Source organism: Nannobrachium achirus, assembly GCF_963921795.1.
Source record: "Nannobrachium achirus genome assembly, chromosome: 18".
NCBI classification, from domain to species: domain Eukaryota; kingdom Metazoa; phylum Chordata; class Actinopteri; order Myctophiformes; family Myctophidae; genus Nannobrachium; species Nannobrachium achirus.
The window spans coordinates 19,859,174-19,931,262 of NC_137825.1; the positions used below are offsets into that span (position 1 = coordinate 19,859,174).

At 42.5% G+C, this 72,089-nt stretch overlaps 4 protein-coding genes across 4 annotated transcripts; 2 read left to right on the forward strand and 2 right to left on the reverse strand.

Annotated features, from left to right (window-relative positions):
* Positions 1–245: 245 nt before the first annotated feature.
* Positions 246–9,333, reverse strand: ush1gb (Usher syndrome 1Gb (autosomal recessive); the record flags this gene model as incomplete). The annotated part of the gene is made up of 3 exons (XM_080748208.1): positions 246–1,079; positions 1,766–2,222; positions 9,164–9,333. 3 exons carry the CDS (start codon positions 9,331–9,333, stop codon positions 246–248), a joined length of 1,461 nt encoding a protein of 486 aa, XP_080604334.1.
* A 2,529-nt stretch (positions 9,334–11,862) lies between these two features.
* Positions 11,863–17,062, forward strand: LOC308302953 (proton channel OTOP3-like; the record flags this gene model as incomplete). Its single annotated transcript, XM_080747272.1, is given in 8 exon segments — positions 11,863–12,205; positions 14,735–14,799; positions 14,803–14,883; positions 15,396–15,454; positions 15,581–15,729; positions 15,841–16,532; positions 16,617–16,784; positions 16,892–17,062. Coding segments are annotated over 8 exon segments (1,728 nt in total).
* Positions 17,063–21,530: 4,468 nt separating this feature from the next.
* Positions 21,531–47,580, reverse strand: hid1b (HID1 domain containing b; the record flags this gene model as incomplete). Its single annotated transcript, XM_080747273.1, has 19 exons — positions 21,531–21,594; positions 21,936–22,094; positions 22,257–22,348; positions 22,460–22,540; positions 22,639–22,784; positions 23,433–23,660; positions 23,903–24,067; positions 24,254–24,332; positions 24,475–24,626; positions 25,384–25,474; positions 26,834–26,974; positions 27,078–27,134; positions 36,419–36,656; positions 36,985–37,101; positions 37,195–37,298; positions 41,402–41,521; positions 44,834–45,004; positions 46,393–46,542; positions 47,515–47,580. 19 exons carry the CDS (start codon positions 47,578–47,580, stop codon positions 21,531–21,533), a joined length of 2,421 nt encoding a protein of 806 aa, XP_080603399.1.
* Positions 47,581–52,299: 4,719 nt separating this feature from the next.
* Positions 52,300–56,980, forward strand: LOC308302955 (urokinase-type plasminogen activator-like; the record flags this gene model as incomplete). The annotated part of the gene is made up of 6 exons (XM_080747274.1): positions 52,300–52,348; positions 53,076–53,262; positions 53,799–53,950; positions 55,106–55,246; positions 56,304–56,452; positions 56,540–56,980. 6 exons carry the CDS (start codon positions 52,300–52,302, stop codon positions 56,735–56,737), a joined length of 876 nt encoding a protein of 291 aa, XP_080603400.1. The 3' UTR covers positions 56,738–56,980.
* Between the last annotated feature and the right edge of the window lie 15,109 nt (positions 56,981–72,089).

Genomic DNA, 72,089 nt, shown 5'->3' on the forward strand with positions numbered 1-72,089 from the left:
TTGTGCAATTAAATAAAAGGAATGGTGTTAAGAGTTTATTTTTTTCATTGTCTGGCTCTGGGTGATCATCCCAGCCTTGGAAAACGGCTTTGTTATCATGTGCCCGAAAAGGTTGCGGACCCCTTGTGCAGACTTTCACTTCAGTGTGGTATTCAAGGTGTACCAATCAATCAATCTGTGAGGAACTGAATGCTGTGAGATGCTTCACCATTTAAAAACATCGATATAAACCCATATACGGACCTTCAAAGCGCAGTGTCTTCAATGGCGTCAGGGTCCTCAAGAGTTTCAAGGCGTCTCTTGCAGGCGTCCAGCAGCTTCTTCCTGGGGCCCAGGGGTATGTGGATGCTGGTCAGATCCTTGTCCGAGCACAGCAGCAGGGCCTCCAGGTCAATCCTCTCCCGTAGGAAGATGGGCATGAACTCACCGAGGCTCTGGGAAGCCAGGAATGTCTCCAAGGGGCTGTTGTCCGGCTCCAGCTGCTCTTCCAGCCCAACGTCGGTGTCCTCCCAGGGCAGTTCCTGCAGGTTCCTCTCCTGCAGGCTCAAGGCACTGCCGACACTGTCCTCGTCCAGGCTGGGTGAATGCCGGGGCAGCCTCCCGCGTAGGCGCACATTCGGCGCCCTGCCCACAGGTTCGCTCCCGGCCACGCTGCCCTCGTCCCGCGCCCCTATCCCGAACATGCCCCCGCTCATATAGTTCCTCCTGAAAACCATGGTGCCCAGCCCAGGTCTGGTGAACAGCGAGTCGCGGCCGGAGTCGCCGCTGATCTCCGAGTAAGCGGCCTCGTGGAGGCCAGGGTCGCTGATGGCACGGGAGATGGTGTCGGCGACGTCGTCGTCGTCGTTGTAGCCGCGGGGGAACATGTCGCGGATGTTGAGGCGCGAGCGCTCCTTGGCGTTGGCGTAGGTGCCCTGCTTGAGGAACATGACGTCGCTGCCGAGCTGCAGGCCCGAGAGGGAGCGCACGCTCTTCCTCCCGTCCTCGTAGATCTTGAAGGTGCTGTCGCCGTGCTGCTTCTTCTTGTCCAGTTTCCTCTGGATCTTGGTCTTGCCCTTGGCTGTGGAGTGCAGTGTGGCCTGAGAGGAGAGGGAGAAGTCGCCAAGCAGCCATTATAGCCCTGGCCATGAGCACGGAATAAATACACTGAAGAATGAAGAATTTAAGGGGTCGCTATTGATTAAAAAAAATAACAATACCCCTTTCTTTCCCCAATTTAGTCGTTATGCCAATTATTTCCTCCCCACACACATTTCTGTGTGTTGTCACTGCTGTTGTATTCTACTGAGTCACCTGCCAGTGAGAAGCCCCCATCAGGGGGCCTCCATCTTACACTCCTCCTCGATGACTATCACCCTCCCCGCCTGGCTTCCTGCCGTCCCCAGCTAAATGATGTTAGGAACCAAAATGGACCCTTAAGGGTAACTCAAAGAGTGTACAAATGGAACCAAATGGACCCAAACATTAATTTTACAATATAAATTGGGGTCCCAGAGATTTAAATGGCAATAAACGGGGGTCCGCGTAGCTTAATTCATGTCAAACTAGATGGGTCCTTGAAATTCAAACGGTTGTGAATCACTTATAGAGCCGTAAAATAAATCTTCTCTTATGGGGGCCCTGGCATCTCTTTTCAAATGGCAGGCTAATTAAAGTGTCAATTTGGGGGTCCTTGACATGAACATGTTTGAGAACCACTGTCATAGTGTGACAGTGTGACACTATCACATCCCTGTGATAGTGGAAAGTGTACAAGTGCACATACCTGCGAGTATGGCATGTTGGCGGTTACGGTGTTGAACTGGGGCAGCTTGCGGCTCAATGTGCTGCCGCTAGTGTAGCTGGAGAAGCTCATGGCGTCGGCGTTGTCCATCTCCGCCGCCTCCTTCAGGAACCTCCTCTCCATGTGCTCGTGGTGCCTCCTCTGTAGCTTCTCGCACTGCTTGATGCGGCGCTCGGCGGCGCGGAACGCCCTGTCCTTCAGCTTGCCCACCAGCTTGGGGTTCAGGGTGATCTGCTTGGCGGCGATGGAGTCCAGGTAGCGCACGCAGTCCATGTGGCTCTTGGTGGCGGCCATGTCCAGCGGCGTGTGGTAGTCGTTGTCCAGGCACCACACGTTGGCACCGAAGGCCACCAGGAAGGACAGGCAGTTGTGGTGGCCGTTGGCAGCTGCCAGGTGGAGCGGCGTGTTGCCCCAGATGTCGCACTTGTCCGGGTCACCCCTGATGGACGGAAGAGTAGGGGCAGGGTGAGAAACAATGCTGATCCATGTTACAGTTATTATTGTTGTTGAATGAATGAATGTATTAGATAGATAGATGCTTTATTGTCCATGCGGAAATTCATTTCGTACCAAGCAGCCATCAGGATACAAAAAATCATAACACATAAATACACAATACATAGACAGATCACAATACATTGACAATACTGCACAGCTCCTCTCTTACATAGAGGAGGAAAATAGAAAAGGCTACCAGTCATAGTTCAAGAGGGCCGGCATCACATTACATTTTATGAACAGAACTGAGATGGGGCCTGTTTGTTCAGAAGTCCTATACTTGTGCCTGTGGGGACAAATGATCTTAGCCTGCAACATTGGTACATCGTACCGTCGTCCTGATGGTAAAAGATGGTATTGACTGTATAACGGGTGCGTTCTATCCCTAGCAATAGCTTTCCCCTTCATAAGTACCCAGGTCTCATACATTGCTGTCATACTCTCAAGTCGTAAACCCTGCTATCTTGCTGGATACATTGACGATATTATGGATTTTATGGAGTTTGTTGCAGTGTTGATTCATAATTCACTGCCTACACTGGCTAGGAAGGGAACCCTAGAGTAGACATTTCCAAACAGTGTGCCAGGGCCGGAATTTTGAATATAAAAACATGTCCATGTGGCTCTAATTGCCGCTCTTGTTCTCTGAAATAAATGCACAATTATTTTATGTTTTCCTTCTATTCTGTGTCAGGATATATCCACCAGGAGGCAGTGTCGCCCAAGCCTGACTTAGCGTCAAGGTTAATCTAATTCAATCTAATTCATTTTTAAAGCTGGTTTGTATGGTCATGGTCATGTTTTTTCTTTATTGTTATTTGTCAGGTCAGAAAAAGTATTGTGTAATTAAAAGCTCAACAAAACATACCATAAAAAAGGTATTCACACAGTTTAAACAAATAATAGCAGTCTACAGTCGTGTTCCATGGATTTGTAGCCGAGGGTCCAACAGTTTTCATTTCTAATGTGTTAATATGCACTGCTCTGGGCTCCAAAAGGCCCTCCCCTTCCTGCCTTTTACCCGCCCACATGGCCAGGCATTAGCTAAGGGCTGATCAATAATTGAAGTGCTGCAGGTTAAACATGACAGAGATGACTTTGAATTATTCATCCTACATGTCAAGTCTTTTTTATTTTCTCAGACACCCAAGAGACGTGGTGACCACGCACATGTGAGGTCACCACCTTTATCAGCCGTAACCCTGATTTCAACTTCCCGTCGGTGATGTCACACCTTGTCATTAATAGGTATACTAACACCCAAGACGGAGATAGCAAGACATGTCATCTCCGGTTTACTTCCCGTATCTTTGTCTCCGTCTGGAAGTGTACACTTTTTTACGGTCTATGAGTTTGCAGCTCTGACATCACTGTGATGTCAGGGGAACCACACTAACAGAATCCCTTTTATGCCCATATATGGAGTTCCCTGATGTCATCAATATTAAGCCCATATCTAACAGGACTTCATATGGGAATGCCCATATATGGAGGCCATATCGGCCACATACCACATTAACAGAATCCATATATGGCCAAGACAAATGGCCAAGACAGCCCATATCTGTGTGGCTGGTTCTACAGATAGGGATCTCCATGTATGGGCATAAAAGGGATTGTATGTATGATGTCAGACGTCATTGGACATTCACATAACGAATAACTGAGTAGGCATGTTTGGGCTCTCACAGCATATCTCCATATACTGAACATGGATACCAGGGGTACCAGGGCTCTCCATATACAGTATGGGTAACTGGTCCGATATACATCACTGGCCAGATGACCAAGACATGGCGCGACCTCGGTCGCTTGTCGCCCTGAGGCGTCTTACTAGTATTAGTAAGCCTAGCACTGGTAAGGTTGTATTGTTAAAGAGCCTAATTGCTGTTGGGACAAACTGAACCTGATTTTGAGATTTTGAGGTGGTTTGGGTTTGCTCAGGAAACTCTGAGAAATTTTCCCTTTCATGATTTTTCCTTATCATACAAGCAAAGTCTTGTTTTTTTTCTACCATTTGAGACGTTTTGTAAATATGAAATACAATGTTTTGAGTGTTTCCTGAGCATTCTAATTCCATTTCTAAATCTCAAAAACAGGTCAAAATGACCTGTTAGTCATGCGAGTAAACCGTTCATTCTTGCAGGGCAAAGAAATGAACAGATGCTTGTGGCTGCTTTTCTGGCCTGCCAAGATGTTGTGGAGAGGATGACTCACACCATAACTCATTGTGTGTCAGTGCATGGTCATAGCCAATCACGGGCCACAGGCTGTGTGTAACCGTAGCCAATCAGAGAGGGGCAAAGGGTGACATCATAATATCAAGGCATATATAAGGCTGTATATGGGTAGCCTATTCATCCAGTTTAGAGATGGGACGAGTGAGGAAAGGGGTAAGGATCCTCTAGTAACTATTAATCTACCAAATGTCTATCTGATCAGCCCAATGCAAGCTACAGGATTGGTCAAGCTTACATGACATTTGGCCATCTAGACTATAAATAGCCAGGTGATCTCTAGACGGGATTCATGGGAGCGGCCAGAAGGGAAGCGAAACCCTTCCCAACAGCACCAAAGTATAGTGCAGCCAGAAGTCATCAATATTATCTATTAATTCACCAAGTCTGATATGCTCATATGCAAGCTTGAGGATTGGTCAAGCTTCACATAACATTTTGGCTATCCAGACTATAAATAGGCGATCTCTAGACGTGAGCGGCCTGAAGGGCACATATGTTCCAACGGGTAAGAATAAAGAATGTATCTATGTGTTCCAGAGTTATGAACTCTGGAACACATAGATACATTCTTTATTCTGATTGAATGAATGAATGTTTTTATCTGGAGGGCCGAATTGTCATGTGAAGCTTGACCAATCCTCAAAGTATCCAATCATCAGACCGGGACGGACACTACACACATATTCTGGACGTACGGGACAGATAAAACCTGTTCATTCTGGACTGAAATGACCATATATGGACATGAGGTGACAGACATTTTGTTTTTGATAAAACCTGTTCATTCTGGACTGAAATGACCATATATGGACATGGGACACACATTTTGTTTTTGATAAAACCTGTTCATTCTGGACTGAAATGACCATATATGGACATGGGACACACAAAGCCACTCCTTGGAAGCGGCTTTCACCGCTTCAAAAAGGAAAAAGCGAATTCTCTCCGTTTTGTGCTGATTTTGGGTGAAAACAAGCCACAGTCAACTGGCTATATCTCTGCACTGCATTATCGCGGCCTGCATTTTTTCCCCCATAGCATAATATTCTATGATTTATTTCTCTTTGTGTCTCCATAGGGAATCACTTCTGGTCATCAAAGGATTGGCTTAGGAATGCGACAGAAACAAAGTATCCAGGAATTCAAGTCTCCTTGTCCTTGGGGTGAATAATCGATAGAAAAGGTTATTTTGGGGGTTTTGGGTAACCCCCAACAGCTCCCTTGGCATTGTATTAATAATGCCCACTGCTCCTAGTTATGATGGGGAAATGAATGCAAGACATATTTCACATGAGCTGTGACAAAAACCTAAAAAGGGTAAAACAATATTGTTATTACTATCATTATTATAGGCCAATATCGTCCGATAAAACCAGCCTACCTATAAGTCAGACAGGCTCTAGTTCAAAGAAGTTTTTGCAGTGTTAGCTAATTGGGTAATTGAATATGTTACAAAGAGCCAGCCGAGAAATGACTCACTCTAGAAGAACGAAAAGGAGAATCACATCCAACTGTCCCAAACAGTAATTTGACCATCACAAACTCTGCCAGGAGGGCAAAGTCAGAAGAAACAATAGCTGCCAAAACTATCACGTGTACGTAGCTACTAAATAACAAATGAAATCAGAGTCACTGCTAGATCTACTGAAAAAAAATATATATATACAGAATTGCTGCTCACACTAGCCAATAACAATACATTGCAATCTGTGTTTGTGAAATAAATCTAGAGCTTGTTCTTCATTTTTTTTATGTATAATTGTAGTCTACCTTTTGCCATGAACAGTTGAACACAGATCCCCAGCACAGCTTTAGTCATCTTTGCCTGAGTCATATCCACGCACGGGGTACATCCTCCAGAGATTAACAAGAGAAAAATATGCCCAATCCATCACAGTGACCTTTGCTTTGCTAGTAATAATCCTCTTGCGTTGCGTTACTCGCCAGCAGCGGCCTTAACTGCCCCCGACTTTACTGCATGCATTATAAACCTGTCACTGAGAGCATGACATATAGTACAAGTACACTATTCCACTCCCTTCTCGGTGTCTCTCAGCCACAGCAAGCCATCGCTGCATCTTCTAAATTCATAGTAAATACTATACCTTTTCTAAAGCTGCTTTGTGTAACCTCTAACAAAAGATAGCGTCTCGTGCAGTGCCCTTGTACAATGGGACTTTTACCCAACTAATCACTGCGGAAGATAGACTTACAGTACAGCTAAGTCCTCTTAATTCTGTCTATTCTTTTTCGTCAAAACACTGAGCGCAAACTCTATTAGGGTAGGAAGGCATTGTGCTATACAATGAGAACATGGCTAATTAGCTTGTGTGTGTGTGTGTGTGTGTGTGTGTGTGTGTGTGTGTGTGTGTGTGTGTGTGTGTGTGTGTGTGTGTGTGTGAGCGAGAGAATGAAGCTGAAACTAAAGAGTGCAGATGTTATCTTTAAGTACTGTACTGTAGCTAGGTAACTTACAATGTGGCTAAAGGAGTTTGCGCTCCTTGAGTAATTGATCTGCATAAAAACGGCCTCTGTGTTGTTGTGTAACTGAATAGGATTTACATGGTTACCAACAGAGGTGCGGTTGTTGTCTAATTGCTCAGTGTGTCCTCACAATCAAAGCATCACCAACAGCGGCCAGAGGCTGAGGGATTGAATACAAAGTCATATTGTACACGGACTGGAGCCCAATCAGCACTGTGTGTCTGTGTGTGTGTGTGTGTGTGTGTGTGTGTGTGTGTGTGTGTGTGTGTGTGTGTGTGTGTGTGTGTGTGTGTGTGTGTGTGTGTGTGTGTGTGTGTGTGTGTGTGTGTGTGCGCGCGAGCGCATGTCCATTTACTAGGGAGACAAACCTCCTGCCCATGACCTTTCACTGTAATTAGACTGTAAACTTGCCTAGCAGACCATCCAGCAGCACTGATCTGATTTGATGCTTACGTTACACGATTCTTTAGGTGGCATGTTGTGGTTATTTGTTATGTGTTCACATAAGATATGTCACTAAAATCAAATGGGAGGGAAAGTTCCATTATTGAAATGAATGTCAATATTAAATGATTTCTTTCCCCTTATAACCCGCCTTATAATACTGGACTTTGTCTTATTGTGTCTGAGCTTCTTATTTTTTTTCTTTCTTTTATTTGTTTATTTTGGAGGGACAGCATGTATTAATGAATAACACATATGATGCAATGTAAATACACTGGATTTAGAAAAGAAAAATCATCTGTGGTCCACAGCATAAAAAAACAAAATATGAAAACAACAAAACATACATCAGTACAATCAGTCACCATAAATAATGCAATAAATAAATCACAGAAAGATGGTTACAATCTAAGATGAATCACACCTGTGTGCAGGCTGTGTCGTGCATATCTCCTTGTATGGGCCGTTCTGTCCGTGACATCAGCTGTGGTGATGTCGGTCTATGCGTACTTACTTTCTATGATGTTAGTCTCGTGTGAGCTGTTGGTACTACATATTAGGGACATAGGGACTTACTGACTAGTCAAACATGAGCGGTTTGCATCACTCAAAAAAAGTCAGTCCGAGACCATGACAAAAGGTAGACATGGTTTTGTGGTTCTCATACATTTTTGGCTCAAGGAAGGCACCTCTGTAAATCATGCGTTTCATCCATGGCACCCCTGAATTACATTATTACTTTACAGCACCAGATACACTGATGTCATATTACGGTATGTAAATATGTAAATATTTCCCCCTAATACAACATGTCACAAGGAAAGCTTGAATCCCAGCATCCCTATTATGGGGAGAACATTCGCCAGAAATAGCAGATATACAAGGCAAGCTCACAAGAGTCACAAGTCACAGCTTGCAGATCGGCAATATTTGCCAATTTTGAGATTTGGTGTAGATTGAAAAAGAACGCACCAAGTACAGTAACGATCATCGAACCAAGTATCCTGTGTGGCACCCCTGGATTCGCATCAAGGCACCCACTTTGAGAAACCCTGCTCTAGCCTAGCCATTAAGTGACAGTGCTGTAAGTGAATCTTTTTGTTAAAAAAAGGTCAAACTCTATAATCATATATAATATTTGCTAAAGCAAATATGTGTCAGGGGTCTTGCCATCTCTCCAGTCCTGAGAGAAAATACAATGTCATCAGAGACAAGACATGCTATTTATCAGCTGTAAGTTGGCCTTATACCATCATTGAAGTTATTACCATCACTTCCAATCTCACTTGTCTATCCTGTTTCTGTCATTTCTCTATGCTGATTGGATGAAATTGGTATGCCAATGCCAACCTAAACCATTGTTTGTTTGCTAAAGAGCTGGAAAGTAGGCTAGTTACTAACTAATAATGGATATCAGTGGTTACAAATGCAATATAGAGCTTGCTTATTGTAACAAAAAATAAACAGCACCTTTAATTAGAAAGACTAATTCCAGTTGAGCTTGATATTAAAGAGAGAATCAAAATGGTTTGGATCTCTCCTCAGAGAACTATCCGTTCTGGCCACCCATCATTTGTGTCACTGACTGATGCAGCCTGCCCTGCAGCAGGTCGCAATTCCTGAAACCACGTGTTCTGGCAAGGGGGCGCAAATTAGGCAAGCAATGTTTACAGAGAGAAGCCAAAAAGAGTATATAATGTGTTTTTGAACTCACCCCCTGGACACGATGAGCCGGAGCGCCTCCAGGTTGCCGTGGTAAGCGGCCCATAGCGTGGGTGTCATGCCATCTTCGTCCGGCGCGTTCAGGTGCTTCCGCGTGGCTTCCTTCAACACGTCCAGGTAGCCATCCCGGGCCGCCCGGTGGTACCGGTCGTTCATTGCCATGTCCTGGCAGGCTGGCTCACTTCCAGTCAAATAATGGCATGATATTCGGAACGTGGTTCGTTTGCCTCGCCATTATAGGCTCGTTTGCCCAGACAGGACCGTCCGTGTTGTTTCTCCGCCCGGGGAGAAGCGAGAGGGCTCACGCAGGGAAGGAGAGAGGCTTGTGTCGTTGCCATGGTAACGCACACGAGGTCAGGTGGTTGACAAAGAAAAGGAGTGGTTAAAGGAAATGGAAACGCCCACTTTTCAGAGGGGAAGGGCTAACCTCGTCTACCAGGCTTTCTCCGGAGAGAGAGCCTGGTGTTCGTTCACAACAGACCGTTTGGTTTCCGCCTAAAGCGCGGAAACCACTATAGAAGCGGCGTCGCTTTGATTTGGTCCCCTCCGTTTGTTTCCCCAATCCCTTTTAAAATGCTGGAGTAGCCTACGCAGTCTTGCCAGTCGCTACGAGTTGGATTAAAAGATGCACATACCAAACGAATTTTTTGAAGGCAAAACTACGCCTCATCAAGGTGTTTATTAGGTCGGCCCTAAAAGTATGTCCTTGGGTGCAGGGGAATGTTTTGGGTTAAAACTGAATCCGGTTGATAGTTCCGGCCAAAGTGTAGTCCGTCTAGGACTACAACATGACGTAAAGTGGTTTCCGCTCCCGACCGGATCAAACCCCGTAAAGTGAACTGATCCCAGACTAGGGAAGGGCTAGCCCAGTGTGGGGTCCCCATATTATTTTGGGAGGGGTCCCCTGATGATTAACTTAATGTGCAACATTGTTTTCTCACTCAACAGTAAACAAACCAAGTTTAAGTGTATAGTGGGTTTCTGCACATTTCTAAAGTGACAATTTAAGGACTTTCTATAGCCCAATACCTCTAAAATTACAAATTAATATTAAAGGCCGAAATTGTGAAAATAGCCGATCTACATGCTCATGAGTGGGCCATTGACACTGTAAATAAAAAGCATTCTCAAATTTAAAGTAATTCTTGTTTGAGACTAATTCAGACATGTTTACCAGGCAGAAACTCAATAGAGGTAGTCTGTATTTCACTCTGATTTAAAAAGTGTGCCATGTCCTCAAGGCCTTCTTTATAGGGAACATTAGTGTAAAGACTTGTGACTTCTAGTGCAAAAAGTGTCAGTCGCCTGAATATTCGGAACGGAATTCAATTTAATATGCCTTATTATTATTAATTAACCATTGTGTCCCTGAGTATCTCTAAGAATCTTTATTTTGCACCGCTATGGCTCCATGTTTATCTGCATTATGTAAAAACAATAGTGCTATCATGTCAATCAATGCTCTCCTCTTCTGAACAGACACATTGGGATAACGTTCATTCTTTTTATTAGTATGAAATGGATATATGACATCTTGGTCATGTCAACCAGCTACATAAAGTAGCCACGAAGAATTAAAACATAGATGGAATTAAATTACTGTTAGGTGTCAAAGTTGTGTTTCCCTCAGAGGTTTTCTACAATTTGGTGGCTAACGCTAACTTGTTCATCCTCTGCTGCATTTAAGTCGTTCTGTATCTTCAGAGTTGAATGAATACTGTAAACATGAATACTGTAAACATGAATACTGTAAAGCCTGACTCAATAGTATAGGGAAGGTGCAATTCTAAACTGTATATCCTGTATATCCTATCCTCACTCAGTTGCTAAAGTATGCCTTCTTTTTCTTTGTATGGTACTGAATGTTTTCTACCACTGCGCTGCTCATACACACATGAGTATGTGACAAACAATAGTCTGTGGATTTGAATTTTGAATTTGAATGTTATCAGTGACCTGTGAGGTGCTTACATAGCAGTGATAAGGACACTCTGGTGTGTGTGGCACAAACACGCATTTATTCAAACAGTGGAAATGAATGCCCTTCCTTATAAACTCTACACAAAGTCTTGAATTACCATAAATGTCTCAACTTTTAACAACACTACAGACACACATCCAACATACTGTATATGCTTGAGTATGTCCCTTGCACTAAAACAGAAGAGATTTTTGTTTTGTTAACTTCTATTAATGACTATTATCCCCTCTTGGCCAGACACTCTGGTAAGATAGCATATTTATAGCCTGCAATGGTGTGGTTTAAACTTTCTAACCACCTGTACAAACAATGTGTTTTTTTCTTTCAAATGTGTGAGGGCGAGTATGTGCCAGTGTCTGCAACACAACCAACCACCAACAAAACTAATGCAAGACTAATGCAAATGATAAGACAAAGTTCAACCGTGGCAAAGTAAACCAAATTCCACAGGTGTGTCATGATTGTTTGTACTGTGTGGGACCATGACCACACCTAGTCAAGTTTTCGTGTAGCGCGTTGGGGCTTGATCATTTCTAATCTGGTCCCTCATGGTGAAACAAAGACGTTTCCTATGACATAACACAGGGAAATACGAGAGAAGGCCTGGCCACTGGATGGAAAGGGAAGAGAGAAAGTGAAAAGAAAAACTACTATTTCTCTGAGGGAAGCGAGTGAGTGTGAATCCAGATCCTCCTTCCAGAACCTCAGACATGGAACCACCTTCTTCTACAAATAATGAACCAGTTGAGCCAGATGACCAGTGGAACTCACCACTTCAAACTCCAGACCCGGACCCGGTACTGGTTTGGGCCCCCAGTGGCCGCCGCCTGCTCTCTGGACTGCTGGGTCTCAACGTGGTGCTGTTGGGGGCAGCCTTGGTGGCTGGCCAGGCCTTCAACCCCCATGGTCTCAAGCATCAGGAGCCCCAGATCTTTCTGCTGCTGTTGATGGGGTGCAGTGTGGTCTGGATGCTGTGGTACCTGCTCTGGGCCAGGAAGCAACCCGGGATCTCCCCACATAAAGACCACCATGCCGGGGGGATGACTGTCACAGGTGAGCTGTAGTATTATTATTACAGTCCTCTTTCCCATACCAAAGACAACAAATTGACAAGATAATTGCAAGTGTAAAATATGAAGAGAAACTAGAGATAATCGCGACAGACTCACAAATCGCCATAGTCACTTTGAACAAGAAAATGAAATTCTACGATAATGTGTACAGATTGGTGAGAGTTTTGGGCAAAATCTTTAGGAGTAAACAGTGTTTAGCTAGAATTTCCTGGTGTGAAAATGCAGGGCAGAGGTTTTTCCTTGGCCTTAAGGGAGTATGCATGCAAAGTGGAAGGGGCGGGGGGGGGGGGGGGGGGGTTTCCTACATTCAAAATAAAATATGTAGGACTATCCAAATTATTTCAAAAGATTTAAAAATGTTTAAAACAAAATCACAACATCTTTACTACCATATGAAGAACGGAAAGACAGATTTTGTTCGGCGGTTCCCGACATTCGGTCGTGTTGGAAGTCACCATTATTACAGAAATATATACTGCATGCTATGCTGAACGTAATCCACTTAGTGTCATCTTTTCAAAATGCATATTTACCGTACAGTTTGTGTTTGTATGCTTATTTCGCAATACCTATTGCGCAATCCTCTGTAGAGTGAGTTTGTCATTATCATCACGAAGGTATCGGGTTTCAAGAGGGAAGGGGGGGGTTAGAGAGAGAGAGAGAGGAGAGAGAGAAGAGAGAGAGAAGAGAGAGAGAGAGAGAGAGAGAGGTACAGTAAGATACAGTAGATTACAGTACAGTAAGATACAGTACAGCACAGCATAGTACAGTACAATACGGTACAGCAAGGTACAGTAGAGTACAGCAAAGTACAGTACAGTACAATACGGTACAGCAAGGTACAGTAGAGTACAGCAAAGTACAGTACAATACGGTACAGCAAGGTACAGTAGAGTACAGCAAAGTACAGTACAATACGGTACAGTCAGGTACAGTAGAGTAAAGCAAAGTACAGTAAGGTAAAGTAGAGTACAGTACAATATGGTACAGTCAGGTACAGTAGAGTACAGCAAAGTACAGTAAGGTAAAGTAGAGTACAGTAGAGTACAGCAAAGTACAGTAAGGTAAAGTAGAGTACAGTACAGTAGAGTACATTAAAGTACAGTACAGTAAGGTAAAGTAGAGTACAGTACAGTACATTAAAGTACAGTACAGTAAGGTACAGTAGAGTACAGTAGAGTACATTAAAGTACAGTACAGTAAGGTAAAGTAAGGTACAGTAGAGTACATTAAAGTACAGTACAGTAAGGTATAGTAAGGTACAGTAGAGTACATTAAAGTACAGTATAGTAAGGTACAGTAGAGTACATTAAAGTACAGTACAGTAAGATATAGTAAGGTACAGTAGAGTACATTAAAGTACAGTACAGTAAGGTATAGTAAGGTACAGTAGAGTACATTAAAGTACAGTATAGTAAGGTACAGTATAGTACATTAAAGTACAGTACAGTAAGGTACAGTAGAGTACAGTAAAGTACAGTACAGTAAGGTACAGTACAGTACAGTAAGGTACAGTAGAGTACAGTAAAGTACAGTACAGTAAGTGGATGGATGGATGGATGGATGGATGTGGATGGATGGATGCATGGATGGATGGATGGATGGATGGGTGGATGGATGGATGTGGATGGATGGATGGATGTGGATGGATGGATGGATGGATGTGGATGGATGCATGGATGGATGGATGGATGTGAATGGATGGATGTGGATGGATGGATGGATGGATGTGGATGGATGGATGGATGGATGGATGGATGTGGATGGATGGATGGATGGATGGATGGATGGATGTATGGATGGATGTGGATGGATGGATGGATGTGGATGGACGGATGGATGGATGGGTGGATGGGTGGATGGATGTGGATGGATGTGGATGGATGGACGGATGGATGGATGGATGGATGGATGGATGGATGGATGGATGGATGGATGTGGATGGATGTGGATGGATGGATGGATGCATGGATGGATGTGGATGGATGGATGGATGGATGTGGATGGATGCATGGATGGATGCATGGATGGATGGATGGATGCATGGATGGATGGATGGATGGATGGATGTGGATGGATGGATGTGGATGGATGCATGTATGTGGATGGATGGATGCATGGATGTGGATGGATGTGGATGGATGGATGGATGTGGATGGATGGATGTGGATGGATGGATGGATGGATGTGGATGGATGGATGGATGGATGGATGGATGGATGTGTGGATGGATGGATGGATGGATGTGGATGGATGGATGTAGATGGATGGATGGAAGTGGGTGGATCACTGCTGCAACGTAGCTGTGAGCGCCTGCGAAGCAGGCGCGATCTCTAGATGTGAGCGGCCCGAAGGGCCGCGAACCTCTAGTTTCATCAATTAAAAACAATTCCAACATTTTATAAAAGTAAAGTATAACTACGTTTTTATTGTCATTCAGAGTATAGTAGGATAGAAATCATTTACAATGGCCATGTTAATATATTAAACTATTCTCTTCTGCTCACAGTGGTTCTTATGCTTTTCGCTACATTCAGTTTGCTGCTGCACGTCTTCAGAATTGGTTATTTCAAGTGATTACTCATCACTATGAGGCAGTGCAAACCCACTGCTAAAGTTCTCTCCCCGTTCATGGAGGCTCCATTTCTAGGACTACAGGTAATGATAATCTCATTGCCATTTTGAGTGATAAATGGACAAGAGGGTGATCATCTTTCTCTGCAGGCCGTAAAAGTCAGTAAGATACAGTACATCAGCTGACAAATCAGTTCAGCTAAAGCTCCACCATGCACTGACAACTGGCACATCGAGTGACCGCACTACTTGGAACCAGGAACTCATCATGTCAAATATGAACAAAGAAATCAGCCCCCAAACACAGTTGCTGCTGCTGTGGTAGTATAATTCACAGCTTACTCCAGCTGGCACAAAGAAACTAAAATGGAACGGTGGAAACAGCGACTTTCAATGGTTCACAGAATGACAACATGTGTTGTTGCCCTCATGTTACCTTGTTGCATACTGTAGAACCTCAGGCAGGCTGATACTGTATGCCTGGCTGAAGAGAGATATGGAAAGATGAATGCACGGATGTGTATCATGCATTATGCTTCAAAGATGGACTGTCTGTGAGTGGTCTTATTTAGCTACTATTTTCTTCTTTTTTGTAGACATATTTACTCTGGGATCATTCCAAAGACTGCGTTCATAAGCACAAGATCATGACCAGGTATATCGACCGGTTTTCATCAAATAATTGTGTTTGGTCAGATACAAAATGCTTTACTGTGCTAGTCTGAATGTACAAAAAAACATTAATCCAACTTTATCACTGTGTTTAATGGCGTTTCCACAGATCAGGCCTCATGGTGACCCTATGTGCAGACCTTCTTCTGTGGCTGAATGCAGTGACTGAGGACACCATCCACCAAGAGATAGAGTTGGAAAAGGAAAACGGGGATGCTTTCAACAACACTGAGACATTCGAGTCCTTCAATTCAGAAGGTGCTGCGCGACCGCAAATGCACCTTTGTAACATTAAATGAAAGTGAAACTGATAATCACCCATATCGGCCTGATTGTTATCATGTAACACTGCTGTTATCTTAATTCCAGGTGGGGGAAATTCAACCATTTGCCAGTGCAGTGCGAATGCACTCTGCCTTATCTTCAGGAAAGGCTATGAGATTCTTTATCCTTTCAACATTGAATACTACCTAATGGCCGGCTGTATGCTCTATGTGATGTGGAAGAACGTTGGACGCAGGATGAGTCCTGGCCCCGGGGCCCATCAACACGTGTCTCAGAAGCTGACACTACGTATTGTTCACCAGGGCGGGGTCTTATTTGGCCCTCTGTTTGGCACCTTGGTTTTCATAACAGGGGTGGCCGTTTTCATCCTCTATCAAATTTGGGTGTGCCAGCAGGAGCATCGCTTAACCGCCTTCAAGCTGTTTTACGGGTACCACTTGGCCGTCATGCCCGTCATGTCTTTGTGCGCCGTGCTTGGCTTGCTGGTCCACAAGCTGGAGAGGAGGGCCGAAGAGGCAGGCCACAACCCCACTCGTAGCCTGGACGTGATTCTCTTGGTGGCCGCGGCCCTGGGCCAGCTGGCCCTGTCCTACTTCTCCCTGGTGGCAGCCCTGGCGGTGGCGACTGATACCCTGGGGAGTCTCGACCTGTCCTACTCCCTCCTCAGCCTGCTGGAACTGATGCTCCAAAACATCTTCATCATCGGGGGTCTACACCGACATCCTAGTCTGAGCCTTGCCAAGAGGAGTGGAAGACAGAGAAGCAACATATTTAATGTAAGTTTACCTGTAAGTTTGCCCTACATGAATTGAAGGCTACTGTTATTTTACTATGGCACTAAATTAACAACTGTTCCAAAGCCTAAGAAAAAGCCACCTGTAGCAATGCAAGAGGCAAAGACAGACATCTCACTTCTGGAGAGGAATACATCAACACCAACTGCTGGCCAAGTAGGGGATGGTAAAACATCATGGGCTAAGAGAGCGACCCAAGAAATATGTGCTTTCCTGATCCTTTCAAATATCATGGTAAACTACTGTATGCCATTTTTATCAGCATATCATCTTTCTCAGTCAGAATAAGAGGGAAAACGCTTCTCTATTGCTGTAACACCACTGCTGCTTCTTCCTTTCAGCTGTGGATCATCCCTGCATTTGGAGCCCATCCCCAGTTTGAGAACGGTCTGGGGAAGCAGTTCTTTGGTTTCACAGCATGGTTTGTTCTGGTAAACCTGGGCCAACCTCTAGGAGTCTTCTATAGGATGCATTCTGTAGGTGCTCTGATGGAGCTGCTCATTGCTGCCTAAAAAGCCAGACAACTAGCAATGAATATTTCACAGTTACACTTCAAAAACGAGACAATCATCTGACCTTAGACAGCCAGCACAATCCACATTTGCCCTAGTAACAATCTAAATCAGACTTTTCCCTATTTCATACTTTACATAATGTATATGAATCATTGTTGTATGCCTTCTTATGTTACAAGACAATATTTCCTTCATGTGTAATTTATTTATTTTTCTCAGCCCATCTCAAATGCCATCACCATTTTTAATCTGACTGAATTCTTAACTTTATTCACATTTTCATCATGGTTGTGTGCTCTGTAGATACCTGTGTGCCTTTCTGTCCCAATTTCTCCCAGGTTTTAGTTAATTAGGAAAGGTCATGTGCATGTTTCACTTTTTAGAAAAGACGCAAAAGGCTCCTTAATGTGCCTTCTTACTTTTGCTGCCAGCAAAGTCAGAGGCAAAGCTGTGTAAACCCTTCCTTATGTAACTTACTGACTTATTATGTAACTACTTATTGGCAAAAAGTTGTCAAATAGATTTTATATTTTAACTTTCCACTAACTATAAAATGCCCAAAATAGGGATGGCACAGGGAGAATTATTTGATATTGTCTCTAAAAGAACAGAAACTGCTTCTTTACCAGTATGCTTACCTAGATAGATAACTCCCCTCATGTAGGTCCGGAACCACATAGCCGTGCCATCATTCAACTGGTACTTCTTGTTGATGGGATGGGGGACTTGCAGGAGACCTAGTGTGCCGTGCTGAAGGAATTTCAGGATTTCAGACTCATCTGTCCCTGAGAATGACAGACCACGCTCTAATCAAAAATCCTCCAGATCGACACTTGCATCTTTCATACAGCTAAAATGTCACCTGTTCCTCTCGATCGAAGTATCATCTATTTTCCCTTTTGGAACATAAAATGTAAGCTGTACAACATCTTGTCTAGGCAGATTTTCTCCACCTGAGGAACCAGAACTTTAAACAGCCGCATTATGGAAGCTTTGTCTTCCAGGACATTACCTGAAAACATGCAACCAGAAGAGCAAGAAACAAAGAAATCTTGAAAATGAACACAGCTCGAAAGATGGATACAAATAAAAATGAAGGCAAGCCTTACCCAGTCCAGAGTAGTGGTTGACATGCTAGGCAGTAGAGTAGACTCCTTGGTTTTTCTCAACTGTATAAACCTTCTGAAGAGACAATTTAGGCATTTGGTAGACGCTCTCAATCCAGAGCGATTTACAATAAGCAAGGTATACATCAATACATCAACATAAGCAGTTTGCAGTTAATCATTAAAACAAAACAAAATCTAATGTACAACAAGAAAAGGATTCTCTGGCCTTCACCTCATCTTCTGTCTGTAATGGACTTCACACACCTGGGACTTCTCTGTCAGCTTGTCAATTCATAAAAGACAGTGTTCATGGTGTTTACCAAGGTGTTTCATATCATGTACGCATGCATGTACAATACAGTTGTAACTATATATCAGGCAGTCGAATTATTGCACTTACAGCTTTCTCAATGTGGAAGAAATATTAAAGTTTGAATAAAAATATGAATGACTTAACGACAATTCTACCGACCACTGATCAGATAGTACAAAGAGGTTGCAGATGAGAGAAGAAAAATATGAGTAGCCTCAAGACTTGGTTTTGAGTGTGCCCGGCTCAGTGGGCACAGCAGGTGTGGAACCCACCATGGACATATTTTCTGTTTCTTTTGGGATTATGGCATATACCAGGTTTCACAGTTGGGTACAAACTCGAGCTTTCTTCATTCTTGTGGTCTTTATCCTTTTACCTTGTATCATGTGAACTGTACTGTAGCCTACCTTTTCCTATGCAAACTTCTAATAAAGTATTCAATCAATCACACATACGATTCACACCATAAATAAAATGACCAACGTTAATTCCAAATTAACGTTTGTTCTTCTTCCATAAGCTTGCTTGTCCAACTGACAGTCAATTAAAAATAAAACCTTTAAACTTTGTCTGGATCCTTTCACACAAAGAGAACCTTGCACTCAACAGGTTTTACCAAAGAGTTTGCAACACTGCTTCCCACAGCTGAGCCTGCCCTGGGCTCAAATGAGGAGGAGGAGAGGTGAGGTGAATGCCACCAATAAATGCAAAGAGCTGCTAAATGGTAAATTAGCTGAAGTCTTCAACAGGGGGTCTGGGACCCCTAGGCCTAGGGGGTCCTCATATTCACTACAGTGGGGCAGCCAAACCTTTGTGTGATGGGATCATGTTTTCTACATTAATCACTTGAACCCTAGCATCCCTATCCCTATTCTTAGTAGAACATGCTGCAAGACGTTGTGAGCTTGTAGATCTGCTATGTTATGGCACAGATTGGTGTAGAGGGAAAAGAAGAGCAGACTAGTAGGTATTGACAGTTCAAGTGGTTAAAACTTACATGTATGAAAGTACACTTTAATCCAACCTACACAGAGCGGTGCTGTCAAACAAGTCGCTATATAAGAAATCCATCCAACATTTTAAATCTGCAATACAATTTTATACGATATGTAGTGGGGGTCCCTGCTTCATCTCTCTCTCAGATAAGGGGTCCTTTTTTCCACCACCACCCAATGAAGGCACCACTTCACTCCACATTCATATGACTCTGAAGAAGACTTCTACATTTCACACTTTTACCTGAGTACAAATCTATTGTTACCTCTGCTTTATTTCTCATTGTGACCGTCAGGTCGCATTTACTATCAAAACCTCGACCAGCTGTCTGTCAGTCTGTCAGTCTGTCACACGTCACACTTTTGCCATGCTCATATCTCCGCAACCGTTGCCCCGATCCATGCCAAATTTTGCACACACTCCTTGCATGCCAAACCACAACCTCAATTCTCACACGGCCCTCTTCTAGCGCCACCATGAGGCCGATTCTTGCAAAACACATTTTTGGACACTGCTCCTACAATTTTTGCCCTAAAATCACACAAATCGGTACACAGTATGTCTACAATCATCTCATCAACATGGATCTGTCCCATTTAGCGCCACCTTCAGGCCGATTTTTTAAAACACATTTTTGGACAGCTACTCCTACAGATTTTGCCCTAAAATCACACAAATCGCTACACAGTATGTCTACACTCATGTCATCAACATGGATCTGTCCCATATAGTGCCACCATCAGGCCGATTTTTTCAAACACATTTTTGGACACTGTTCCTACACATTTTGGCCTAAAATCACGCAAATCGGTACACACTTAGTCTACAATCATGTCATCAACATGGATCTGTCCCATTTAGCGCCACCTTCAGGACGATTTTTTAAAACACATTTTTGGACACATTTTGGCCTAAAATCACACTGCGACCTGACGGTCACTTATCTCCCGATTAGGGAGTCTTACTGGTCATGTACAGGTTTCAGGTTGGATGCTGTTGATATTACATGCCTTGGCCAGTCCCTCAGGTAAGTTTTCTCTCACTATATAAATTCAATTTGAATGAAGGCTACATTTAGTGCATTATATTATTAAAATAAATTATGTTCAATTTAAATATTTTTTATTTTGACCACATACAGTTGTTACTTAAGGAAAAGCAACTGTTTTGCATGTTGCAGAACTTCCCGGCCATCTGTAAAGGCCTGTTGCATACTAACAATGGCTTTTTCACAGTTACACTTAGAAAACAAGACAATCATCAAATACAGGCAGTACAATCCACTTCACCTGCAACATCTTCAAATTAATCACACACAACATTTGCCCTGGTAACAAAATCAGACTGTAGAGTATATCATACTTCACATACTGTATATCAATCACTTATTGTATGCTTTCTTATGTTACAAGACAGCATTTGCTTCATGTTTCTTTTTTTTTCTCTTTTTTTTTCAGCCCATCTCAAACACTATGAACATGTTGAATCTGACTGAATATTTACCCCATGTTTGTGCTCTCTCCTACATCTTTGGGTGACCTTTCTGTCCCCATTTGTCTCAGGTTTCAGTTCATTAGCAAAGGCAAAGGTTTCTCTTTTAGAAAAGATGAAAAGGATCCTTTCTTAATTATGCTGCCAGCTCTGGCTGTGTCTGTTTCAAACAGATCTATGTCAGAGGCAAAGTACTCAGAGAAAGCTAAACTTGTGTGCAAACTTTATGTAACTTACTTACTGACAAGAACTACTCTTTGGCAAAATTCATGAATAGATTTGATATTTTAACTTTGTATCTAAAGATTCTACAGTTCATTTGGCAGTTATATTTTACTGTACTCAAACCGTTTCATACAGTTCAGAAAACACAGATTTCATTTGTCAATATTCTTCTGTTCGGTCCTGAACTCTGAGTGTTGGCAAAAGAGAAATAGTCGATGTTTGCCGTGTACAATAAATGATGGCAGAATGTGAAATCTTCCTCCAAATTCTTTGTGCAGTCTTTGCTTCCCGTAAGAAAGTAGCTGTAGATCATCTCACTGGTGAGTTTCGTCTAGATCCTCTGAATCTCAAAGAGTCTCACGTCAGTGTCATACCAGATTGGGGGATCCACATTCCTATGGCAACAAGAGTCAAAGAGAAAATAATGTAATTTAAAATATATTAATTTGCTTATCGTCTTAAGCTAAATGTATTCTTTGTTGTAGGACCACATCACATCAAAGTTCACAAGGTTCTCTTAAAGAGTTGTTTGTTTTCATGTTCAACATGATCATACGATGAAATATTAATTCATATAAATTCCTGTCACAATATTCTTTCATCACTTACAAGCCTTATAAAAAAGCAAGGTTTTGTAAGCTTGTGGATCAGCTATTTCTGAACATTTTAACTATAACATGCCCAATATAGGGACGGTACAGAGAGTTTTATTTCGTCTGTACCACAGTATGCTTACCTTAGATAGATAACTCCCCACATGTAGGTACGGAACCACATGGCCGTGCCATCATTCGACTGGTACTTCCTGATGAGGATGGGATGGGGGACTGGCAGGAGACCCACTAGTGTGCCGTGCTGAAGGAATTTCAGGATTTCAGACTCATCTGTTAAGCCCCTGAGAATGACACAGATCACGCTCTAATCAAAAGATTTAAAAGTCCTCACAATCGACACATCTTTCATACTGCTAAAATGTCATCTGCTCCTCCTGATCTAAGTATACGGTAATCCATTTTCCCTTTTGAAAGATAAACTGTAAGCTGCACAACATTCTTACTTGTCTATGCAGATTTTCTCCACCTGAGGAACCAGAACTTGAAGCAGCCGCATTATGGTCTGTAGAGGAAGCTTTGTCTTCCAGGACATTACCTGAACACATGCAACACAGCATAGCAAAGCACTGTATAAGAAACAACATCATAGAAAGAAATGTTGAAAATAACTGCAGATGGAAAGATGGACAAATAAAGACTGGCCTACCCAGTCCGTAGTAGCGCTCCATTTTGCGGTTGACAGGCTTGACAGTCGACTCCTTGCTTTTTCTGAATCTGAATGAAACATCTGAACAGCAAAGCAGTTCGCAGTTAATAATGAAAAAAATACATCTCACGTAAAAATCTCACATACAAGTAGGAAAAAGGGGATTCTCTGGCCTTCACCTCGTCATCTCTGTCTGTAATGGACTCTGTATCGCTGTCTCCTGCGATGCCACTGCTGTCCATAGCGGTCTGTGGATGATCCTGCTGGACAGCCACCATGGTACCATCTTCACACACCTGGGACTTCTCTGTCAGCTTGTCAATTCCTAAAAGACAGTATTCAAGGTCTTTACCAAGGTGTTTCTTATGTATTGTCATATCGTCATTGTCGGGTGGAAACTTTATATGTCCAAAACTCTTCGTTTTGCATTTATCATTTTAAAAATGGTTTAAACTAGTGAAAACAGCCGATCTACAAGCGCACACAATGCCTCGCACTGCGACGCGTTGTGTGCTTGTAGATCTGCTGTTTTCACTACCTTTGTGCGACAGCCTTGTATGATGAAGCAGGGCTTTACTTCGCAAAAAAACATACAAATTTGAAACCCGACAGTGACGATATGCAAGTACAATACAGTTGTACGAATATATCAGGCAGTCAAATTATTGTAATACAGCCTCCTCAATGTAGAAGAAAAATTCAAGATAGAATACAAATATGAATGACAAACAATCTACCGATCATTGATCAGATAGTAAAAATCAAACCTCGGTTCGAAGTGGAGCGCCCCTCCTTTAACTTGTGTGTTGTGTGTGGCCACTCAAGGTATTGCCAGGCTACAGACATACCCAGCCAGCCAGCCACATAGCCAGCCACCCACCCACCCACCCACAGACATACCTGTCTATTGGGAGCGCTTTCACCGCTCCAAAAACAAGTTGCATAGTGGATAGCAGAAAAGTATAATTTATACCTGGAGTAGCCTCAAGGCTGGTTTTGAGTGTGCCTGGCTCTGTGGGCACAGCAGGCGTGGAACCCTCCATGGACATGTCTTCTGTAGAGGTGGTCCTGGATATGATGGGTGCACCCCTTTTCTTCCTCTGTAAGGCCTTCTGAATGGAAGCCTTGTCAGAGGGCAGGTTGGCCAACTGGTGGAAGATGTTACGTTTGCGGATTATGGCATATACCAGGTTGCAGTTACCTGTGAGGGCACAAAATAGAAGTTATACAGCACATTTACAAAATATATAATTCCGGTTATATCCTGCGATTTGTAATTGGTTCAAATTATTTGACATCATCCGCTTGTTCAAGCCACATCTATAACCATTTACATAAGTCAAAAATAGCTTACCAACAAGCTCACAACTTGTGTCACCGTTACATGTTGTGAGCTTGTAGATCGGCTGTTATTGTCTTTGGGAATATTCTGCCTGTTCTCACCATCAAACTGATATTGGATGATGTTGTTGAAGACTTCAAGCAGGAAGAAGACCAGGTGGTGATTCTGGGAAGAGGAGAAGAGGAACCAGCTGGTAGAGAAGGCTTCCAGAAGGTGAAGAAGTTTGTTGGCTGCCACCATGGACAGACTCTTCAGATAGGGCGATACTGCGTACAAAATAAGAAGCCAAGTACATCCCAGCATGAAACAACTCATCTGGGCTGACGGTAATGAAACTGTCATTTAACAACAGATGTGGAAACCCAGTGTGTCAGACTTCTCAGTCAACATAGACACTGTAGCTTCCACATTCGCTCAACAGGGGGTGATATAGTATTTAGCGTTTCACCCACCGTTCACAATTATAGTGAGCAAGCAGTCAAAAAGGGGCTGTAGGCGCTGGTGTCCACTTGTTATGATCTTGTGGAAGATCTAATGAAGAACAGATAGAGCCAATAGTTGAGTAAAGCTTTCAGTGGGATGAAATATTAATTCACAGACAAAAACAGCGAGTCAAGCCTTCGGTGCAGTGAAATATTCACAGAGAATCTGAATGCAATGCGAGGGGACTCACCACAATGAGCAGGTCTGCATGTGTGCCTGTGAACACAGGGATGTCCATCGGGACGCGGACAGTGTAAGGCTTGTTCAGGCGCACGCCAAAGTTCCTCTCTCCACTCAGCAGCAGTAGTATGAACACACCGATGTGCATGAGACCAACAAGAGCTACAGAAGGGCACGAACACAAAGGCCTGCTGTAGTATAATAGCATAATCCTTTACAAACGTTTTACAACATTCAAAAACCATAAAATAAACATGGAGAAAGACACATACCAATGCATGCCACAAACATCATCATCATAAAGACTATTTCAAGCTGAACTCCATAAGATCCTATTCTAACCTGGGTCTACAGCTCGATTCAAGAATGCTGAAATTTCTACTGCCGGAACAAAGAGAGACGGAACAAAGAGAGCCCCTTTAGTTTCTATAGACCCGTTTTGAAGCTTCCACTGCCCCCCTGGCAATGCTATTACCTTTAATTGATGTCACCATCATTTATTAAATGCATATCATGATTATTAAAAAAAGAAAAGACTAGCAATTGAAAACAACGTATATGTATGGTCTATGATAATAAAGTCAATTGTAAATTCTGGCCAAAACCATATTCACTTGAATGGAGTGTGTTTTTCTGCAGCCAGCAGAAGGGGACATCTGCTGGGCCATTACCGAGAACTGCAGGGCAAACGGCTTTTTCTTATTGACCTCATTCTAAAAACTGGATGCTTGCCACTTACCTGAACACAGGACTAAATGCCTCAATAGAAGAGACCACTTGCAACCACTGTGTGTTGTGTTAATTATGTTGCATTTCATTTTAGAGTAATTTTATTAACACAAACGTTTAGGATTGTGGCTTTAAGAAACACCTGTGCACACTCGGGTTCACTCAAGATAGTTTGTACAGTATGACTCACACTGGTCTGCCCTGGCTTCGTTCAGATAGAACAGGATTGGAACCAACATGTCCAACACATCACTGCTCTTCAGCACAAAGAAAAGGAATTTCTGAAACACAGATTGTTATATTGGGATTAAAGGTCCACAGGGGCGTCACAAGGGGGAGGGGGGGAGTGGGACTGAGTTACTAGGGCCCAAGGTGGAGAGGGCCTTAATTATTTTATACTTTAGTTATTGAAAAATAGCAGATCTACAAGCTCACAGCGCGGCTGCGAGCTTGTAGACACATACATATCATTTTGGGGGTCCTTCACATGAAAGAGTTTTAGCACTACTGACATAGAAACATTTTTTTTTCTTCTTTTAAAAAAAAAATATACAAGCTCACAGCTCAGCACCGAGTGCCGCGCTGTGAGCTTGTATATCTGGCTGACACCCCTGAAAGTCCATAATGTACACATACAGTACAACTGTAATAACCACTTGGCATAATTTACGTTCACACTTTTTCCACATGAAACCTTTCCTTATTGTTTCCTTGTGCTCACCACATGGAGGAGAGCATAGCGATGATTAAATAATGATTTGCTGTAAAGATTGCATCAGGCTGCAAATACTCCAGTTCCAGATGGAACTGTCTGAGTCTGAGGAGAAAGTGAGCATCGTCCAAGCACAGCTGTTCTGGTCTTCCATTATGTCAAGATCCTGAGTCACATAATCTCACAAAAGAATTACACTATAATGTATGAAGTTATGCCATGTATTCTAGTCAGAAGTGAGCTGGACGTGACAAAGAATGATCAGACAAGCACTTGTTTTACCAGAAATGAGGGAGCAAGTGCCATGTCCCACCATCCATAAGACCATAACACTGTCCTAGAATGGGTTTTTGTTAAAGGACATCTTTGGTATTTTACAACAAGGGTTCATATTTTAGATTGTAATAAGAGAAAAGAAAAGACTCGTGTTAAAACTTTTTCATTTACTTCTATTATTTTAGCGATTTTAATTACTTTGATTTCAGTGCATGGGGGCATAGGTGCAAGTTCCATTGTGTCTTTTTAGACACATTTAAGGAATGGGCTTATTGTATCTAAAAATACATATTTAGCCACTTGCACACATTCCTCCAACCACTGAAATAAATGTCATTAAAATCGCTAAAATGATAGAAAGAAGTATATGAAATCGTCTTGTATTTTATCTAATTACAATCTCAAATATGAACCCTTGTTGTAAAAAAACAAAACAAAGTTGTCCTTTAAGTCCTATATATTTAGTTGTATAACAAATTGTGAAAATAGGCAATGACAATTTAGCCCACATTGTGCTTCAACATGTTGTGAACTTGTAGATATGTTATTCGACTTTAAAATAATTAGGAATTTCCCAAAATAGGGACACCATATTATAGAGGCTGAATCTTGAATGACCACACTAAAGATCAAAGTGAGCCTGTCTTCACACCTTGTTGAATTCACAGAGTTTCCAGAAAAGAATGAGCATCTCTTGGTGGAAGCTGATCTTCTTGGTAGAATGGGGCAGGTACGTCTGCACCAGGGGATTGTTGAGCAGCCTCCCTAGGCCTTTTAGGATGAAGCTAAAATCCTGCAAACACAAACACGAGAGATGAAATTACGTAATCGTAATATTACACTGTATTCTATATCTAATGGCTCCTATTAAAAGGTAAATGGCCAGCATATCTTACCTCCTCTCTGTGTATCCTGGACAGGTAATTTACAAAAAGATTATCAGGTCCAACGGGCTGTCAAAAAGTGTAAAGACAGGAATTCAAATGTCAAAATGGAAAGCGGATTTAAGAAGGTTTATTTGTCACAGTACAAACAGCAAAATATTAGTGTGGCATCCTCTGCAGACTGCTAACAATGAAATAACAATACAAGAACCAGATAATAATACTGGATAAAGCAACAAAACAAAACAGTACAGGTTAAGAAAAGTCAGGGTAAAATCCTTTAGCAGCAATAATGAGTGTACTGAATATAGGGGAGAATGATCTTTTGCCTTCTTTGTGTTTACTACCATATGTCAATGGTGCTCAACCTTTTCAGGCCACGGCCCCCAGAATAATCATATTTTAACTGGGGACCCCCCATCCTGATGAGCACTAAGAGTTGAGGCATTACATTTCGTATAACACAGTTCTAAAGTGAAAATGGCCGATCTACATGCTCACATGTAGATCTGCTATTTTCACAATTTCTGCCTCTAATATTTGACAATGTTTAATTTGTCATTTTAGAGATATTAAAAAATCCTTAAATTGTCACTTTAGAAATATGCATAAACCCTCTATACACTTAAACTTTATACTGGTTTGTTCACTGTTGAGCGAGAAAACAATGTTGCACAATAAGTTAATCATCTGGGGACCCCCCAAAATAAGACCCACAGGTTGAGAACCACAGCTTTAATTTATATCCATCAGTGGGCTCGCTGAAAGGTGAGTACCAAATCTTTATAGGTCAAGTTTATTCTCTGAAGGAAAAAAAAAGACCGACAGTACAAAGGCAGGTTCCCTTAGCCAATGAGTAGCAGCGTTCTAGGTGACATCATCACCAACAACTGCGACCTGATATAAACTAGACATACTGTGTACCGCTTTGCGTGATTTTAGGGCAAAATCTGTAGAAGCAGCGTCCAAAAAATTGTTTTGCAAGAATCGGCCTCATGGTGGCGCTAGAAGAGGGCCATGTGAGAAATGAGGGGTTTGGCAGCCAACTGAGCCAAGGAGTGTGTGTGCAAAGTTTGGCATGGATCGGGGCAACGGTGGTGGAGATATGATTGGGGGAAAGGCGTGACATGGCGTGACTGACAGACAGCCGGTGGAGGTTTTGATAGTGGTCGCAACAAAAGTTTTTTACTGATTAGGTGCGTGGTCTACCTACGCTATTGTTTTTCTAGATTGATATGCATTTGTAGTAATGTTGTTGATGTAGACGTCTCTACCATGAATAATTCATAAAACAACGATCCATGCACTGTATATGGAGATATGCTGTGAGAGCCCAAACATGCTTACTCAGTTATTAGTTATGTGAAAGTCCTATGAATGACGTCTATGACATCTGACATCATCTATCTATAAATGCGACAAATCTCTGTCTGTCTGTCTGTTTGTTTGTAATCCGCGTATCTCGAGAACCGTTCGTCCCACCGGCTTCAGATTCGGCACGCGCGTTCCCCGCTGCGGCGCGGAGTGCAGTGCCGGGCCTCGGCCCGACTCGGCATGTGGTTTTCCCGAAGCGGCGCGAAACGTTCGGAATCTCCTTACGCGGAGCTGATTGTTAACATCAGGCTGTTCCTGAGGAAATCGGCACAATCGCTGACTCATTGTGACATCACTTCATAAAAGGCTCTGACATCACGTACGCCAGAAGTCAACAAAAAAATCTCTGTGAAGGCTGTTCCGGAGGAAATCGGCGCAAGCGCTGACTCATTGTGACATCACTTCATAAAAGGCTCTGACATCACGTACACCACATGAGTCAACAAAAAATGCCATGGTTACGTATTCTGATGTTCCTATGCATAGATCTCCAGATACAGAGATGTCCATATATGGGCATACAAGCGAATTGTGACATCACTTCATACAAAATCTCTGTGAATGTGTATGTATGTATGTAATCCGCGTATCTCGAGAACCCTTCTTCCCACCGGCACGCGCGTTCTCCAGATATGGGCATAAAGTCTGACATCAGAGTTTTCCGCAACCGGTACTGTGTGTGCAGAGATCTTCATATATGGGCATAAGTGGACAAAGACAAACAGATGGTCAAAACGGGTCCTATGACAACAGGTATATTGGGGTTTGCATTAAAGGGTGGGGCATTCATGGGGTTTGCATTAAAGGGTGGGGCATTCATTCCCTATTTCAAATTCGGCACGTGCGTTCCCCACCGCAGCAGGTAGTGCAGTGCTCGGCCTCAACCCGACCCGACCCACGATTGTTTGAAAAAGTGACAGAAATCTCATATATGGGCATAAAATGGACACAGATAAACAGATATCTCCATATATGGCATATATGGGCATACAATGGATGCAGAATCACAAAGATCTCCATATACGGGCATAAAAGGGACACAGACAGACAGATACAGAGATCTCCATATATGGGCATAAAATGGATGCAGATAGACAGATATCTCCATATATGGGCATATATGGGCATAAAATGGACCCAGAACTATAACTGCAGTGATCTCCATATATGGACATAAAATGGACACCGACAGACAGATATCTCCATATATGGGCAAAAATGGACACAGGCAGACAAATGGTCAAAACGGGTCCTATGAAAACAGGTATAATGGGGTTTGCATTAAAGGGCGGGGCATTCATTCCCTATTTACATTGTTCCGAGTTGGCCAGGTCGCCGACTAGACGCTGGGCCGCCCGAAGGGCGGCCCAGCTTCTAGTACATACAATCCCTTTATTAGTTATGTGAAAGTCCTATGAATGACGTCTATGACATCTGACATCATACATACAATCCCTTTTATGCCCATAAATGGAGATCCCTGTCTGTAGAACCAGCCACACAGATATGGGCTGTCTTTCTCCATATATAGGCATTCCATACTGTATGTACTTCATACGTACAGTATCAATCTGTTGTTTCCAGTTTAACACTCGGGTGACTGAATACAAATCACATCCACTCTGACTGCATTTATCAGTCAAATTGACAGGTTAATTCTTTCCCTTTTGGCCCAGGAGAGCAACACCTCCTCCCCTGCTGCCAGTGGGGGTTCAATTGTCTTCCACATGCGAATTAGCATTTCAATTGACCTCTCAAATGGGGAGCGCAAAAGGTGTGAAATTCTCTCCTTCCTTCTGGGAGGGGGTGGAATGGGTGAGACCTGTCTTTATAACCCATAACTAACAGTCAAAGTGGTATAATGGTATATTATTTCATACTTAGGAAACGTTTCAGAAGGGGGGAAAAAAAAACGAGAGTATTTAGGAAAGGTCATGGAAGGGGACATTTCTGAGACCTTCACGGGGAGAGTTATTAAACTTTGCGATCTCAAGCCCGTTTTTTTGATTGATTGATTGAAGAATTTAATAGCAGTTTGCAATAGAAAGAAGTACAGTTTCATTACAGTACAAATCACTGGTAAAAGGTCAACTAAAAGGAGATCCTATAGAAAGCCGAGGCTTATTTCCACAGGAACCACACTTTAAGTATCTCATATAACATTGAAAGACAGACGGATAGAACATAGTACTTTATCTAGGATAATATCAGTTTCAAAAGCATAACATCAAATACAAAGTCAGAAAAAAGGGTGGGGGGAGCATGGGGGCTTAGTCTATTTACAAGTCACGGGTGGCAGCCGCCTGAAGGTGACTTTTCACACCAATTTTGAAGGAGGCTAGGGATTTGCTCTCCTTTAAGGCTTGTGGAAGGGCGTTCCACATGTTGCTGGTATAGCAGGAGAACGAGTTAGAGCCTTGTTTAGTGTTAAATCTATGTTGATGATGATGTTGATGATAGTGTTAACCCGTGTGTTAAATGATCATCAATAATGACACCCAATAATTTAGTATATAGAACCTGTGATATTGATTAAAATTCTATCTTTTTCTTTTGGGAATATTACAAATCATGAAGTTGCACTTTTTGTATATTGTGTCTGCAAGGTGCCAGTGGGGTTGTTTGTTGTTACTAAGGTAAGTTTGCCAATGTCAGATCAAAAAGCATCAAATTCCCTGATTAGCCAACCCGACCCAACCCGACATCGGCTTTGTGGATTGTTCAAACTTTGTGTACCGTTTGTGCCGTTTCATACAAGTTGTAGAAAGTGCACTAGGACTCTGCCTTACACAAAACAAGGATTCTGGAGTGTAAAATGTTGAGCGTCACAGTCCATATGAGGGGACCATTTAGAAACCGTAGTGCTGCTATTGCAGAGGGGAACAAGTTGTACGCCTTTGGATATCTCAGTTTCGGGGAGAAGTTCACTGGATGGGATCCGATATTTGATGTCTGTGTCTTTAACACAGTGTCTTTGCGTTGGGTGAAGTTGTCCCCGTTGACATGTGAACGAGGAGAGCGCATCCTAGAGCTTCCTTCCCATTGTGCCGGTCACACAGCTGTGCTAATTGAAGATGTCGCCTACATCTGGGGGGGAACTAATGACAGTTTAACGGAGTACTACAACGTACTTTATGCTTTTGATGTGGACGCACACAGATGGTTCAGGCCCAAGGTGTCAGGGACCGTTCCAGAGGGGAGGACCTTTCACTCTGCCTGTGCCTTGGGGAAGGCCATGTTTGTCCACGGAGGAAATAAGTTGGTGAACGGCCGATCCCCGACAAATCGTAGACAAACCAATGACTTATTCAAGTTGGACACCACCTCAATGGTCTGGTCTTCGATCAGCATCAGAGGAACTCCACCGCCCATTTCAATGCACCACTCTGCCACCATCATCGGGACAAAGATGTTTGTATTTGGGGGTCAAGGATACCATAAGGAACAGGAACAGGGGACCGTCCACAACAACCTCAGAGTGTTTGACACAGAGACCAACTGCTGGCTGAGGACGCCTTCTGCACATATTCTTCCTTTAGATATGTTTTTACATTCAGCCTTTGCCTACAAAGGAGAGCTGTACATAATTAAACCATACACAGATGTGTGGAAACTCGACCCCGAGACCTCCTGGAGGAAGCTTGAGCTCAAGGGGAAACGTCTGCATCCCATAACTGGGAGTGTGTGTTGCATTGTGGGAGATCATATCATCGTCTATGGAGGACATAACCGCGACCTATACGTTCTAGACTTGAGTCCTAGTCTGAAGACGTTATGTAAGGCAGCAGTTATTCAGTACCATCTAGATCAGTCACAGCTCCCACACAACATCAGGTGGGAGCTGGCAGCCATGACTACCAACAGCAATTGAAAGAAAAATGAGAAATTAAGTGAGCGGTGCCTTTTATTTCATTAACAGATGGACAGACATACGGGTCAGTGACGTGACGCCCCAAAAAATGTGTTTTTAAAAAAACTTTAAATTGCAGGCATAAAAGTTATTTACTTTTGTTCTACTCACTCTCAACCTTATGGAAATACATTTTGTTTTTAGATATTTTATTGGAATCAGACTTTATTCAGCAGTTTGTTGTACTTGTGCCTAAAATCATCATATGGTGTGACATGAAAATAATTGTTCATAAAATGAAAATGGAGTACATCTTTCTTAAGTTACTCACTTTATTAAAGTCCTTTATCATAACTAACCAGTGATCCACTATAGTTTTTTGAAAATTAATTATATCTGTATATTTTTTTCATAATCGACACTCTGTGTGAGGCCCATGTTCATGATCTTACAACATATTTTAAATGTATTCTGTCAAAACTTTCTCTAAAATTACACAAATATTTGTGACTCATCCTGATAATATTCTCTATGTAATCCATAAACATTTTTTTGGTTTAATCATTAATAAAGGTATGATTTTTCACTATTTGGAATGTCACACCAAATGATTTAGTGTCACACCGTATGATCATATCTTCATGTGTCAAAGCAAACTGTGTTTTAACCTACCTATTAGTGAGTACTGAACTTTACTGATTGATTAAACAATTACCCAGGATAACATGGCCTTAATATTTCTGAACAGGATATTATTGTAGGGCTTTAACATGGGATAAGAAAGAATTGTAGTAGTAGATGGATGATGAGGATGTGCACAGGAATGCTACGCACACCTAAGTCTTCTGCCGGCCCACGGCAGAAGGATCCTAAAGAGACAATAAGGCGCATAGCCACACTTGGAGCCAAGGCAACATTTTATTAACACCAATTAGTGGAAACAGAACTCAGCATTCAGGTAAATTGCTTTTTTCCGAAGTCTCCTGAACTTGAACACAGCATTTTGTGTTGAACAAATGTAATTAGGAATCATGACATTACACCACATCTCCACTAGCTAAAGAGTGCTGGGTTGCGCAACTCCGAAAATAGATGATCTACAAGCTCTCGCAGCACAACGTGTTGAGAGCTTGTAGATCAGCTATTTTCGCTAGTTTTGTCTCGGGTCCTACCTTAACACTGTCCACTGTCCAGTCCAGTGAGTGAAAGTACAAAAGTATTAGATCAGATTAGATTATACATTTAGACTCTATTGTACATCAGCCAGTCGTATTTGGTGAGGGTAGCAAACCGGCTGCCTTGTTGCGGTTCTGCTATGCCACAGACAACCTCCTGCTCTTCGTAGAAAATGCAGTCTCGCCCCTTTGGCTCCTCTCTCCTTGCTGGGTCATTGTTTAGTTTCTCCCTGTACTTTCTCGTTCTCTCAGCACTTGTCATTTTCCAGCTGACAAAAGAAAATGGAATGTATAGTTTAAGACAAAGAGAAAATATTGTTTAGATTAAAACAATATGTTAAGGTTTCTGTGAAGGGGTTTCTGCTCTGTCTGATGAATTTGAAGTATCACTGAATGAAGCTAAATTACATTTTATGTAAAAATGTTTAAAACAAATGTTTAAATGTACAAAAGAAACATGGAACTTTGTTATTTATTGTTATATCTGTAGTTAAATACAGTATAAATCATATGGTGTGACAATCAAGTCATATGGCGTGACAAGCAGACATGTCACACCATTATGATTAAGTGTCACACCATATTACGTTTTATGCATTTAGGTTTACCTTGAGGCTACTATGTACACATTAGCATGCTAACAGCATGCTAGCTATAACAAAGCAACCTAGATCTACATGGAAATATGACCAAAACTTCAAATAACTTAAGCTTTTTTTAATGAAAAGGTGTCACACCAACAGACATCCAAAGTGGTGAGTTTGTCAAAGTTTCAACAAGATGGCATTTCATGAAAATGTTAAAATCATAACTCACCTCAGACACCTGTCTTGCAGTTGTGCTGGGAGTGCTGAATAGCCTTACAGAAGAAGGACCTCTCTAGCCAATAGGTGTCCAAATAATTGCCTGTTTAATTTGTCCAAACTAGTGTCACACCAAATGATTTTGGTTTGGGGGACAAAATGTTTTTGATCAGAAATGACTGAAAACATTATGCTTTGACTTTGAAAAGATATAGACATTTTTTTAGCCTAAATTCATTTTCAAATGATTTTTTGCAATTCTTTTTCTTAGTTTTATTCAAGTTCCCACTTTGAGAAACAAGGTCAGGACAGTCACACCATATGAGTTTTGCCATGTTTGGTTGAAAATTCTGAAGAAATGAGGAATGAAATGTTTTAATCTTGAGTAAGTTCACATAAAGCTTAATATCCTGCACAATATTCAGAAGGTTTTTGACAAATATATTTTTTATTTATACATGTTTGACACCGAGGACAGCGAAAACGTTACGTCACGTCACCCACCCATACACACAAAGCCAGATGTGGAGTGGTTAGCATCGCTCAAAAATAACGTGAATGTTCTCATCGGCACAGAACAAGCTCCAGGAAATAGAACAGAAGGCATCAACTATAGTAGCATGAAGCCCAGGGATTGGTTGAGAGGGATGTTTGTGTGAAACCAGAGAATAAAGTTGGAACGATAAACTGAGGATTATGTCTCTGCCAGATGTCAACCAGTCCATCCTCCGTATCCATGTGGGTCCATGTGTTATTGTGGTGTCCATTTCTTTTTCCGTTTTCTGCGTCACTTTCTTCGGAGCCATGCTATTATCGTCTCAGCTGTTTGTTTTGGTTTTTAATGCACAGCACAACACAACACATGGATCCACGGAAAGAAAGATGGGCTGGTTCTGTTCCCTCGCTGGTTGAAACCGATGCTTCTCGCAGTGCTTATCACAGCCCAGTCTTTTTTTTTTTTACTTAACAGTGCTTTTTGTTAACCTTTGCACAACAGTGAAGTGAAGCTCATGCTTCACACACTGTTGTCATGCTTCACATAGTCTTGCGTAGCCAAACAACTATTCCACAATCTCGGAATGCTATAGAGTCTGGGACTACAGCTCCTGAACGGCGAGTAATGCAAACCGGCATTACTGTTCAAGAAAATATATTTAAAAATGTCATGTAAGCTTAGATGGTTTTTATTTATATAATGATAAATGTGCTCAATGTTAAAAACTAAGCACAAGTGGGGAGGAGGCTTCACTTCCGCTTTAACCGGATACTCACTGTTCTTTTTACGCTATGCCCAGGGGCATAGTTCTGCCGATTTAAAATGACTCCAATACGGAAGTAAAACTTCCTATGATTGGCCGCTAGTTGCGCTGTTTTCCCCCATTCATTTTCCCCTTTCGTGTTCTAGCCTTAATTAACATTTTCATGAATACTTTATGGTTCCTATCGCTAGTTAAAAATTGCCTTTCAATCACCATCATATGCGTTTTGTCGACATTTGGTCAATTTATTTTAAAATGGATGATAAAGTTTGCCCACATCAGCTCATCAGCGTCGGTCGTAATGCGCACTGTTAGCTTGTAGGTCGGTTTTCTTTGTACAACGGCGTATAGACATTGTTATAAAACTATTATACAAACCCAGGTTACACTGTACAATATAGGCAGACGCTCTTAATCCAGAGCTTTTAAAATGAGCGAGGACATAAATAAACACACATATAGGCTATTCTGTATATTTTTAGGCTATAAATGTTAAAACATCGTTTTTGTTAATACGCCTATAATTTATTTACTCTTATAGGCATATCAGCCACACAACTTGGTATTTATTTATTATGAAGGCTATACCTGCCCGATTGTGTAACAACTTATGAGAGCCTATATATAATGCCACCAAAACAATGCGTCTTTATTTTTTCTCGTCATGATTTGTGCAAGTATGGCATGCCACATCAATCCGTGATCGACATGAGCCTACAGATTATCAGTGGCCACTGCCGCCACTCACAGCCAAAATAGCCTAAGCTATATGTGATATCAGTACTTCAGCTTGAGACTAGTGTCACACGTGTACGGACTTGGCTTGTCAGTTGTGTGAGGCTAAATACTGTATATACAACACATGCATGTAGATCACTATCACCAGGTTTACCTCCTGGTCCTCTGTGGGAGAGGGAGAGGGGGAGGCCGAGGCGCTCAGGGCCTGCAGCGCTGCACTAGCGGCCGAGCCGGCCTCCTGCTCCAGGGTAACGATAAGGATCTGGACAGCCTGTTCGACCAGCTGCTCCCGGGGGTCGGAGAACACCAGGTGGTTGTAAGGGATGCCGTAGCCCACCGGGTCGTAGGCACACACCACGTTGAGCAGCGAGGTGAACAGAGGCAGGGCATGTCTGGGGAGGGAGAGAGAGAGGGATGAAAGAGAGGTCGAGGTTGATGATGTGCACGTGCACAAGCATGTATGCATGTGTTGTTGTCGGAGTAGGTCTCCCGCCAGCGTTGACACAGATGTTATTGAAGTTTGCTGCTTTCCACCAGCTGTCCTTATTTTGGGCATGTCATTATTCTTTGATATAAAATGTAAAAAAACATGTTGAACTTAAGCGCATTGTCTTATGAGGCGGACATGCATACGTGTGTGTGTGTGTGTGTGTGTGTGTGTGTGTGTGTGTGTGTGTGTGTGTGTGTGTGTGTGTGTGTGTGTGTGTGTGTGTCTCTTACCTGTTGTCCGTGGAGCAGAAGAAGGTGACCCAGGGATTGAGGGTCTTGGCATCGGAGGAAGGGGGCAGGTACATGGCCTCCGAAAAACAAGTAAGAAGCAATTTCAGCAGCTCTGACCTGAACAGGAAAAACATCAGGAAACAACAACATCAGAAGGAAGGATACTGTAAGTGTAAGATAAAATGAATGGAGGAAAGAAGAGTCCTTCACCTGTGGATGTCATGCAGGTAGTTGAATGGTGGCGACTGCGCAAAGCCAACCCCAGCCTCCCAGATGTACTCACAGCTGTCAATGGACTCCATGTCCTCGGTATCCTGTTGCAGAGGTCACAATCAGCTTCTCTATTCTGGGCATTATCATAATAGGTTAACATTGGCCCGAACATAACAGATCTACAAGCTCAGAACGTGTCCAAATGTGACATGTTGAGCTTATAGATTTGGAGTAGGGGAAAAAGGAGCGGACAATTTAGCTATAGGCCCCTGCAGGACCACTTTCAACAAAAGATTAAGAGGGTAAATATGGTTCAAAAACATTTTGTTTTCATGAACATAGTTTATTATTTTTAGCCTCACTAAGGATGATTATGTCACGTCCCCAGAGTCTGCAGAGCAGAGATTTATATCTCTTTTGGATTTTGAGAATTACAGCACTCAAACAAATATCAAGGGGTTGGAAAGGTTTGGAACCTCCCAGGGTGGATAAATGGTTGGACAAAATGGAGGACATGTACTCTATGGAGAAGGTGACATATAAAATTAATGGTAAGGAAAACGTTTTTGAAAAAAGGTGGGCCGCTTATCTTTTAAATAAGGATAACATAACCCCTCTTTTTTTGTTTCGGTCCATTTTGTTTTGTGTTTTTGTTCAGACCAAGGGTGTTATAGGCATGGACATCAAACAAAAAAGCCTCTTTTATTTTATTTTAATTTTATTTTATGTATTTCTATTGTGTTGTTATGTAGGTGGTGGGTTTTTGCACATGTTATGTAAATTTATAAAAAAATAAAAAATAAAAAATAAAAGAAAATAATTGCAACTATGGATATGAAATGTGAAATATGAAATGTAAAATTGAAATCATTGCAATAAAAAGTATTAAAAAAAAGGATGATTATGTCGGTGGGTTATTTGGTCAGTCAGCCTCTCAAAAAACGTACTGGCTGGATTGCCATGGAGTTTACTGAACACTATGGAGGATAAACTCACCAGTTCATCCTCAACTAGTTTGGTGACCGTATTAGGCCTTTCCTCTAGGGCCACCTTTAAGGGGTGATCAAACCAAGACTCAAAACGAATGGCAAAAAAGTGCATTGGGCAAAATGGCATGGTGGACAATGTGGAGTGGATCTACATGCATAACTGGATGGTCAGATAATAAATCATGGGGATTTGATTCTTGTATCTAATATAAAACCCTTGTCTGTATTTTCCATTGTACCTCGGTCCCTACCACATCTACTAGTGTCGAATCAGGAAGGAGTGGTGCAGCTCCACATCCTGCACTATAAAAATTTGAATATTAAGCTATTGGTTTTGTTTACATTATTTATTAAACAATCAATGAATTGCCCCCGTCCTCTAGGGCAGCTAGCAGGACTCTTTTAAAATAGCCTTTAAAACCTCCGCAAGAACCCATGAAATGAATTGGCAGCACCTAGGTCAAGAACAAACAAGTCACTTATGCTCAGTAAAAGTAGCAGACAGGCACAGCATGGCGACTGTGCAAGTATAGTAAGAGCAGGATTATGTAATGAAAGGCTGAATGCTGTGTGTGGCTTATCAGTCCTCCATGAGTGACTCATGAATTGTGATACTTGCAGTCAAATGTTAGTAGTAGGCTATACAAACTTTAAGTGTTGCTACTGGGGAGGGCAAATGGGCACACAGTAATATAATGCACAGGGACCCATAAGCGTGAATTTAATACTTAAATTAATACTCAGACTTTTTACTGTGTACACATACAGTACAGTTTCCTTGTTCACAATTGTTGGCACCAGCACTATACACAGTACTAGATGAGTATTCCTGAATTACATTCTAACTTCCAAGACAGACACACTGTGAAGACAGAATATACACACTGACACTACACAGTTGACGTCTGCAGGTAACTGCATAGAGCGTACAAATGTAACCAAACGTAACATTTGTACACTCTCAGAGTTAAATTAACTTTTACTGTTCCACAAACAGTAGCAGTGTTAACACTTACTCCTACCATGTGATTCAATGAGTGGATTAAGCTGACAATATCCATGTACGACACCTCAGCAGAGATAACTACAGCTATTTGAATACACTCAACAAGGTGCTGCCGTTGCTCTGACAGTAAAGGGCACCATGCCATCGAATTGCACACAAAGGCTCCTTCGTATGCGTTTGCACCCATCCAGCTTAACCACATTAACCCTGGAGTGCCTATTTGGGGTGTGCCATTATACAGTAGGTGAGCATTTTCACAAAACACAAAACAAGAATACAAGATTGTTCAAATATCTTAATAAAAAATATATATATTTGAAATATTTGCAATGCCTTGTGAGCTTGCAGATCGACTTTGAACAGCTGAAGTGTTAATCAGGGCTTGAGTGGTTAGATACTAAGCATTTAAGGAGGCCCAGAAAATTCACAGCATGCGTCCAGTAACTCTTTGTGTGCATGTGTGTGTGTGTGCGCGCGTGTGTACTTGTACCCATGGGGACAAATAACAGCCCCTGGCCATTTCCCAGCCACTACGACACAGTTCAGCTCCATTACGTGTGACATTTTCTTGCAGTGACTGTGAGCACTGAGCGTTTGGCGGTCAGAGGCAGAACCCTGTTAGGGTGGCCAATTTTCTCTCACACTACACATCCACAGGTGTTTGCTTAGCACGGATAAGACGCGTCCGCCCTCCCTATCCTCAGCCCAGTTGACAAATATGGCCATGGGCCACTCCTGTGTCTCACACAGGGGAGACTCAGTGGAGTCACTCATTAACTGTGGCCGACAGCTCAAGAGGTTTGTGTGAAGGAGGAGATAACAGTCAAACAGTGTTAACAGGTACACGCCACAGGGATAAACAGAAGGAACTTAAACACACCGCTCTAATGCCTGCTCTACATTAACAGAGAATATTGACATTGATGTAGCTTAGAGGCTAAACGCAAAGTACACACAGTTCAATGAAGCCAGCTGTCTTCTGTGTGACACCACTTTTTCTAGCGTTTTCAGATCAATCAAAGGCAAGCAATGAACAAGACTAACCGAGTCTAAAAGCCTGCTAGCTACACCCATCTGTGCCAAACCAACAGATACTGCCACCATCCGGTTGCTGCCCGCACAGAGTACAAAACTCTGATGTAGGCCTTCAAAGCTACCCAAGATATGGCACCCCCATATCTTCAAAGCCTGATCCTACCCCTCCCGCTCACTCCTATAACATAGGGAAGCTGTCAGAACCTTCCCCAAAACATCCGGGACAACAATTCACACGTCCCAGACTCTTCTCCCTTCTGGCTCCCATACTGTGGAAGGAACTCCCCATTGGTCTGGCCTCGACGGCCCGCCAGGCTTATTCATAGCCTACTATGTAATTTAGATAGCATGTTATGTAGACAGATGCCTGGCCCCTTACCTCCTCAACCACATCCACTGCCCATACTCCCCTACCCACCTTAAGGGCTTCATAGCCCTGCTACACTCCTTCTCCACCTCTGCCTAGGCACCCAGTAGACATTTAAGTTACGATAACTCTGCACTGACCTCCATAAACAATCCCCATACCCCAACAATCCCCCATATACCCCAACAATCCCCCATACCCCCTCTACCCCCCAGAGGGGCTCCATATCCCCTAATCCACCACCCTGCCCTAGTAAACAACTTTGCGCGACCTCGACACCCTCCAGGCCCTTAATGGACCATGTCTCCACTCTACTGTATGCTCACTGTGGAGCCCATCCCCAAGTCTGGAGCTTTTCAAATCTATATGTATATGTGTACATAATTATTAAAAATATGCAAGTCCAAATTTGCCTTCAGGGTTAACATTTTTGGAAATCTGACCTAGACTAAAGTGACAGATTAGGCCCAACAGTGGCACTTGGAAGGTCATGGGGTCAACAAATTCAGTGGGGGGGCCACAATCTGGGAAGCGCAGAGCAAATTTCATGGCAATCCAGCCAGTCATTTCTGAGAAACTTTGTTTTGGACGAAAGAGGTCGAAGGACCGACCAGCGACCGACATACCAGACTGATAACGAACATCCCAACGGCTAGCGGAGCTAAAGACGTCATGCCCAGCTTCTAATAAATCAGCCGAAGGAAATATCATCCCAATTCATCATAACTGGATACTTGATATTGCTCCGTAATGAGGTTAGTTCAGGCAGGCATATTTGAGTGTCCGCCATACATAAACTTCACTCACTGCGCCGCCCTTCCTGTGGCTCTGGATGGTTAAGTCTGGACAGAAAAGGAGGTCCGCTATGGCCAGCAGGAGGGACTCGGCCAGGGGCCGCGCTCCGTCATCGTCGCTTTCATCCAAGCGCTGAAACACACAGGTTAAAAGAGGTCAAACTCAAGTTTTTTAACCACACAGCATCATTTATTTTATTTACTCAGCAATCCTAGCAATTTTGTAACAATAGTATGTGAGAAAGAGAGCAGTGCCATTACACATAGCATCTTAACAACCAACGCTGGCACACAATTCATAACATTAAAGGGGAAGACCACCCATTTTCAATATTGAACTATGTAATTAATATACCTTAGAGGAGTTGTGTGGAAATTAAAAAGAAGTTTCCCCCCTTCTGTGTTGCCTAGAACTGTCGGATTGATTTTGGGGTTTGTATTGTAAAGTACAACTTGATGACATCACACATTGTACTTTACAATACAAACCCCAAAATCAATCCTCCGGTTCTAGGCAACACAGAAGAGGGGGAACTTTTTTTTAAATTTCCACACAACTCCTCTAAGCTATATTAATTACGTAGTTCAATATTGAAAATGGGTGGTATTCCCCTTTAACCACTTTCAACCTGACATCCTTATTTTGGGCATGTCATCATACTGTAGGTGAAAATTATCACAAATACATTGATTTTAGATTGGCCATTTGTGCCATGCGACAATGAAGTAGAATCCATTTGCTTATTCCCAAATACAGCTCTGAATTTTACCTCACTCACACTTTAATTAGAGGTTATTTAATACCTCCCTAATTCAACCACTGGCCAGGAGGAGTGGGGGACACAATATAGGCAGTGTTCAGAGCATGGTCCCCTCTAGACTAGGTAACAGGAGACCCATGTGGCCAAATACACTGCAAAATCCTGTGTCTCAGGGCAACCCTGAGAGTGTAAGAACACACTCAGTTAAATGAATACTCAGAATTTAGCAGATTATGGTGGGGGAGACAGTCACTGTCCTCAGAGAGCCTATAGCTCAAGACAGAGACCTCTGCATTGGTCTCAATTTTACACCCCTGCTTTCAAAGTGTGAGAACATGTTGAGATATCCTGACAACAACACAGCCACTTCACAGCAATTCACAACTAAGGCTCTCAAATGTCCCAGATGCTTAGATCTTCAAACTGCTGAAACTTCAAACTGCTGAAACAGGTGCCGACAGATAACTATGTTTACAGTCGGAGGATGAATAGAACCTATCTATCCATCTTTCAGGTCATTGAAATGTATCACAAATAGTAGCAACTTTACGTCCATGTGTAAATTCTACTGTACAATTAATTTGCATATTCGTCTGCTAATTAACCACCTAAGCCCTATTTTATAATTTGCCATACAATGGTGTCTCAGTGAAAATATGTGACACTGTGAGCTTTTATATTAGCTATTTTTTGATTTTTTTTTTCAACCTATATAAGTTATAACCAGTAAGACTCCCTAATCGGGAGATAAGTGCCCGTCACGTCACATACACAAACGTTAGAAGGCAATCATAGCCAATCAGGAGGGAATATATGAAATGGGACAGATCTATGTTGATGACATGACTTTAGAGATACTGTGTACTGCTTTGCGTGATTTTAGGCCAAAATCTGTAGGAGCAGTGTCCAAAAAATGTGTTTTCCAAAAATCGGCCTGATGGTGGTGCTAGAAGAGGGCCATGTGAGAAATCGGGGCGGAGATTGTGATTTGCCATCCAAGGAGTGTGTGTGCAAGGTTTGGCATCGATAGGGCCAACGATGGCAGAGATAAGAGTAGGGGCAAAAGTGTGACACATGACGTGACGGACAGGCGGACGGACAGACAGCCGGTGGAGCTTTTCATAGTAACTTGCGACCGTTAGGTCACAATGACATTAAAAATCAAACCTCGGTTCGAAGTGAAGCGGTGAACTGTTATTCAATGTGTTCTAGCGTTATGAACTCTGTGATCTGTACATTCTTTATATTCTGAATGAATGAATGAATGAATGATTTTATCTGGAGGGCCGAATTGTCATGTGAAGCTTGACCAATCCTCAAAGTATCCAATCATCAGACCGGGACGGACACTACACACATATTCTGGACGTACGGGACAGATAAAACCTGTTCATTCTGGACTGAAATGACCATATATGGACATGGGACACACATTTTGTTTTTGAAAAAACCTATTCATTCTGGACTGATATTCTGGACGTACGGGACAGATAAAACCTGTTAATTCTGGACTGAAATGACCATATATGGACATGAGGTGACAGACATTTTGTTTTTGAAAAAACCTGTTTATTCTGGACTGAAATGACCATATATGGACATGGGACACACAAAGCCACTCATTGGAAGCGGCTTTCACCGCTTAAAAAAAACTGGTTGAAAGTAACTCAATCATACAAATACCACTTTACAAAAATTAGCCAATGTCTGCGAAATGCAGCAGAAATACTGTATGTCACGTGGGAAAACACAGCCTCATCTTATTTTAGAATCGCCAAATGTCAATATGATACAATAAGCCTTAGCCTCAAAATTTGAATGTTTGAGAAACACTGAGTTACACTGCTCTGGATTTTTGCTGTCTTCTTGCTTTGACTGATCCATTATGCCTACTAGCCCTTACCCGTTCAAAGATATGAGCTCTGAAATGATGTGCAGTGTGTGGGTTATGGGGTGTGCACTGTGCACACAGTATATGAGGGATGGAAAGTAACTTTAACTGGTGCTTACATGATAATATGTAGGAGCGTCAATGTAAGAAATACCCGTTTCGTTTAATGGCTACAGAGATACTGTGTACCGATCTGCATGATTTTTGGACAACATCTGTAACAGGGCCAGTCACCCCCCCCCCCCTCCCCCGCCCCCCCCCCCCCCCCACACACACACACACACACACACACACACACACACACACACACACACACACACACACACACACACACACACACACACACACACACACACACACACACACACACACAGATGGTTAAACATGTTGCCTCATGCTAGATGCAGAATAGATAAGCCTCATGCTAGATGCAGAATAGATAGTAGATACACCATAAAAATGCTAATATACAGCAAACGATTTGTGAAAGTGACAAACGGGCTTCACAGTTATGTTAGGTGTGTTCATATGCTAATGGTGATGCGATTTCAGATCAATTGCTCCAGCCACTGAGGAGAAACGCTGTTTCAGACAGACAGATTTTTGGAAAAATGCTAATATACAGCAAACGATTTGTGAAAGTGACAATCGGGCTTCACAGTTATGTTAGGTGTGTTCATATGCTAATGGTGATGCGATTTCAGATCAATTGCTCCAGCCACTGAGGAGAAACGCTGTTTCAGACAGACAGATTTTTGGAAAATTATATGTTTGATATGTCCCACTGTCTCACCCCAGCTCTGCCAGCCCCAGGAACACTGGACCAGAAGAAGCCTCTCCAGTCGGCGTCCTCAAAGATGTACGGCAGGATGCGTGTGAGGAGGCGGGAGCAGTTCAGGACGATCTGCTTCTCCTTCTCTGAAGGAGCGCCAGACTCGGCTCCCTGGACCAGCTTCTCTACTGCCTTTGAACGGAGAAACAGCAGACTACAGTTAGCCAAACGATAGGGGAGCGTGTCGCTGTTACTACATGTCATCTTTTCGACACTCGACTCTAACCCTCACCATAACCCTAACCTCCGTGGAGCAAGTCGCTAACCCTCCGGTCGAAATGATGGTCTTCAAAAGAGCGCGATTTTGCCAAACAATAGGCAGTAAACAATAGAGTGAGAAGAAGCAGGGGGATGTAAAGGGTCCAGAAAAAAAGAGGAAGAACAGCTTGACTTGTTTGAATGATTTCATCTAGTAGTTAATGTAATTACACGTTGTGCTGAAAGAAGAGGTAACCTGATCATTGTGTTCGCTCTGTCAGCTGCTGTGACTCCAGCTTGTAATACAATGTGTCGTTTTGTGTTTAAATCACATTTAAAACTGCCCAAAGATGTTCCCAGATGTTCTTTATCCTGGCAGAGACATATTTGGTTCCATTCTAACACTTGGAGTTGGAGTGAAATTTTAAATGATTTTATTATGTGGAGTCTTCTTTGGTATGATACATTTGTAAAAGTCTTGCCTTGCACTGTCTGTAATAATGTAGCATAGGCACTTGTGTTATGTATGTGAAGCTGTATTATACTTTGTAGCATTTTCTTTCACTATAAGCTACAGGGGTTGACACTACTAAGGTCTCAGAGGCACTTGCCCATGGGGTAAGTACAGGTCATGTTCTACTTATCCAAAGGTAGTGCCCACTTCCCCAGAAAGTAATTTTCCATTTTAAATCGATGGGTAAAATTTGCATTTATGTTAAATCCAATCAATAACTGCAGAGTGGTGGCAGAAAAAAAACAATGAGTGCAAATAAGGTAGATTGTCATAAATAGCCAGTCATTTTTATGAAGACGGAATGACCTTGGCCGTTAGGCAACCTGAAAGCAAACTTCACTTGCCCGAACGCTTTATTTACTTGCCATGGGCAGTCGGGCAACCCTTAGTGTCAACCCCTAGGCTATATACTGTACCAGAGGAACTTGTATGGTATGCTTACTTCTTGATCTCAAAGTCTGTACAAACTCACCACCGTACATAGTCAAATCCTCTGTGTCAATATATAAATTTTTAACTATGAGCATGCACAACTGTAACAAAATGAACCATTACGGGTCCATTTGGTTACATGTGTACACACTGTGTATGGCTTTTGACCCTTTATATAGTCAAGACCCTCAGTGTGGGAACAACAAACACCTACATTCCTGTTACCCAGACTGTATCCAAGGCTAGAGAATAGATACACCAGTTGTAAGAATATTGGGGTGAACAGAGGCACATGCCATGCAAATCCGATAGCTTCCTGCACCTTACTGGCAAAAACAAGTCCCCCACTGAAGAGAATTCCTTCAATGAGTATTACCTTATAGCAGAGGGTAGCCAGATTTGAGGGAGATTCCTCCCTGACGGCTCGTATCTCGGCTGCAGGCACGAGGGCAAAAACATCCTGGACCGTGGTGGAAGCGTCGGCCCAGAACTGGTCCCAGAAGACATCGTCTGTGGCTTCCACAGGCTGCGTAGAAATGGGACCAAAACAAAAACACAGCTTTGAGGTCATTCTCATAACGAGATCCGACTGCATGTGCCTGTCTCTGTGTGTGTGTGTGGGAAAACGAGCTTAATTGACACAAGCACAGAAGAATCAATGTAAACAAACTCCTCCAATGTTGTATGACATAGTATTCTCCCAATGAGTGACAAGGTGGGTGTGCAATGCTATTATGATTCTTGGCTGCGCAGGTTATATTAGCAGAAGAAACTATAGATTGTGATTTGTTGCCATTTGTTCTGTAAAGACCAGGGAAGTCATGTGACACAAAATAAATAATCCATTGTGGATTTGAGCTCAGAAATTTCCTTCACACTGTAAAAAAAAAAAAAAACAATAGAATAAGATCCACACTCAAGCAGATTTAAGTAGGCTACACTAGTATATCACAATATCTGAATATTATATATAAAATAAAATGTAATAAACAACCCCAGAACAAAAAACATTTGAGTTTAGCATCATCTCACCAGGTCCACCTTAAATGCACCTGCTATCGTGAACATAGCATGTTTGTTATTTAAAAATGGAACTACGTGTGTAGCCTACATTCAGCATAATATATAGGCTTCTTTCACATCATACTGTTGTTGATGATCAACAGTAGCTGTAAAAAAGTTCAAGGACAAGGTTCGACTCTAGGACGACTACGTGTCAGCTCCAAATAATAGCAAATAATCCCCCATCAACAAGATAATGTAAAGAAGAAAAAAATACATTATAGTAGAAAATTCAGAATAAAAGTAGCAGACATCTCTAAATTCAAGCTCCTTTCAAATTCAACATGTTTTTTTTGCTTATCCTACATCCAGAACGCAATTGAAAGGCTACCATCTGGCAGTTCGAACTTATCTGACTGCACACAAAGACAAAACTGACCATAAATACACGATCTGAGGCAAGCGTTAAATTTGGTTAAGTGTCTTTTAAACTAACCTGTGTCTTGGTCGTGAGTTGGATGACTGCTTTTCTGAAGTGGAGTTTGGAGTCACCGTTTCCCATTCTCCTCTGTTTGGTTGTGCGTGTGTGACTGTGTGTGTGCTCTGTGCGTCTCTCCTCATCCACCACAGTTCAGCCTGCCAGGGGTGTCGCACCAAATTCTGGGCCCTGGGTACAACAAGGATTCACTGCGGGCCCCCCATGAATGTTCTTCATAGGGGGGGTTTAACCCATTTAAGGCCCATTCCCACTGGGCCAGATAACAGATAAAAAAATATCTTTCTCCAGATATTTTTTCCATTCAAAGTGGATGGTAGATACAGATAAAAAAAATATTTGCCACAGATAAAAGTATCTGTGGCAAATATCTGTGGTAGATATTTTTTTTATCTGTATCTAGATTCTAGCATCCACTTTGAATGGAAAAATATCTGGAGAAAGAGATTTTTTTATCTGTTATCTGGCCCAGTGGGAATGGGCCTTTAGACTGGGAAGTTGGAACGCATTATTATTACTCATTATTTTGTGCTTTAACTATTGAAAAATAGCAAGATAGATCTGCTATTTTTGAAAAATCTATGTTTCTATGTCAGTGGTGCTCACATTTTGTGAAGGACCCCCAAAATGATATGTATTTGGCTACGGACCCCCATCTCAAAATGTTTAGTTCCAGGGACCCCTCAGAAGCAGAATTTGAGCTACAAATGTTCGCTTAAAAAATACATATTCAAAGATTTGCAACACATTTTCACTTTTCAAAAAATAGCAGATCTACAAGCTCACCGCGCGGCACTCGGTGCCGCCCTGTGAGCTTGTACATCTGCTATTTTTCAATAACTAAAGTATAAAATAATTAGGCCTAAGGCCCCTCCACCTTGGGCCCTAGTAACTCAGTCAGTCCCACTTTCCCCCCCCTTGTTGACGCCCCTGCAGCCTGCTCTTGAACGTACGATTGGACGTACGGCGGTGTCGCGCGGCGAAAATACCCGACCCGTAAGCGCACGACCCGCCGCGTCAGCAGCGCGCTGTGAGTTTGTAGATCGGCTATTTTCAACAGCTGCGCTCCCCCGCTGCTCTGCCTTTCAGCTGCGAGCAGGATCCACACACGGGAGACTTCCGGGATCCCATTATGTACATATTTACTCTCATTTACATGATTCATTGACGCGCTCATTGAGGATTCAATTTACTAAAGTTTAACAAGGGGGGAAAAACGTTTGCGGCACAGTTTGACTCCAGTTTAAACATTAACTTTGTAAATAACCTTATACTGCTGTGCTGCCGCTGGGCAACTGATTTTCCCTCTTGGGATAATAAAGGTAGGCTATCTATCTATCTATCTACCTATCATAGTAATTTTGTATTGTAGTAAAGAACATTATGATGCGAGTTCTGACTCTGAGTTCTGGATGAGAGCTAACGAACACTTTAAAATAAGTTTTAAAACTATCAGTTACTTTATTCTTTCTTTTCTTTTTTCGTTTTTAGCCACGCCGTCCAGCAAAGTGTTTCCCCGGGAGAGTTGAAAGCTCAGTTCCCGGAGGATCGAGGGACAGGTGTCTGACTGGGCGAGTTAAGTATTTGTTTACTTTTGAACCCATCATCTCTTTATTTTGTATAGCCTAAAGGCCAATTTCCACTGGGCTGATAAACATCTTTCTCCATTCAAGTGGATGGCAAGATACTGATAAAAAATATATAGATTAATCTGTGACCGATATTTTTTTTTATCAGTATCTTACCATCCACTTGAATGGAGAAAGACATTTTTTATCTGTTTATCTGGCCCAGTGGGAATGGACCTTAACTGTGTGTTTATATAGGCATTTATTTTATTGTGTGGTTTTAATTGAATGCAGACCAACTCTATGATGCAGTTTGCATACAGTAAGGTGGTGATAGTAAAATATTATCTTCCATAAAATGTTTAGACACACACCAAAATCATTTCATTCTGTAGTCTGCCTATCATATTATGCAACATCTTGTGTGGCCTAAAGGGGGTGCTAGAGGAAAGGTTATGCTGACTGTTGCTCAAAATGGTTAGGATGTGCATGAATGCTCTCAGCAAGTTTCACTGGCAGTGTCAGAGTGACAAGGAATACACAGGGAATCAGGAATTTTAATAATCACTGAATTGGGAGTGGAAAACAATGTAAAGACACAACACTAAAGTATTTATCTTTTTCAAACTAATTTAGAAAGAATACCAGCTTTGTTGATGGTCGGCATACCATGTTTACACCAGTTTTCCCATGTATTTTACATTTGTAAACACAGGACATTTAATCTAACCCTAACCCTAACCCTTTCAATATATTCAGTGTAAGTGTATGCAGACAGTGTACTATTCAGCTTAAATTACAAGGTTTTGAATGGTTTCACTATTAACCAGCTCAAAGTCATTCATGTACAACTGCACCATCCCTTCACCAAGAGGAGTTTCTTTCCCTCCAAGGCTATCAGAGCCCTGAACAATGGTGACACTGACAGATCAACTACCTTCCAACAAAATTATTTGATCATGGAAATCTGTAAAACTGACAAGAAAAGTAAAGAAATAAAATGACAATAATATAGAAAATCTATCTTTCACATGCAAGGAAGGAACAAAATGTCACAAAATCCCAAGGCACACCTGAAATATTAGTGTTTCTCTTCATGCTGCTTGTGCTACTGGTAGGTTCCATTGCCTATTCTTTTCTTTTCTCTGCCGTGCCTTAGCTTCTTCTTAGAAGGATCTTTATGGCTAAGTAGCTAAGATGATAGAAGGATCAAAATGAAAAATAAGATTATCCTTTAAACATATCAAGTAAATGAAGCCTAATGTGCCTGTCTTGTTTGTACTTGTTCTTTTCAACAATTGGTTCTCTTCTTCCAAACCACTTGTCATACTGTCATCTTTCTTATTTCTCAATTCTTAGTTTGCAGTATATCGGGTGGTTTGCACATTGCTTCAAATCAAAAGTGTTTAGCCACTAAATGCACCTTTAATTTTGGGTTTACCTTTATATCAAAATATGTTGACATGTGTGTGGCATAGATGCTCACCAGATGCTCACCAGAGAGACTTAAAATCGGTTACTGGGAGTGCCGGACGACCACAGCCACGTCATTCTGACTTCTTTCGTGTATCATCGTCCTTGATGGTGGCTTACACCTTGCTCTCTCTTTCTCAATAACATGATCTGGTGGAGCGTGGAGTGTGTGTTGGTAACGGTTACCTCACAGATGTTTCACGGTGTCATTGGTCTGATCGGATTAAGTCACAAGCTTAAAGTGTTGAAAGAACAATTGAGCATAATGGGACTGTTTAGTATTGATTCAGATTACAATTTTATCAGGTTTACTGTGACATAATACACTGTGGCACCAATGACTGCAGACCCTCTGCCAATAACATAGTAGTGTGTTGTCAAGTTTCCTGGGAATTTCATGGCTTAAGACTGTGTCTTAATGGATTACTGGGTAAGACTGACTCATTCATTCTCCTTTCTGCACCACCATATAATTTCTTCACACCAAATGGTCCAGCCTGTCAAAGATATGCACCCTATCCAATCACATCAGTGCCCCCGCCCTACACATGTGCCCCAAACACAGACATAACAGAGCAAGCCCTGAGGATTTGCCCTAAATAAAAAGATCTCACTGCAAGTAGACTCCTGTACTGTGTGTTATGTGCAGTGCACATCGCTAGAAACTTTTAAACTTGTTCAGGACAACAACATGAGGAGGACAGGCTTTGTAATCTACGCCTTATTGGCATCCATTTCAGCAACAGAAGCGGTAAAGTAAATTAAAAAAGTAAATTATATTTTGTGCTCGTCTGTCACATGTGTTTTCATGAGGATTTACATAGCTTGCTCTGCCTTTTACAGAGCTTTTTGAGATTGAAAAGACAGACTTTTTCATTCCACTTCGGGAGATCAGGTAGGTCACACTTTTTGTTGCTGTTGCCCTTTGGAAGATCATTTAGGCTACTCTACCTCCACCTCATTAACCACACGAAACCTAGCATCTCTACTCTGGACATGTCATAACAGGCAAACATAGCAGCTCTACCTGCTCACAACGCATCACAGTGTGGCACGTTTTGAGTTTGTAGATTTGCTAAAGCTCTGATCCCAGTCAGTAAAGTAGGGTAAGTGAACGTCCACATTTTGCACTATATAAAATATGTGACTTCATATGTACATTCCAATCAGGTGGAATCTGTCTTAATGGCGGAACCTCTGTCCCATCCTTAAGAACCGGCGTCCACATGTTCTGCTTGTGTGCTGAAGGTTTTGGAGGTGACAACTGTGAAATAGGTAAGGAAACGCTTCATACACAGGTAAATCCTCAGTATTAATCTCTCTTTAACTCTTGAGAGTGTATTAACGGAACCAAATTGACACATGTTGTAGGCTGGATTTATTGAGAACACATCTAATATTTGAATGAATGTTAGAATTACCTAAACTGAACTCCCATCTGTGTTGTCCTTTTAGTAACAGGTGCTACCTGCTACAATGGTATCGGACTGTTATACAGAGGTACAGTGTCTCAGTCAGAGAGTGGAAGAACATGTGTGGAATGGGATGTGGAAATTAGGAAGCGTCATTTGTCATTGGATGTCAGATCAGGGAGACATAACTATTGCAGGTAAGCTATATCCATTCTACTCATGTACATGTTGGTGATTTGTGCTAAGTTTTGTGTCTGACTGAAATAGAATACTCTTTCCAAAGAAACCTTGATTACAGACGACGCCCATGGTGCTATGTAATGAGAAATTACATGTTGGAGCAAGAGTATTGTGATATTCCACGGTGTGGTATTGACATAGGTAAGTGCAATCTCCACTCTCACATCACGTGTGTGTGTGTGTGTGTGTGTGTGTGTGTGTGTGTGTGTGTGTGTGTGTGTGTGTGTGTGTGTGTGTGTGTGTGCGTGTGCGTGTGCGTGTGTGTGTGTTTGTTAACTATTGTGTGAATGTTAACTATTGAAAAATAGCAGATCTGCTATTTTCTTTTAATCGTGAAAATGTGTGCAAGAAACCTATACTATGTTTCCATATCAGTGGTGCTCAAACTTCTTCATGTCAAGGACCCCCAAAATGATATGTATTTGGCCACGGACCCCCATCTCAAAATATTTAGTTCCAGGGACCCCCCCAGAAGCAAAAAGTGCATATATTCAAAGATTTGCACACATTTTCACAACTTTTCAAAAATAGCAGATATACAAGCTCACAGCTGTGAGCTTCTGCTATTCAATAGCTAAAGTTACTAGGGCCCCTCCACCTTGGGCCCGAGTAACTCAGTCCCACTTTCCCCCTCCTTGTGACTCCCCTGTGTGTGTGCACACAAGTGTATCAACTTGTGTATTGTGGATATTGCATTACTTAATTAATCAAATATCTCATCTTTAGAGCCCTTCCCATCTTCACCCACACCCACTGAGTCAGGAATAGGTAAAGTTACTGTCTTGCTTCTGAACAACAGTTTTTGCAATGTTTTCTTCGAAGGATGTGCTTTCTCACCACTAACCAACGCCATTTCATTCCCCTTCAGAGTCAACATGTGGCCAGCGTCCTGGCAGGCAGATGAAGATCGTGGGAGGAACAATTACTACTGTGGAATCACACCCGTGGATTGCTGCCATATTTTGGCGGAGCAGATCCAAGAAGGTTTTCCGCTGTGGAGGGAGTTTGATCTCCCCCTGCTGGGTCCTCACCGCGGCCCACTGCTTCCCTGATGGGTAGGGTAGATCACTCACTGTAAACCAGTGGTTCTCAACCTTTTCAGGCCGTGACCCCCAAAATAATCATATTTTAACTGGGGACCCCCCACCCTGACGAGCACTAAGAGTTGAGACATTACATTTTGTGTAACACGGTTCTATTGTGAAAATAGCAGATCTACATGCTCACAATGCCTCACAACGCGTGAACATGTAGATCTGGTATTTTCACAATTTCTGACTCTAATATTTGACATTTTGGCCAATGTTTAATTTGTCATTTTAGAAGTATTAAAAAGTCCTTAAATAGTCACTTTAGAAATGTGCATATACCCTCTATACACTTAAACTTTATGTTGGTTTGTTTTACTGTTGAGTGAAAAAACAATGTTGCACATTAAGTTAATCATCTGGGGAACCCCCAAGATAATTTGGGGACCCCCCTGGGGGTCCTGACCCACAGGTTGAGAATCACTGCTGTAAGGTGCTACAATCCAAGCTATCGCAACAGCGATAGCTTGGATTGTTTAGAACGTTCTGTGACTCTCTTCCAGCCCCGAAACAAAAACACGCCGTTTATCTGTCACCCTGGGGAAGAATGCACTGAATGAGACCGACCATACCCTGGAGCAGACCTTCCAAGTGGAGGAGCTTCATATCCACGAGATGTTTGACAACAGTGAGGAGAACTACAACAATGATATCGGTGTGAACTCAAATATTCTTTTCCTTAACCCATATGATACTAGTAATCATATTTTTCAGACAAATAACATGAATGATATACAGAGGGGTGACAAATTAAAGAAAATATTAAGTGTCTTGGCAACTACTAAATTAAGGAGAAAATGAAAAAACTAGAAGGAAGAAACATGATTCTAAATATATGACCTCATATGATGTTATGGTGATGGTGGATAGTGCTGTCTAACACGTCAGTACAAAACCTTCCAATAGGTGTTCAATTGGGTTAAGATATGGTGACTATGAAGGTCATAACATGATGACACATCAATTTCATACTCACCAAACCATTCGGCGACCCCTGGTGCAGACCAATGCCTATGTTTTTTTCACTGTGCATTGACGGTAACATGATATTGGTATGGACATCATTTCATAGGATGGGCAGCTGTTCTGTTTGTCCCATCATATCACTAATGCACATGCATCACAGTCACTGAATCTGCGCTTTCGAACACAATTTGTATTTATTGATGTCTTTCCCATAGATCAAAATGCAGATTATCCTATTGAAACATTAGCTAGTAGTTAGCCAGCCAGTCTTTGTGACTGAAGCTCCTGCTCCTGCCTCCAAACCGTAACGATATAGCCTCTTTCATAATCATTTAGATTTTTTCTCTTGCCATCATGATCGTAAATCAGATGCTTAGCAGTTCTTTACATGTCATAGTGCATGATCATCAGATATTAATTGCTGTATTCTATCATACAGTGTCTGGATGGTTCAGTCGGTAGAGCACTTGCCTTTTGACCACAAGGTCATGGGCAGTACCAATTCGGCACATGAGTAGCATGGTTTGGGTGCAGCAAGTCATGCAGTAAAAGTACTGGGAGTGGGAGCAGATGGTAGGTGTTGCACCCTATACCTCAGCATTCTATCTTCCAGATAGCCCATTGTGAAACGGGGATAGACTCCTACGCTTTGGCTGATGCCTCTCTCCGACTTATCATACATTCCACCACATTTGTTATGTTTCTCCACTCTCAGTTATTAAGGTGTTTCCTTTCATTTCTCACCCATAATAAAGAGATAGTTTCTCAGAAACCACAGGTGTGTACACCCCAAAACTGTCATTGTCCCCTGTCACTTATGTTTGATGATCACTATGATCCACAGCCCTGTTAAAGTTGAAGGCCAGAGATGGTCAGTGTGCACAGGAGACACGGGCTGTAAAGACAGTCTGTCTACCACCACTCCACCAGAGCCTCCACCTGGGTGCTTACTGTGAGATTGCGGGCTATGGAAAAGAGAAAAAAGGTAAAGTAGAGATAAATGTACAGTTGGTTCATGTTTGTCATTTAAATGCATATTGTACACTGTATTGTTTTACCTTAATTTCCTGGCTGTACAATGATGCCAAGCTGTCACTCCACTAACAGGCGTTCCACCCAGTCTGCAGACTGACCAATATGAATCTTGCTCACAAGTCACACTGGGACTTTCTTTTTTTGGCCCTCCTTATCTTTACCTGGCTGGCAATTGTTTTCTGCTGTTTTTTTTGAGCGGTGGTCACAACGCTCCTATACGTGGCGGTGTGTGTGGGTATGTATGTCTGTCTGCGTCCGTGTCTGTAGCCTGCAGTAACCTTTTCTGACCACACATGTTAAGGGAGGGGCGCTGTTGTTCAGACTCACATTCACACACACGCACGCACGCACGCACGCACACACACACACACACACACACACACACACACAGCCTCCACCGCTCAGTTCACACGAGTGTGATTTTTCTTTTTTTTTTAATTATCTGTTCTTGAGCAATTTACTGCTGTAAATGCCATAGAAACTGAATTTCCCTCCTGGGATAAATAAAGGCAGGGGTCTTCAACATTTTCAGACCAAGGACCCCTTAGTTGAGAGAGAGATGAAGCAGGGACCCCCACAACCTTTTCATAGATTCCATATAGTTTCATCGTTTGACAGCACAATCATCAGTGTATTTTGGATTCATGTCAATCCGTGTTTTCAGATATTTAACCACTTGAACCGTCAATACTTGACATTTCACTCTTTACTTGGTCTGCTCTTTTTTCCCTCTACACCAAACCTTTTTGCCAAAAATAGCTGATCTACAAGCTCACAACACCTCGCAGCACGAGGCGTTGTGAGCTTGTAGATCTGCTATTTTTGGCTTAAGTTCTCCAAATATGGACACTAGGGTTCAAGCGGTTCATATAAAAAAAAGGAGAAAAAAGGTTTCTGTCACACAACAATTTGGAGGACCCCCTGTAGTAACTCTGAGGACCCCCTAGGGGTCCTGGGCTCCCTGTTGAAGACCCCTGAATAAAGATTTATCTGGTTGCTCTTTCCAGGCCTGTGGTATAACTCTCAATACCTAAGAATGGCTACAGTGAACCCCTTGGCTCACGATGTGTGTCGTCAAAAAGACTACTACGGAAACATGATCACAGAAAATATGTTCTGCGCCGCTCACCCTGATTGGATTCGGGATGCATGCGAGGTATGTGATACAAGCCAAAACATGATCAGACATTGCCTGATGATTTTTGCTGTTTGTATTTTTCACACACATCACTCTTTTCCGCAGGGGGATTCGGGTGGGCCTCTGGTGTGTGAGGTGAATGATAGATTCTTCCTGTATGGTATTGTCAGCTGGGGTGAGGGGTGTGCACAGGAATACCGTCCAGGTGTGTATACCACAGTGACCAATTACAACCAGTGGATTGGCGAGAAGACGGGTCTGGATTCCATTACTACAGGGTCCATCATGCTCCCTCAGAAATGATGAGCCTTTATTTAGAGAGAGAGATGGGGAAACTTGGAGAGAGAGACTGGAGAGTAGTAGGGTAGTGTCGTGCAGCAAATGGATGCCACGGCTGGCCAGGAATCGATCCGGGGACTTCAGGTGTCAGGCATTTAAGGCTTATCTCTTTTTAATCTCCTTTGAGTCTCCTTGAATTTCCGACGAGGCTAAATAAAGGGACTCATTTTTTACTTGAGAACATTTAAAATGACCAGCTAAACAAGATCTACCCACCCTAAAAAAGGTGCTTTGAAAACAGGCGTAAAGGGAGCTGACAGGCCCTTCTTGATGTCAATCTATAAAGTCACCTTATTCCGAGTGGCAGATGCCAAAAAGAGGAGTTTCGTGATTTTGTAATTATTTTTTAGGGCATGTCATGTGGTCTACCTGCACAGCCTTTGTGATCTACTGGTAGATCGCGATTTTGGGCACCCCTGTTGTAAACTGTAATTTGTGGTATTTCAGTTATCATACTGAATAGTGAATTTGTTGCCAGTATTAAATATTGTTTATTCAATTGTACAGATGTTTACAGTAATTCATTTTTACTGTTGCAGTTATTATGCAGCATGTGTCCAGTTACTTCTGTATTTTACAAAAATGATTGTATTTATGTTATGTCTGTGCTGTGTTAAATAAGACAAATAATGTGTCCAAGGCCAATCATTGTCTGAGGGATTTAGCCCTTACACTTGACACTCTGTTTTTGGATTAGGTTGCGTAGTCCGACAATCAAAGATATCCCCCTTGGCATCAATCTCTGATCATCTGACTATGTGAAACCGGGGTCTCCTCAGTTTGTCACTGGTCCCAGATGGTATTACTGCTGCCCTGGCTTTAACACCATCCTACGCTCACCACTCACTGACCCTATTGTCATGCTTGTGGAATCTGCTATGACCAGAGTCCACTCTGGATCTCAACCACATCCATGACATCAACCTTAGGAGCTAATCAGCAACAGTCATTTTCTTCTACTTTTTCATGAATTGTGTACAAGTGGAACCCAATGCAAACAAGCCATTGCACTTTCTTGTGGTCTAAAATCCATTTAGTAGACCTTGTATCTGAACTGTACTGTCCTGTACTATTCCTATGGAAACTTCTAATAAAGTATTCAATCAATCAATCAATCAATCAAAGTAGCAGTGACAGATCATTGACAGAGTAGAGAATGCCCCTCATGCTAACTATAAATGGACGCTTGCTATTGCTGCAAATTGCAGCTGTTGATACATTATCTCACCATCCCTGTGAAATATCATCTGCCTGTGACTCACAGAATCCACCTTAATTACAACCCAGTAAACTCTTCAGAAGGTTTATAGTTATTCTAAATTTAGATTCTATGCCATAAATAATAGCGTCTGTTTCTATAACTGTGAGGCTACAGTGAGGAAAGGACTTCATTGCAACAGGGAATCCTGCAAACAGCAGTTGAGGGTCTCCACAGGCAGTGAAGGGATTAGGGGAAGCCCTCTACGGGAACTACACACAGTCACAGCTGGCCTTGTTATTTCTGGTTTGAGAGCTGTGTCATCAGGCAAAGTGTGGGAAACTAGTGGAATACAGTGCAACTCATCTATTTCAGGAATAATGGGTGGATACATAGTTACCTCAGTGGTCTCATCCAGTCAGTGTTGTTTTTGACAGCAAATTTTGATTTAGTTTTAGTCATAGTAAAATGTAATTTCATTTTAGTCATAATTTAGTCACCTGAAAAGTTTTAGTTTTAGTAATTTTAGTCGACTAAATATCATAAGATTTGCTGTGACGCGTTGTGAGCTTGTAGATCGGCTATTTTCAGCACGCAACACCTGAGAGCAACCAAACATAAAATGACTCTCTTCTCCACTAGTCCCTCCCTAACGTTTTAGTCTAGTTTTTATTTTGTTGACGAAATTGTCAATATATTTTTCTTAGTTTTAGTCATCACAGCTTAATTTTTATTTCGTTTTTATTTATTTTTCGCCATAGTTTTAGTCGACGAAATCAACACTGCATCCAGTTCAGGTTTATCCATTGAGACTTGATGTTTTTGATGTCTTGAGTCTTTACATCTGTGTTGATCTATCTCTTACATTACTACAACTTTCATAACTGAAACCTGCCTGTCGGGGAGAAGTCTATCATTTGGTTCACTGTTATACATTTTTTGCTATATAAATTTAGCATAACATCCCTTTCATGAGAAAATATTATTTTCTAAAAGAACATTTCACAAACATATCTCCAAATATCAGTCCTCACTTCAGTCAGTGCTCACTATTGGAAGGTACCACACTTCTTGTGTCTCAGAGGTGGGCTGTGGATTGCTGTGGAGTGGACAATTTGTTATAGGCCTGTTTGGCAGTGGCAGGAGATGATTTGAGAGCTGATTGATGGTGGTGAGTGATGAGTGATGGGCTGGCCCTGGGTTTGAGGACAGAGAGGACAGACAGAGGGGAAAACAAAGCCGCAGTGGGGAGGAATACAAAAAGCACAGACAACAAAACAAGTGTACCATATTATTACATTTAACAGAAATGATATAGACATATGGTTTTAAAAAGATGAAACGTTCCTTTAACAAAAATAACATGTCAATACCAGAAGGGAATGTTCAGTAAAAAAAATAATGTTGGCTAATACAAATAAAACCAAATAAAATATAGACTTCTCCCAGACAGTCAGTTTTTAGTTTAATGTATATCAAACAGAGGAGTTGGTGCTGTTCACTTTATTACTTTTTTTATTATCAGCTTTTTCGTTTTTCATTGAGTGAAATGCTGAAATCTACAACTCCACATTATAGCCTAGCACTACATTTCTATAGTGTAGCTACTTCTTATAACCGCCAGAGGGAGTCAAGTGTTCGGTTTTAAACAGCTACTTGAACCAAGATACAGAACAGGGCCCTGTGAACAGGTCAGGATGTCAGCAAACTCAGCATAAAGAGCAACAACCCAAGTCACACACAACTTGCTTAATAGTCAATTTGCTAAGTGAATCATAAGTTGTCTCAGTAAGTTCACCTATGCTATGTCACATGTTACAACGACTGCAGACTTCTATGCTGCTGCTGATATTTTCTCTAGCAGCTACAGTACAGGCCAGGCAGAACCCATCAGGTCCTTTTATCAGCTGTGAAGAGCAGGGGAAGGTGCAGAAGACCACCCATCGAGACCACCAGGCCCACTCACATTCCACACAGTACACAGGGGAGGGCCTTTCAGTAACTGGAGACTTGAGTAAACTGCAGAGCATCTTTGATGTCTATATCCAGGATGGACTCCCTCTGTTTTTGTGCCAGACATTACAGTACAGTACAGCACAGCACACTTGTTTTTGAAAGATAGGCCTAAAGCACAGGTCTTCAACAGGGGGTCCGGGACCCCTAGGGGGTCCTCAGAGTTACTACAGGGGGTCCTCCAAATCTTTGTGTGATAGAAGCTTTTTTCCCCCTTTTTTATATTAACCACTTGAACCTTAGTGTCCATATTCTGATAACTTTAGCCAAAAATAGCAGATGTACAACGCCTCGCAGTGCGAGGCGTTGTGAGCTTGTAGATCGGCTATTTTTGGCAAAGTGCTTTGGTGTAGAGGAGAAAAAGAGCAGACTAAGTACAGAGTGAAAGGTCAAGTTTAAGTATTGACGGTTCAAAGTGGTAAAATATCTGAAAACACAAATTGACATGAAACCAAAATACACTGATGATTGTGCCGTCAAACGATGAAACAATATGGAATCTATGGGTTGTGGGGGTCCCTGCTTCATCTCTCTCTCTCAACTAAGGGGTCCTTGGCCTGAAACGTTGAAGACCCCTGGCCTAAAGGGTTGTCGCTGTGTGTTGGGCTGTGTTGGTGGTTGTCATATATTATGTATTTTCCCCCACTTTTGAAAATGGTCATGTTGTAAGTTTACCACATGGAGAAAACTGATTGTCAGCAATAACATATTGACAGACAGGCTCCAAGAGCGAGACCAAATACAACAAAATGACATGTTTTGGTATTTTTAAATGTATTATATATTGGTTGTTTGCCTGCTTGTTTGTGTCATCCAAACTTGGAGGTCATAAGAGGAACTGAAATTACTACTGTACACTTCTAGCAGGAGGATGCTTTTTGTGGTGATTTTATGGTGTGATCACCCACGAACTCTGTGTGTATATTTACAGTTACATGTTCACACTTCAATGACATGTCATGCAGCCAAGCCTAAATTAAAGAGAGGGACTCCAGGATATTGAAGATAACTAGAAAATATTGTTCCTTCGAAACAATTGTGGGCTCGCTTCAAGCCAGAAAACAATGTCTATAAAAGTACAAAATGTCAAGATCGCAGGCAGTGCTCTCTTTGACGTTACTGAAATTAGCTGCATGCATGATTTGAGGCATTTTGTTCCAAAAATGTGTTATGCAAAAGTTGACCCGCTGGTGGCGCTATAACAGGCCAATGTGAGAAGGGAGGCATCTGTTCCTTGACCTAGTGGGAATGTGCTTGCAAGATTTCACGCATATCGCAGGCTGTATTCATGAATTAATTAAAAAATAAAGTGTGCATGCGTGTGTGCGTGCGTGAATGAATGAATAAATAATAAAGTGTGCGTGCGTGCGTGCGTGCGTGCGTGCGTGCGTGCGTGCGTGCACGTGCGTTCGCTCGCACGCACGCACGCACGCAAGCAAGCACGCACACACGTGTGTGCACGTGCACTTTATTTATTTATTCATTCATTCATTGAATGAATGCGTTCGTGGAACGAATGCTCACTACGGTCATCTGTATTTTTTAAGCCCTGGGAAACCCACCTTAACGCCCTCATTAGCATAATGTATGCAAGCATAATGTATGCGCAACACGCCCACACGCATTTCCAAACCATGCACCAGCCCCAATTTTCATACGTCGACTAAGCTCCTCCCCTTCATTTACATACGGTCGTCTGCATTTTTTACGCGCTGGGAAACCTACCTTAACACCCTCATTAGCATAATGTATGCGAGCATAATGTATGCGAACCATACCCAAATGCATTTCCAAACCATGCCCCGCCCCCAATTTGCATACGTCGACTAAGTTCCTCCCCTTCATTTACATACGGTCATCTACATTTTTTACGCGCTGGGAAACCTACCTTAACACCCTCATTAGCATAATGTATGCGAACCACACCCAAACGCATTTCCAAACCATGCCCCGGCCCAATTTTCATACGTCGACTAAGCTCCTCCCCTTCATTTACATACGGTCGTCTGCATTTTTTACGCGCTGGGAAACCCACCTTAACGCCCTCATTAGCATAATGTATGCGAGCATAATGTCTGCAAACCACGCCCACACGCATTTCCAAACCATGCCCCGCCCCCAATTTGCATACGTCGCCTAAGCTCCTCCCCTTCATTTACATACGGTCGTCTGCATATTTTACGCGCTGGGAAACGCCACTTAACAGCCTCATTAGCATAATTTATGCGAACCACACCCACACACATTTCCAAACCATGCACCGCCCCCAATTTTCATACGTCGACTAAGCTCCTCCCCTTCATTTACATACGGTCGTCTGCATTTTTTACGCGCTGGGAAACCCACCTTAACGCCCTCATTAGCATAATGTATGCGAGCATAATGTATGCGAACCATACCCAAATGCATTTCCAAACCATGCCCCGCCCCCAATTTGCATACGTCGACTAAGCTCCTCCCCTTCATTTACATACGGTCGTCTGCATATTTTACGCGCTGGGAAACGCCACTTAACAGCCTCATTAGCATAATTTATGCGAACCACACCCACACACATTTCCAAACCATGCACCGCCCCCAATTTTCATACGTCGACTAAGCTCCTCCCCTTCATTTACATACGGTCGTCTGCATTTTTTACGCGCTGGGAAACCCACCTTAACGCCCTCATTAGCATAATGTATGCGAGCATAATGTATGCGAACCATACCCAAACGCATTTCCAAACCATGCCCCGCCCCCAATTTGCATACGTCGACTAAGCTCCTCCCCTTCATTTACATACGGTCGTCTGCATTTTTTACGCGCTGGGAAACCCACCTTAACGCCCTCATTAGCATAATGTATGCGAGCATAATGTATGCGAACCATACCCAAACGCATTTCCAAACCATGCCCCGCCCCCAATTTGCATACGTCGACTAAGCTCCTCCCCTTCATTTACATACGGTCGTCTGCATTTTTTACGCGCTGGGAAACCCACCTTAACGCCCTCATTAGCATAATGTATGCGAGCATAATGTATGCGAACCATACCCAAACGCATTTCCAAACCATGCCCCGCCCCCAATTTGCATACGTCGACTAAGCTCCTCCCCTTCATTTACATACGGTCGTCTGCATTTTTTACGCGCTGGGAAACCCACCTTAACGCCCTCATTAGCATAATGTATGCGAGCATAATGTCTGCAAACCACGCCCACACGCATTTCCAAACCATGCCCCGCCCCCAATTTTCATACGTCGACTAAGCTCCTCCCCTTCATTTACATACGGTCGTCTGCATTTTTTACGCGCTGGGAAACCCACCTTAACGCCCTCATTAGCATAATGTATGCGAGCATAATGTATGCGAACCATACCCAAATGCATTTCCAAACCATGCCCCGCCCCCAATTTGCATACGTCGACTAAGCTCCTCCCCTTCATTTACATACGGTCGTCTGCATATTTTACGCGCTGGGAAACGCCACTTAACAGCCTCATTAGCATAATTTATGCGAACCACACCCACACACATTTCCAAACCATGCACCGCCCCCAATTTTCATACGTCGACTAAGCTCCTCCCCTTCATTTACATACGGTCATCTGCATTTTTTACGCGCTGGGAAACCCACCTTAACGCCCTCATTAGCATAATGTATGCGAGCATAATGTATGCGAACCATACCCAAACGCATTTCCAAACCATGCCCCGCCCCCAATTTGCATACGTCGACTAAGCTCCTCCCCTTCATTTACATACGGTCGTCTGCATTTTTTACGCGCTGGGAAACCCACCTTAACGCCCTCATTAGCATAATGTATGCGAGCATAATGTATGCGAACCATACCCAAATGCATTTCCAAACCATGCCCCGCCCCCAATTTGCATACGTCGACTAAGCTCCTCCCCTTCATTTACATACGGTCGTCTGCATATTTTACGCGCTGGGAAACGCCACTTAACAGCCTCATTAGCATAATTTATGCGAACCACACCCACACACATTTCCAAACCATGCACCGCCCCCAATTTTCATACGTCGACTAAGCTCCTCCCCTTCATTTACATACGGTCGTCTGCATTTTTTACGCGCTGGGAAACCCACCTTAACGCCCTCATTAGCATAATGTATGCGAGCATAATGTATGCGAACCATACCCAAACGCATTTCCAAACCATGCCCCGCCCCCAATTTGCATACGTCGACTAAGCTCCTCCCCTTCATTTACATACGGTCGTCTGCACTTTTTACGCGCTGGGAAACCCACCTTAACGCCCTCATTAGCATAATGTATGCAAGCATAATGTATGCGAACCATACCCAAATGCATTTCCAAACCATGCCCCGCCCCCAATTTGCATACGTCGACTAAGCTCCTCCCCTTCATTTACATACGGTCGTCTGCATATTTTACGCGCTGGGAAACGCCACTTAACAGCCTCATTAGCATAATTTATGCGAACCACACCCACACACATTTCCAAACCATGCACCGCCCCCAATTTTCATACGTCGACTAAGCTCCTCCCCTTCATTTACATACGGTCGTCTGCATTTTTTACGCGCTGGGAAACCCACCTTAACGCCCTCATTAGCATAATGTATGCGAGCATAATGTCTGCAAACCACGCCCACACGCATTTCCAAACCATGCCCCGCCCCCAATTTTCATACGTCGACTAAGCTCCTCCCCTTCATTTACATACGGTCGTCTGCATTTTTTACGCGCTGGGAAACCCACCTTAACGCCCTCATTAGCATAATGTATGCGAGCATAATGTATGCGAACCATATCCAAATGCATTTCCAAACCATGCCCCGCCCCCAATTTGCATACGTCGACTAAGCTCCTCCCCTTCATTTACATACGGTCGTCTGCATATTTTACGCGCTGGGAAACGCCACTTAACAGCCTCATTAGCATAATTTATGCGAACCACACCCACACACATTTCCAAACCATGCACCGCCCCCAATTTTCATACGTCGACTAAGCTCCTCCCCTTCATTTACATACGGTCGTCTGCATTTTTTACGCGCTGGGAAACCCACCTTAACGCCCTCATTAGCATAATGTATGCGAGCATAATGTATGCGAACCATACCCAAACGCATTTCCAAACCATGCCCCGCCCCCAATTTGCATACGTCGACTAAGCTCCTCCCCTTCATTTACATACGGTCGTCTGCATTTTTTACGCGCTGGGAAACCCACCTTAACGCCCTCATTAGCATAATGTATGCGAGCATAATGTATGCGAACCATACCCAAACGCATTTCCAAACCATGCCCCGCCCCCAATTTGCATACGTCGACTAAGCTCCTCCCCTTCATTTACATACGGTCGTCTGCATATTTTACGCGCTGGGAAACGCCACTTAACAGCCTCATTTACATAATTAATGCAGACCACACCCCGACCTCATTTACATAATTAATGCAGCCTCATTTACATAATAATCAGGCTCGCCGCCCCGCACGCGATGACACCCTCGGGGACCCCCGCTATTTAATTATGTATTTATTTAGAAGGAAGGGGAGGGAAGGAAGGAAGGAAGGAAGGAAGGAAGGAAGGAAGGAAGGAAGGAAGAAAGAAAGAAAGAAAGAAAGAAAGAAAGAAAGAAAGAAAGAAAGAAAGAAAGAAAGAAAGAAAGAAAGAAAGAAAGAAAGAAAGAAAGAAAGGAAATGAATTTGCCTAAATTTACGGGGTTCTTAACGAGGAGGCAGTTAATTAATTAATTAATTGAGGCGCACACGCACGCACGCACCACGCCCACACGCATTTCCAAACCATGCCCCGCCCCCCCATTTGCATAAGTCGGCTTAATTTACATAATTAATGCGTGCGACGCCCACAAAACTCATTACGTTAGGCCCACTCGTTAAGTCAGAGTCCTCCCTCTTGTTGAAACCACGCCCACTCGTTAATAGCAGATCTACAAGCTCACAACGCGTCTTGATGTGACGCGTTGTGAGCTTGTAGTTGAAACCACGCCCACTCGTTAAGTTCGACTCCACCCCTTGTATTTGCGTGTAATTACCCCGTCAGCGAGGTGACGAGAACGCTTGTCATGCGGCCTCATTTACAGGAAGGAAGGAAGGAAGGAAGGAAGGAAGGAAGGAAGGAAGGAAGGAAGGAAGGAAGGAAGAAGAAAGAAAGAATTTGCCTAAATGTGTGGGGTTCTTAACGAGGAGGCAGTAATTACGCACGCACGCACGCACGCATGCATGCATGCATGCATGCATGCGCACACACACACACACACACACACACACACACACACACACACTTTCTTTGTTTATTTATTTATTTATTCATGTGTTCGTTCATTCATTATATATTTATTTATTTATTTATTTAAATACTCTGTTGCTAGTATCCACAACTTTCCAACATCCCATAATGCATTGCGCAGAAGTTGGATGGAGCTTCCGTGAGCTTGTATGTGGTATTTAATACCAGTAACACGAGAAGCCAGAAAGCGAGTTTGGAGACGGTAGCACGCTGCAAAACGGAGTTATGGCTCTTTAAAGCCCAGCCGATCGATAGGCAGACGCCTGGGGGGGGCGGAGTCCAGGGGCGGAAATAAATAAATAATTAATTACATAAATAATCAGTCTCGGAAACAGTCAGGAAATAAATAAATAAATAAATAATCAGTCTCGGAAACATAGTCGGGAAATAAATAAATAAATAATCAGTCTCGGAAACAAATAAATAATAAATAATTAAACCAGTAAGACTCCCTAATATATACTGACTGCGTAGCGATTTGCGTGATTTTAGGGCAAAATCTGTAGGAGTAGTGTCCAAAAATGGGTTTAAAAAAATCGGCCTGATGGTGGCGCTACATGGGACAGATCCATGTTGATGACATGAGCGTAGAGCAAGTGTGTACCGATTTGTGTGATTTTAGGGCAAGATTTGTAGGAGCAGTGTCCAGAATGAGTTTTGGCCTCATGGTGGCGCTAGAAGAGGAGGGCCATGTGAGAATCGTAGTTTGGCAGGCAAGGACTGTGTGTGCCAAATTTGGCACGGATCGGGGCAGCGGTTGCAGAGATATGAGCAGGGCAAAAGTGTGACGGACAGACAGACAGCCGGTCGAGGTTTCGATAGTAACTGCGACCCGACGGTCGCAATTTATCAGTCAGTGGCGGCGCAGTTGGGCCTGGTGTGGAGACAGGGAAATAATTCATTCAATAAATAAAGCTCCTTTTAGTTGAGCTTGTACCAGTGAACTGTACTGTCATGAAACTTGTCGTAAAGTCTTCAATCAATCACTCGATAAAGGGATCAATACAAACCCACATTTACCCAAAACAGCTGATCCACAAGCCCACATGCAGCCTTGTAGATCGGCTGTTTCCCCCTGACTTAGTCTTTTCTAGGATCACCTTTTAGTTGACCTTGTACCAGTGAACTGTACTGTCAATGACACTGTACCTATGACAGTCCTATATCAATAATTCGTTCATTCATGAATGACTTCCCTGTGGAAATAAGCCAAAAACATTACTGGGATCTCCTTTTAGTTCATGTTTATTACGTATCTATCTATCTTCCTATCAATTGGTCACATGCATTCACATTGCACTGAACGCACGCAAGCACGCACGCACGCACGCCCGCTCAGCAGCTGGCTTTTTTTCTTTTTTTTTTTTTTCACAGAGCTCCAGACTCAGACACCGAGGTCTCGGAGGGCACCCAAGCCGGACTGCGTGCTCTGGCAGCGGCCGCAAAGCGGCCGCGGCCGCCCCAACCCACTGGAGCTAGGTAGAGTCTGGTGAAATAAAACCAATCAGTAGGTCCCCATCAACAGATGTCGCTGTAGCCAAGGAATTCACACCCAGCCTGCTCACCTGACCAGGAAGTCCAACCAGTCTGTGTTGGAGAAACAACACTGCTGCCGCTGCTGCTACTGCTGCCTCAAGGTAGGAATCACAGTATGTGCGTTCACTAACAGGGTTAAACTGCTCCACGTTGTCACAGTAATCATTGCTATAGAGTGCTTGTTCAGTAACAGTGTAAAACGGCTCTATATTGTGACAGGAATCCTTCCCACCGAGTGTTTGTTCACTAACAGTGTTACAGTGTGTTATGAAAGAATCCACATGAGGGCAGTGTTTCCATTCTCAACTCACTGAGTTGAACAGAGGGCGGAACCCAATGCAATAACAAGTCCTATTATTTAGAAAGGAGTCACGTCAATGTCAGCATTTTTTTTTCTCTCTCTCTTTTTGGCAACATTTTTTAAATCATTTTTTTAAATCATTTCACAATGTAAAAACAAAAATCATTTTGAGAAAAATGTAATGACCTATACACAGTATCTATAGGCTGTGTCTGTGTATATTCTGAGTGTAGATGTTGTTGTACTTTAACCACTTAAGCCCTGTGTCAGGGGTTCCCAAACTTTTTTGTCTCAGGGCACCCCATGAATATTTTTTTAATCCGAGGCACCCCTACATTATAATTTTAAATTGGCTATTTTCGCTATCAGTTGTAAGATGAGAAGTATAGTATGCAAGTCATAAGTGGCTTGGGAACCACTGGGTTATGTAATACCCATGGTACCCGTTGTCAAAGTACTTAGTGCAGTACCCATTATCCTAGACGGACAGATACAGAGATTTGTGGATTTCTTAATATTCATGGACAGTTTACACATGGCAACTTCGCAGTGGACTGGTCGGATGGTTATTGCACATAATATAGAATCATAATAGATCTGCTATTGACCCCATTTTATAAATGTCTTCTAAATCCTTGCAAGGTTTTTGAAAAACTCATGTTTTCTATCATGTGGTTCTCAAACCTTTTCATGTCAAGGACCGCTAGAAGTAAATGTATTTATTTGGCGTCGACCCCCATCTCGAAATATTATGGGCCCCTATCAGGCCCCCCCCCCCCCCCCCCCCCCGCCCCTCCCCAGAACCAAATATTTTAGTTACAAATGTTTGCTTTAAAAATACATATATTCAAAGATTTGTACACATTTTCACAGCTTGTATATCTGCTATTTTTCAATAGCCAAAGTATGAAATAATTCCGGGTCGTAATGGGTTAAAAATATTGCACTGTAGACTAGGGCATTCACCAAGTGATTTTTAGTATTCGAATTATTCAACCTCAAAGTATTCGAATAGTCGAATATTCGACAGGATTGGCCAAACTGTCAAATATTTTTTTGAATGTTATTTTTATTAAGCTTGGACATGACTTATTAAGCATGGCATGTTTTTTCCAGTACACAGCTTACATAGGTTTTTATATTTTCTCCCCCCCCCCCCCCCCCACCCCCCACCCTTAACCTACTGGTACACAAATAAAGAAAAACAAGATAATAATAATAATAATAATAACTAGAAATACTGTTCCTTCGAAACAGTGTGGGCTCGATTCCAACCCAAAACAATAATAGTAAAAGTGTCAAGTTCCCAGGCAATGCTCTCTTTCATTTTACTGACGTAAAATGGTAATGCAAATACAATGTAGACAAGCAGTGTTATTACATGAACTTAAAGGACCAGGTCACCTTTGGGACAACCAGATCTTATTTTATTGTTGTGTGGGGACACGATCAACACAATGTTGAGTTATTTTTTGTGTTCAATCTGTGTTTTTAGATATTTTAGTATTTCAGTATGCTACAACTGGTCATATGATGCATTTTGCATCATATGATGCATGAGATGATGCAATATCATGCTACAAAGCATCATATGACCAGTTGTAGCATGCTGAAATAATAAAATATCTAAAAACACAGATTGAACACAAGAAATTACAGGATTGTGTTGATCGTGTCCCACACAACAATAAAATAAGATCTGGTTGTCCCAGAGGTGACCTGGTCCTTTAAAGGTATGGACAATTAAATCAAAATAAAATTAAAATATAATGTGGACGGGTAACCAACAACAAAAGTTCGAGACCAGTAGCATGTTGGGAACTGAAGTTATGGCTGTTTAAAGCCTGGGAAGAAAGATGGGGAACCTGTGTGTGTGTGTGTGTGTGTGTGTGTGTGTGTGTGTGTGTGTGTGTGTGTGTGTGTGTGTGTGTGTGTGTGTGTGTGTGTGTGTGTGTGTGTGTGTGTGTGTGTGTGTGTGTGTGTGTGTGTGTGTGTGTGTGTGTGTGTGTGTGTGTGAGTGTGCACGTGTGTGTGTGTGTGTGTGTGTGTTTGTTAACTATTGTGTGAATGTTAACTATTGAAAAATAGCAGATCTGCTATTTTCTTTTAATCGTGAAAATGTGTGCAAGAAACCTATACTATGTTTCCATATCAGTGGTGCTCAAACTTCTTCATGTCAAGGACCCCCAAAATGATATGTATTTGGCCACGGACCCCCATCTCAAAATATTTAGTTCCAGGGACCCCCCCAGAAGCAAAAAGTGCATATATTCAAAGATTTGCACACATTTTCACAACTTTTCAAAAATAGCAGATATACAAGCTCACAGCTGTGAGCTTCTGCTATTCAATAGCTAAAGTTACTAGGGCCCCTCCACCTTGGGCCCGAGTAACTCAGTCCCACTTTCCCCCTCCTTGTGACGCCCCTGTGTGTGTGCACACAAGTGTATCAACTTGTGTATTGTGGATATTGCATTACTTAATTAATCAAATATCTCATCTTTAGAGCCCTTCCCATCTTCACCCACACCCACTGAGTCAGGAATAGGTAAAGTTACTGTCTTGCTTCTGAACAACAGTTTTTGCAATGTTTTCTTCGAAGGATGTGCTTTCTCACCACTAACCAACGCCATTTCATTCCCCTTCAGAGTCAACATGTGGCCAGCGTCCTGGCAGGCAGATGAAGATCGTGGGAGGAACAATTACTACTGTGGAATCACACCCGTGGATTGCTGCCATATTTTGGCGGAGCAGATCCAAGAAGGTTTTCCGCTGTGGAGGGAGTTTGATCTCCCCCTGCTGGGTCCTCACCGCGGCCCACTGCTTCCCTGATGGGTAGGGTAGATCACTCACTGTAAACCAGTGGTTCTCAACCTTTTCAGGCCGTGACCCCCAAAATAATCATATTTTAACTGGGGACCCCCCACCCTGACGAGCACTAAGAGTTGAGACATTACATTTTGTGTAACACGGTTCTATTGTGAAAATAGCAGATCTACATGCTCACAATGCCTCACAACGCGTGAACATGTAGATCTGGTATTTTCACAATTTCTGACTCTAATATTTGACATTTTGGCCAATGTTTAATTTGTCATTTTAGAAGTATTAAAAAGTCCTTAAATAGTCACTTTAGAAATGTGCATATACCCTCTATACACTTAAACTTTATGTTGGTTTGTTTTACTGTTGAGTGAAAAAACAATGTTGCACATTAAGTTAATCATCTGGGGAACCCCCAAGATAATTTGGGGACCCCCCTGGGGGTCCTGACCCACAGGTTGAGAATCACTGCTGTAAGGTGCTGAGAAGCAACAGCGATAGCTTGGATTGTTTAGAACGTTCTGTGACTCTCTTCCAGCCCCGAAACAAAAACACGCCGTTTATCTGTCACCCTGGGGAAGAATGCACTGAATGAGACCGACCATACCCTGGAGCAGACCTTCCAAGTGGAGGAGCTTCATATCCACGAGATGTTTGACAACAGTGAGGAGAACTACAACAATGATATCGGTGTGAACTCAAATATTCTTTTCCTTAACCCATATGATACTAGTAATCATATTTTTCAGACAAATAACATGAATGATATACAGAGGGGTGACAAATTAAAGAAAATATTAAGTGTCTTGGCAACTACTAAATTAAGGAGAAAATGAAAAAACTAGAAGGAAGAAACATGATTCTAAATATATGACCTCATATGATGTTATGGTGATGGTGGATAGTGCTGTCTAACACGTCAGTACAAAACCTTCCAATAGGTGTTCAATTGGGTTAAGATATGGTGACTATGAAGGTCATAACATGATGACACATCAATTTCATACTCACCAAACCATTCGGCGACCCCTGGTGCAGACCAATGCCTATGTTTTTTTCACTGTGCATTGACGGTAACATGATATTGGTATGGACATCATTTCATAGGATGGGCAGCTGTTCTGTTTGTCCCATCATATCACTAATGCACATGCATCAC